At 36.0% G+C, this 60,948-nt stretch overlaps 2 protein-coding genes across 2 annotated transcripts; both read right to left on the bottom strand.

Annotated features, from left to right (window-relative positions):
- Positions 1-257: 257 nt before the first annotated feature.
- On the bottom strand, positions 258-28,066 carry LOC142322335 (uncharacterized). Its single transcript, XM_075361296.1, has 2 exons — positions 27,859-28,066; positions 258-5,173 (listed from the first exon to the last, which is right to left on the bottom strand). The coding sequence occupies exon 2, from the start codon at positions 5,152-5,154 to the stop codon at positions 3,913-3,915; it is 1,242 nt and encodes a 413-aa protein (XP_075217411.1). The 5' UTR covers positions 5,155-5,173; positions 27,859-28,066; the 3' UTR covers positions 258-3,912.
- Positions 28,067-35,167: 7,101 nt separating this feature from the next.
- On the bottom strand, positions 35,168-52,248 carry LOC142322330 (uncharacterized). Its single transcript, XM_075361282.1, has 2 exons — positions 52,058-52,248; positions 35,168-36,647 (listed from the first exon to the last, which is right to left on the bottom strand). The coding sequence occupies exon 2, from the start codon at positions 36,635-36,637 to the stop codon at positions 35,399-35,401; it is 1,239 nt and encodes a 412-aa protein (XP_075217397.1). The 5' UTR covers positions 36,638-36,647; positions 52,058-52,248; the 3' UTR covers positions 35,168-35,398.
- Between the last annotated feature and the right edge of the window lie 8,700 nt (positions 52,249-60,948).

The raw sequence follows: 60,948 nt of genomic DNA, 5'->3' as shown, positions 1-60,948 counted from the left end.
AATATTTAATAATTATTGTAATGTGTTTTAGATTTTTATTAGCTTTCCTGTGATTTTGTGCTTTTTGATTTTTAATTTTATTTTTTTATATTACTGTTATTTAATTTATATGTCTGTGATATTTTGTATTTGTTGTTGTTGAATTACTTTGTTTATTGTAAAGGTATTTTTCCGGGCGCTAATAACAAATCTGCGTTGTGAGCCCCAGAAAAACAACAAGATAATTTTTAGTAAATGAATAAAATAATAGAAAAACATAATATCTTAATATAATTTATTTAAAATTCAAGTGATTACAAAGAAAAAATGTAAATAAGGATAAAGAAATTATAAAAACAATCCAAAACATTTTATAAAATAGAAAAACACTGGGTAAAATAGAACTAAAATTATAAACAATTAGTTAATGACAGAATGTGATATTTGAATCTTAAATAAAAGACATAAATAATATTAAATTAATAATAACAAGAATAGTAATAATAAAAAAACAATAAATCAAGCAAACAGGAGTTGGAGAAAGTGTTCAGAGAAAGGATCTGCAAAATTCTGGAGGCAGAACTCAACTAAAAAAAAAAAAAAAAAAAAAAAAAAAAAAACAGAATCAGAGTCATTAATTCTTGGTGTGTACCAGTTCTTATATACTCATTTAGAATTGTTCATTGGTCCCACACAGAACTTGCAAACCTGATCAACTTGGTACGCACAACATAAACAAAATGCAGAATACTCTACGAGTAAATCTGCAGTAGAACGTTTGTATATTTCTCGAAGAAAAGGTGGTAGAGGTCTTCTCGACCTGAAGTCACTTTGTAAGAGACAGATTGCATCAATGAGGTGATATTTTCTCTCCAGATGTGAAATATTATAATTGCACAAAGCAATAGTTACATTTGACGAGGGGTATTCCACTTTAAGACTGAATGATGACAATTTCTACGCCAGTATCATTAAAACTAGTGATAAGATCCAAACTCTAAGGCACTCTACGGTAGATTTTCTCATTTTCTCAAAAAGGAGGACGCATCTACGAGTTGGTTAAGGGATGCGTCTCTATTTGGAGAAACTAAAGGGTTTATCCGTGCCATCCAGGACCAGATCATTGTAACAAACAATCATAAAACGTTCATAGAAAATCAGGACATGGTGATGAGTGCAGAATTTGCCACCACCAATCATCAGAAACAATAGATCATTTGAGAACTGGATGCTCCAATTTGGCTAACACGGAATATCTGCATCGCCACAGTAAACACTGTTCATCAGGCAATGGCATTAAAATTAGGACTTATAGATGACAGGAAGCATTGTACTTATTATGAATATAAGGCCAGACCTACATTGGAAAATGAGCATTATAGACTGTATTATGATTTCCCCGTACATACTGATAGATTTATTGCTGAAAATAAGCCAGACATCGTTCTACACTGCATTAGAGAAAAAACTTCTCTTCTGATTTATGTCACTCACCCATCTGATTACAATATTAATAAGCCTGAAACAGATAAAATAACCAAGTACTCTGGCAATAGAGTATAAAGAGATTTACAGACTAAACTCAATAGAAGTCAATCCAACTGTGATAAGAGCAAATGGATTAATTCACAAAAATTTAAAGAAATACATAGAAAAGGTCGGCCTGGATCCTAAAATCATAACTCCAAAAGCCCAAAAATCAGTAATTCTGGAGACATGCAAGATTGTACGAACAAATGCACCAGAGCTCTGAATGAGGTATACCTCAATGGCCCCTCATACTGAAATTTCTGATGAGAAGCACCTCCGAGACATTTTAAAATAATAATGATAAGCTTAAAGTACGTAAAACGATTGAAACAAGAGAATAAACAGAAATGGAAAGGTATATTTTGGAAAATATTCAAAGAATGAAATAGGTGGGATTTGGACTTAATAGAATGTAAGGAAAAATGAAAATTGCCTTGAAGATAGCATTAGCTTACTCCTCGGTGTCCACCAAGGCTCTCCTGGTGATTTCCGGGGCCCCCCATTACAACAGATGGCGAGAGCAAGAATAAAAGTTTCCGAGAGGATGAGTAGAGAAGACGCTAATCGAGAACTTATAGAAGAATGACAAAACAGGTGGAGAACCTCCAGGAAGGAGAATGGACTCGTCGGCTTATAGGCGAGATCAGACCGTGGCTTGGGAGGGAATTGACCGTGGCTTGGTGAGTTCAGTTTCTGGCTCATCCAGTTCCTGACCGGCCAAGGTTCATTTCGGGCATATTTTTTTCGAAGTAATAGGGCGGATAGCCCGATTTATCAATATTGCGACCAACGGGAAACAGCGGAACATGTTTTCTTGAATGTTATAGATGGGAGAATGAGAGAAGATAATATACTACGATGACAGGCCCGATTGATCCAGATAATGTGGTCCAGATGATTTTAACTGATACATATAAATTTTCAGCTGTGTCCAAATTCGTTATCGGGGTTTTAAAAAACGAAAAGAATAGAATAGGGAAGGGTGGATAATCTCAGTCGTGAGAGCCGGTATGCTTAGGTGTGCCGGTTTCAAAGATCGGGTGGGGACTCCAGGGGTCTGTTAGGTTGGATATATAATGCGTCAAAATAGAAGATTTAAGATTGTGAACCTAGATAGGTATTATTAGAAATAATAGAGAAAGGTGATAAAAAGTAGATCGGGTTGACTACAAATAAAAGAAGATAACAGTGATAAAGTAAAAGACTGAGACCCGAGACAGGACTACTAGAAGACACAAATTGATGTAATAAAAGACCTGAGACAATTGGTGAAGAATTGACCGGAGAGTGAAGGGGGAAAGACAGCTCTCTGTGGAGCCATCGTTCATCTGCGCTTGAACTGGCCGGTGAGCGAAGGGACAATAGACAGCCCTCTTCGGAGCTGTCGTTCGTCCGCGCTTGAGTGGATGGGCGATTGTGATGAAGCACGGGGACTCTTGACCCCTCCTGAGTTCAAAGGCACCCCCGGGGTTGAGTTATACTTAATTGCTGATCCGACCCCGGATGGGGAGGAATAGTGAAATAAGAATTTTAGTCGGTAGTGTGCGGGCACACATAGGCTCTTATAAAAACATCTAGACGAACCCGTGCGAGTCTGACACTCCCCCACTTGTGGGGGTACGTAAATGGTATTTCTCCGCAACACCGATAAAAAAAATATATATATATATAGAATGTAAGAAGGTCGCTTACCGGAAAGAATGAGGAATGGAAGCTCAAGAAAGAGGCCGATAAAAAAATTATTTTATTTTTAGAAAAAAAGAAATTATAATAAATATATAAAGCTATAAATAAGGGATTGGAAAAAATGAATACAAACAAAATAAAAAAAATTCCAACCTCTGGGTAGGCTGAGTAGGTAGCCTATTGCCATTTTGTGCGGTGGTCCCGGGTTCGAATCCCGGTCAGGTTTAGCTTTTTTCATTAGCTACTAATTTCCAGCGGGCTAATGAGTATAGTTGTTGATTCTTGCTCTTTCATATAAAAGCATGTATATATAAAATACTAAGAAAATATAAAATAAATAATCAATTATTGTGTACCAAGATGAAATAGCGTACTCTTAAGGGAAGAATTACGGTAAATTCTTTCGTCTGGAATATACTTTAGTATAGGTGTAAAAAATTGATACTTAGAAAAATAAGGGGAGGAAAGACTGTAGATACTTAAATTGTGGGCATGGTGAAGATTAAATTAGTAGGTCCTAGTTAAAAATGTAGAAGTAATGTATCATAAGGTATTAGTGAAGAAGGATTAAAGTATTAGGAAGATGTAAAAATAAGATCGCATTAAAAATTATAAACGATTTAAATAGGTTAGTTTAGCCGGGAATAGAGGAGAATGAGTATAAATACGATGATAGGCACCTGCCTAAGAGTAAATAAACAAGTGATGGATGAAATATTAATTATTATTATTTAAAAACCATCCTTTTTTTTCAAATTCTTCAAGACGTGTTTGAAGAATATTTAAATATCTCTCATTTTTAAAATAAATATCTGTACAAGAATTATTGCCAATATTTTGGAATTCTTCAACGGACATTTCTTTAATTTCCAACTTTTCTATAAGTTCTTGATCCGCTAAGAAAAATGGCAAAAAGCCGATCGAAATAAAAACACTATATATTCCACAGACATCGAGAGCTTTTTTTAATTCTGTTATATGAATTCTTTTTTTACTACCGAATATTTCAAGTTGTGAATTTAATTTATCTAAATATAAATTTAATAAATCATCTAGCTTTTCAATTCTAACATCTTCTCTTATACTTCCACTAATAAAATAAGCTAGATCCATACCAGGACTAGCATATCGACCCATTTGTAAATCGACAGGTATAACATCGATCGGTTTATTATCGATATATTTAAACATTAAATTATTTGTCCAATAATCCCCGTGGTTTAATACGTTAAATTCATTCTCTTTAGGTTTAGATATTTCAATAAGTTCGTCGAAAACATTTTCTGCTACTTTTCGAATTGAATTGACGTATTTCTTTAATTCAGATCGTTTTTCGCATTCATCCGCACCTTTATGAATGAATCCATTAATCATACCGCTGAAAAAATCTTTCATATCTTCACGAAAAAATGTTTCTGTACCGCATTTTCTTATTAATTCTGGTTCGGTTTCGTATAATTTTACTGAAGCGGCGTGATAAATAGCTAAACTTTTTAAAGCTAATGCCGATTCCTCAAAACTTAATTGCTTCACTTTATCGCCCATGACATAACCTTTTTCAACTAAATCTTCTAATATTACCACTTCATATTCGGTGGAATAAAACGATTTTGGTAATATATTTGGCCATTTATCACCAAAAACTGATTTATATTTTGGAATTAATTCATTATAAATTTGTGTTTCTTTTACGTAAACTCCTTTATTAGCTACAAATTCATGTACACCGCTTTTAGTCGGTACTTTAAGGTATAAAGATATTTTTTGTAGATCATTTTTACCTTTAACCTTATATTCAGCTTGAACTCTATGTATTAAACAACTTCCGTTATTACCTTTTGGAACAGGGTTATCTACTTTTATACTTTCAACTGATAAAATATTTTTTGTATCTTCATCATGCTGTAAAGCAGTTTTAACATAATCTTTAGTCAACCAGGTTGGTATTTCTTCAGTCATTTTGTTTCTTTTTATTTATCTGAAAACAAATTAAAATAAATATTAAATATAATATTTAAACATATTATTGGAAAAAGAATTTCAATATAAAATTATGAAATATCCAATGGATGCTGCATTGCAATATACACTGGACAAACGGGAAGAAAATTAAAATTAAGATACAGCGAATAACCTACCGGATTGGTCTAGTGGTAAACGCGTCTTCCCAAATCAGCTGGTTTGGAAGTTGAGAGTTCCAGCGTTAAGTCCTAGTAAAGTCAGTTATTTTTGTACGGATTTGAATATTAGATCGCGAATACAGGTGTTCATTGGTGGTTGGGTTTATATCGTTTAGGTAACGCCCCTCCCTATATCTGTTGTCATAACTTATCTGGCGTACTTGTTTATTTGTTATTAATCGTTATACTTATCTTTCAATTTTATCTATTTATTTCCTGTTTTCAATAAATTGAGGTTCCTGAAAAGGATATCCGTTTGATTGATTGTTGTTCTATTTCATTTATGATCGCTTTTTTTTTTAAGTTTTCTACCCACGGGTTGGTCTAGTGGTGAATGCGTCTTCGCAAATCAGCTGATTTCAAAGTCGAGAGTTCCAGCGTTCAAGTCCTAGTAAAAAGTTATAAAGAAAAAGTCCTAGTAAAGTCAATTATTTTTATACGGATTTGAATACTAGATCGTCGATACCGGTGTTCTTTGGTGGTTGGGTTTCAATTAACCACACATCTCAGGAATGGTCGAACTGAGACTGCAGAAGACTACACTTCATTTATACTCATATCATCTTCATTCATCCTCTGAAGTATTATCTGAACGGTAATTACAGGAGGCTAAACAGGAAAAAGAAAAAGGAAAAAGGAAAGCGAACACATGAGATCTTCAGAAATCAAAAACTAGATTCTAATTATGCAACACACTTAATAAAAGGACATATCCCAATGGAAATGGATGAATCAATAAAATTAATTCACAAATGTGTTAAAGGAAGAAGAATAAATATTTTAAAAATCTAGAAATTTAAAAAATGTTTTCCCTGTTTAGCGTCCGGGAATCACCGTTAGGAATTACTTCAGAGAATGATGAATGTAACTGAAGTGTAGTCTTGTACATTCTCAGGTTGACATTTCTGAGATGTGTGATTGTTTGAAACGCACCCACCAAAGAACGCCGGTATCAGTGATCTAATATTCAAATCCGTATAAAAGTAACTGCTTTAGTAGGATTTGAACGTTGAAACTCTCGACTTCGAAATCAGCTGATTTGCGAAGACGCATTCACCACTAGACCAACCCGTTGGTAGAAATCTTTAAAAAAATAAATAAATAAAAGTAACAATAACGCGATCATAAATGAATAGATCAACAATCAATCAAACGGATATCCTCTTCAGAAACCTCAATTTATTGAAAACAGGAAATAGATAGATAAAATTAAAAGATAAGTATAACCATTAATAACAAATAAACAAGAAGTAGATCAAATAAGGTGTGACGTGAAATATAGGGAGGGGCGTTAACTAAACGCTATATAAAGACTAACATAGTTATAAAAGTATCAGTATAATAAGTTTTGACAACGGAGTTATTCCGAAACGCGTCAACATATAATAAAAGAATGAAGAAGGAAAGCAGTACTCAGCATAGAAATTATAAAAGATAATAGTAATTATTGTCTTAATAGCAACAAATTGTAAAACAATAAGGTAATACTGGAAAATTAAGTTTTTCACATGTTGGTATACGAGTATAATATTACTAATATATAAATAAATGAAATACAACCTTACCAACGATTTATAATAACTGTGACCTTCTTACATAACAGACATGACTAACTTTATACTATGACGATCAGTTGTGATTTTAAATTTACTTTTTACATAATCTAATTTTAATGATATAAATTGAAGATTAACTTTTCCTGAGGATGATCGAATGACCGAAACTACTAGAAATTTTATAATATATAAAAATAATATAAATAATAATTATAAAATAATTTAATTTTAAAATAATTTATATTATTTATAATATATAAATTTTTTTATATACAAATAATAGTGGAAAATATCTATTCGTAGAACTGAATAATAAAATTATTAAGAATTGACAAAATAAATGTTATAAAATCAAGAAGGAGAGTTAGATAAATTTCTCACCTTTGTTCTTGAGATATTTTTATTTCAACGTGCCATAGGAGTTTTAAATATTAGTTACTTATACAATATTTAAAGTACATTTGCGGAAAATATCAAAATTTCCAGTAAAAAAAAATTGTCTCTGATCTGACATCTTTGATCAAATGGAGATTTTCACTTTAAAAATAACGTAATATTAAAGGTATAATTGAGTATAGTTTAATTAAATTTAAGTAAAATATTATTGGTCAAATTTCACCCTCTTTCACCAAATGATGTTTTTATTATCAAAATTATACAAGAATTAGAGCAACATACAGAGCGTTCGGAAAGACATGGTGGAGTATGTTTTAGAATTATGTAGTGCGTTCTGTTCTTTTGGCGTTAGGTTAGTTTCCCTGTGGGTTCGTTGGGCAACCGGTGTATTGTACGAGGTGTGTGAGAAAAGTAATGAGACTGACTTTTTACTTATCAGAGTTTTTATTTTTATCAAACAACAATATCATCCCCTTCAAAGTAGTTCCCTTGGGCAGCTATACACCGGCGGAGTCGTTGTTCCCACCTGTTAGCAGCGCTGGAAGGCTTCAACTGGTAGTGCTTTTAACTGGTCGGTCACGGTCTTTTGAATGTTCTCCAGAGTTCCAAAATGACGTCCTTTTAAGACAACTTTCAATTTCAGGAAAATGAAAAAGTCACAAGGACTCAAATCAGGTGAATAGGGGGGTTGAGGAACCGTAGGAATGCGTTTTGAGGTAAAAAATTCCCTGATGGAAATGGCTATGTGACACGGGGCATTGTCATGATGAAGCATCAACTTGTCTGCAATATCTGGTCTCACGCGAATCACTCTTTTCCTGAGCCTTTCAAGCACACCATTTGTAAAATACTTGGTTAACAATTTGTCCTTGAGGGAAAAATTCTTTATGCACGATACCCCTACTGTCAAAAAAGCAAATCAGCACGGTTTTGATCTTTTATTTGCTCATTCGACATTTTTTCGGTCGAGGAGATGACGGAGTGTGCCAATCTTTGCTTTACCGCTTTGTTTCAGGTTCGTACTCAAATATCCCGGACCTGTGATCACACGATTGAAGAATTCTTGATCGTTGTCGATCCTCTCAAGAAGATCAAAGCACACGTTTCTTCGATTGTCATTCTGTTCCGTTGTGAGATTTTTCGGCACCGATTTCGCACAAACCTTTTTACATGTCCACATTTGATGTAAGACGAAAGCGTTTAAATTTAACTGTTCAGTCATCATCCTTATTGTTAAACGATGGTCTGATCTCACAAGAACCCTCACTCGCTCAACGTTTTCGTCAGATTTTGAAGTCGAAGGTCTCCCTGAGCGAGGTAGATCTTCAACGTTTTCTCGGCCTTCCAAAAATTATTTCTGCCGGCGAAAAACTTGTGCTCTTGATAAGCATTGATCTCCATAGGCCTGTTTCAACTTTTCAAAGGTCCCACTCGCGGATTCCCAAAGTTTAACACAAAACTTGATTGCACAACGTTGCTCTAAATTCTGATGTTCCATTTTCGTAACACACAACAAAAACTCAACTTCACTGATGACGCTGTCAAAAATAATGTGTTGGCTGAACGGAGTGTAAACTTATATTGAGCATGTGGAAGGGTCTAGCACAGACCGGTAGACACAGAGTTGCCAGATCCCCTTGCAGTGTTACCAGTCTCATTACTTTTCTCACACACTTCGTAAATCGGCGTCTAGTCTGGAAGTTTCACGTAAGGGTGAAAATAAAACAACTGAAAGCAAAGTATAGGGAACTGCATTGGCTGCTTCGGATAACCTCATACATACATTATATTGTTCAATAAAGTTTTGATTTTCAAAGATGTCCTGTGACCAGTCTGGATCTATGGTGTGGAGTTGTGGGAGATAATATAATAATAACTTAGATATAACGATAAATTCACGAGTATCTGGAGTTTTCGATGGTTGGAATTGTGAGACAGATAATGTTAAATACTAACAGCCGTCGAGATAATCACATCAACCAGTTAATCATCAATCTGTTTTATGGTGGCGAGAACGTCCGCTATGTGCTTAGAGGCTAATGAGTGACAGTTTGCAACTGAAGTGAAAACACATTCTTTTGCTGTTGAATTTTAAGAACACTGCTTGCTGAAAAACTTTTTTATGGATTCACTTATGGGAATTCCTTAAGAACCCCGTATCATGTGATTATTATCAAAATATTCATTTATGTTCTAGTTAAGAGGCCGATTGTAAATATATTGTGAGGAAAAAAAATTGAAGTCTTATAAAAAACAAAAACCACCAGATTTCAATAATATCATATCAAAGTTTACATAATTTAATCCTGCAGTTGACGATCTTAAACGTTTTTTGTTTTACTCATCTTTTGGGGTATGATTTTGCAAACGAGAACAAACAGATATTTTTTTCGCATAGTTTCCTTTGATTACGCGGAAATAAACTATTACTGTACCAAAAACTGTTCAATCATTATAAATGGTACCCTATTCTATTAAATTACTACCCCTTAAATCTCATATTTATACCTTTAACGACTTACGATGTGTAATTCGAATTGTAGAACCATTTTTATCTTCGGAGTTAAAAGAGTCAAAGCACTACACCTTTATCAATATTTTAAATTGATGAAACTAACCTAAAAAAATTGTTAGAAATTTTTATTTACGAAAAATTGTTTATTTAAAAAAAAATATATGTAGACGTCTATTTATTCGATTATATTAATTAAAACGAAATAAATAATTTCGGTGTCTGTTTACAACATTTTTAATTCTAGGGGGCTCATTTACAGTTATACATCATTAGCTTTTAAAGTTCAAAAGGTTATTTACAAAATTATTTAAACAGAAGTCTTTGTAAAACATTACATTGTATGACAGATAAAAGTATTAGCAGGTGTTTATATTTTTTTAAATTACTAATCAAACAAGGTACTGTATAAAGTGAGAAACTTAAAAGATATCTCCATAACTCAGTAGTTAATACTAAACGAATATCTTTGTTAAAATGCAAATATTACTGTGAGATGGTTAAAATAATTTGGAAGAAGTTGGTACGACTAGAACTAGAGTGGGAAGAGCTGTTTATTACCTTCATATTTGAGCATTGCCCGTGATGAGTACTGGCCATTGAACAAGTTTACGTAATCGTGCTGTGTTTTTTGGTAAAATGGGGTTAACTACTGAACAATATGTATTCATTATGGAAAACTTAATTTAGCGACGAAATTTCATGTTGGGTATGGTGAAAAACGTTCAGGGAGAAATTTTAAAAGGAAGAATCAATAAAATTCAGAAATTAATTAAAAAATTTTATGAAACAGGTTCGGTGTTAGACCAGAAAATTGCTCGATACAAGTCAGTTTTAACGACGCAGATCTTACAAGACGTTAAAACGGTAGTTACAAGATCTCATAAATATTTTCAGAGATTAAGCCGGGAAAAATGTCTTACTAGGTTCAGCCCACACTGCATTGAGGAGAATGCTGAAAGGTTATCCGTATCAAATACAACTTTTCCATGAGCAAACTAATACTAACTATGCTAACTATGCTGGGTTCACTACTGTGAATAGTTCAAAAACTTCATTGGACTTTTATATCAAGTGTTTTCACAGATGAAGCGTGATTTTACTTTGGTAGGTATATTAATAATTCAAATACTGGACCTAGAATATTGAAAACCCACTGAATTTCCCCTGTATTATACAATACTTCCAAAATAAGGTAACAAGGACAATTGTGGAGGCACCATTATTCACATAAACGGTGATAACGAATATCTGGAACTTCCCACGGTTCGTGAGGTTGTGAGACAGTAGAGTGTTAAATCACCATCCTCACCATCCTGGACTGTAGGTGGAGGAGGAATCAGTACCAGTGGATGGTTCTCTCAGAAGATATAGCGAGCGATCACCGCGCCACTATCTTGGATCTGAAAGACGTAGATTTCAGGCGTGAAGTGCACTCCCCCCCACCGAGATTCTCATCAGTACAAATAGAGCAAATCGTCAACAGGACTGCAAGTAGACTGTCTGATAGACATCAACAATCACCTGAGGCTTTATCTAATATAATAAAGCAGGAAATGGACAGAATGGCAGCTAACAATACAAGGAGGCGCTCCGTATATTGGTGGACTGCTGAAATTGAAGCAATGAGACGAGCTCCAGTCCCTTAGGAGAAGGAAACAACGTATTCTTAGAAATAACAGAGAAGGGTACCAGGAAATAGCCAATAGATATCTCGAGGCAAGAAGAACGCTCAATAAGGCTATTAAGAGACGTAAAAAGGATTGCTGGATCAGGCTCTGCGAAGAGCTTGACAGCAATCCCTGGAGCCAGGCATATCTCGTATTGTGACCAAAAAGTTCGGGAGACGTATGCCTATCCTCAATAAGACCAGTGTTGCAAGGGAGGTAGCCAGGTTGTTCCCGCATACAGTGCCTGATATCGTGAGATCCACACCTTGCGACAATAGAAGATTCACCATGGAAGAGCTACAACTTGCGGCGAGGAGTTTGGCAACCAAAAAGAGCCCTGGCCCGGACAAGATTCCCGCGGCAGTGATCAAGGGGCTGGTTCAGAAGGCTCCCTGGGAGATGCTCGAGATTGCCAGCCATGGCATGGAGAACGGAGACTTCCCCGACTGCTGGAAGGAGGCCAGAGTGGTATTCCTACCTAAAGGCACCTCTTCGGAGGAAGATATAACCTATAGACCCCTGAGCCTCCTTAACATGATGGGGAAGCTAGTAGAAAAGATGCTGGCTCGCCGCATCATCAAAGAACTAGAAGAGGGAGCCGGAATCAGTCCTAACCAGTACGGGTTTATGCGGGGGCGATCCACCGTGCAGGCTATCTGCCGAATTTCGGGATGGGCCGACGAGGTGAAGAGAGGCACTTGGCGAACCAGGAGAATTCCACTGATGCTATCACTAGACATAAAAAACGCGTTCGGGGCTATTGGTTGGGGTCATATTAATGACGCAATTGCGGCTAGGGGCCTCAGCCCGTACCTGCGTAGGCAAATTGAATGTTACTTGTCCGACAGAGGATGTCTGGTGGAAGCACAGGAAGAAACAGTACATTTTCAAATGCACGGTGGAGTTCCGCAGGGCTCTGTTTTGGGGCCGTTGTTGTGGCTGGTGATTATAGATGAACTCCTTCAAAAGGAGTTTCCTGTCGGCGTTCAGGTGCTGGCTTATGCAGATGACCTTGCAGTCCTCGTAGAGGGAAGGACGGTCTTGGAGGTGCGGGAGAGGGTGTATGCGGCCATCGACACTATACAGGAGTGGTTGAGGTCCAGGGGTCTGCAACTGTCTACGGAAAAATGCCGGTGTATTGCCTTTACGGGTAGAAGAGTGCTAGAACCGTTCAATATTTCCATCAACGGTCATGCTATAGCAGAAGCGAATAACATCAAGTACTTAGGAGTTATCCTCCAGAAAAACGGTGGATACACTGAGCACATAGTCAATGTATGCAACAAGGCAGAAAGGATGATAAAAAGTCTAAACATCATTATGTCATCGCAGAATGCCCCTCGGGCCTCAAAGCGCCGTTTACTGGCGACCACCGTCGTGTCTTCGCTTATGTATGCCGTTCCGGCCTGGTGGCGCTCTATCGCCATCAGGCGCAACAAAGAGAGACTGGCGAGGACGCACAGGTGTGTGCTCCTAGGTGTTGTGTCCGCGTACAGGACAGTGTCCTATGCCGCCCTGTGCGTGTTATCGGGTACACCTCCTATTGACCTAATCGCAAAAAAGAGGGTAGAGAGGGCACAAGGCAAGCCAGAACAAGAGGTCAGGGATGCCGTTTATAATATCTGGCAGGAAAGATGGTCGCAGGAAGCTGTGGGTCGATGGACGAGAACCCTCATCCCCAACATCAAGCCATGGTTGTCGAGAAGATTTGGTGAGGTTGATCATCACCTATCGCAGTTTTTTACAGGACATGGTTCCTTCAATAACTACCTGCACAAAATAGGCAAGAGAGAAGAGCCAATTTGCAACTACTGCAACGAGATAGATGATGCTGAGCACACCTTTTTTGAGTGCAATAGGTGGGACACACTTAGACATAGTAAGGCACTCACAGGTATAACTCCAGAGACAACAATAGACTACATGCTAAGAAGCGAGTCAAACTGGAATAATTTTGCTAGTTTTGTTAGACAAGTTGTTCTACAGAAATACTTCGATGAAAGAAGACAAGGTGTTGGCTAGAATAGGACTGGGTGGACAGCCTTGCTGGTGAGGTCCAGCATGCTGCGGTGTGTTGGCACTGATGAGCCACCAAGGACTCCACGGGTAACAGTCAGGCAAGAGCACACTGAATACTGTAGGGACCCGGTACCGCGTCGCGGCGAACTGGGTCTGGCGTGGTGTATTAGTATTGCCCTTTTGGGTCCCCAAGGGGCCAATATTGATAAAGAACTCTCAAAAAGAGCTAACCGGTAGGCCGACCTGCCTTGCCGGTATATAGCCGGTAGGTGGGGAGGCCTATTTGAGTTTAAAGACACTCCCCTGGGCGGCGTAATACCAACAAGTCGGTCCGGCCCAGGGGAGCTGAGAGAAAAAAAAAAAAAAAGAAAAAAAAGAGTGTTAAATATCTAACCCACCGGGTTGGTCTTGTGGTGAACGCGTCTTCTCTAATCAGCTGATTTGGAATTCGAGAGTTTTATTGTTTAACTTTGTTAACATAATTTGTAAGATATAAATGAACAATACTACACAAAGAATTAAATCAAATCATAGTCGCATATTATGACATCATATCTAATACTGAAGGGTGAGCCTTCATGGACAAGATTAATCATGTCTGTGCAGGTCAAAACATGTAGCTGAAACCACAGCTGTGTTCTTTGTATTAAGCACTGGATTTAGGAATGAAATAATTTTGTTCAGTCTTATTGCTGTCTTAAGTTTGTTAACAGTGCAATGTCATAATGCATCAAAGTTGTGTAAATGATGTGGATGCCTTTTGTTATATATGTGGTGAGTTTACCATAAAATCAAATAGAAAAAAAACATTACACCTTTAATAAAAAAAGCACATCATTTGTACTTTCAGTGTAAAATTAGTGATCAGGATAAGACATGGGCTCCTCACATAGTATGCACTAATTGTTCTATATATTTAAGAGGATGGCTGAAAGGTACACGCAAGGCTTTGCCATTTGGGGTACCTATAGTTTGGCGTGAACCAAAGGATCATGTAACCGATTGTTACTTTTGTTTAAGAAGTGTGTCTGGAATTTCTAAAAAATCTAAACATACTGTAAAATATCCTTCGTTGTAATCTGCAATCAGGCCTGTACCTCACAGTGAAATTATTTCAGTTCCTGAGCCACCTGTGAATGTATGTTTCGAAAGCAGCGATGAAGAATCAGATGGTATTGAAGACTACAATGATTTTTATTTTGAATTATCTTTCAATAAGCCACATATTATATCACAAGCTGAATTAAATGACTTGGTTAGGGATTTAAATTTATCAAAAAATCAAGCTGAACTGTTAGGATCAAGATTACAAGGTTGGAATTTACTTCAAAAAAGTACAAACAATTCGAGCTTTCGAAGCCGACAAAAAGAACTTTCTCAGTTCTTTACTGATGAAAATTACTGCATAAATACTGATGAGCTTATGTTTCGACTTAGACCAAATCCATAAACGTGAGGACTGGCGCCTATTCATAGATTCGTCCAAGCGATAACAAATATCCTTCGATACGAATCGCTTATGATATTAATTTGAAAAAGACATGCGATATGATGAAAGACACTCTTGAAAAAATAAATTATAAAAAAACATAGCTGGAACGTACGTGGTGATTTGAAAGTTATAGCTACTTTGTTAGGCATGCTAGGCTATGCTAAGTACATGTTTTTTCTTTGCGGATGGGACAGCCGAGCTAGGGATAAATATTTTGTTACCTGAGAATGGAAGAAACGAGACAACTTAACTCCAAATGGGAAAAGTATTATTCATGAGTCCTTAGTTGAACCCAAAAAAATATAGAAGCCCATTGTTGAAAACTGCCAGATATGGCCAGTGTATACATGGCAGAACTTACTGCCATACAGCAAACTCTTCGCTACTCAGAACACTTTTGCGAAGAGAGAGTGCGAATATGTTCCGATTCTTTAAGTGCACTTGTTGCAATTCGGTACAAAAACATTAAGGATGTCCTAATTTCAAAAATCCTGTCTATTTTATACGTTTTAAATCAACGAGGACAGCGATGCGTATTTGTATGGACTCCAGGGCATGCTGGTATTACAGGTAATGAGAGCGCAGACGAAACTGCCAGAAAGGCAACAGTCTGCGATGATTTGGATGCATCTCCTGTAAGAGTGGCAGATGTTAAAAACTGTCTAACTAACGTAGTAAAAAACAAGTGGAATACTGAATGGAGGAGTTTAAATACAAAATTAAACTCAGTTAAAACTTCTCCATATAAATGGAAAAGCGACTTTAAGCTAACTCGCCGAGAACAAGTAGCTGTGACCAGACTTAGAATCGGTCACTCACGATTAACAAATTCATATTTGTTAACCGGCGAAGAGAGACCAACGTGCGGTGTTTGTAATAAAACACTGACAGTCAAGCATTTAATAGAAGAGTGTACCATATATGAGGACCTCAGAAAGAGGTTCCGTCTTAAAAAAAGATATTACTGCTGATCTGGATAATGGAAATGAAGAAAAGATACTTGCATTTTTACACGCCAGTCGACTCCTTGTGATAAAAGAAACTCCTAAGCGGTTGTTTTATATAGATTTATATATAAGAGAGTCTCGAAGCGTGGCACGTATAGTAACGGGAGGTAGCCCTCTTGCCTAGGCCATCCTGGCTCGTCTGCATTCAAGAGCAGTGAGTCGGGGTGTGTCCAATGATGGCATGAGGGACCCTCAAGGGTAAACTGAGGGCACGAGGATATGGGTAAGCGCAATGGATGCCTGTAGCCTGTTTTAAGGAGGAGTCAACTGCCACGGCACCCTGGCGCGACTGATATACTGCTCAATGGCGGTTCTGGTCCCCCCGAGGGTGCTTAAACAAACTATAAACGAGACACGTAGAAAAAACGGAAATGGTTTTTATATCTTGTATTTTTTTTAATTTCATGGTCTTTTGAGAACCTTTTTTTTTTTTTTTTTTTTTTATCTTATTAAACACCCCAAGGCAACCAGCCTCCGCCCGTTAGGACATAGCATGGTCACCTTGCAGTGTCGTGGCAGCAGTCTCTGCCCCCCCTATCTGCCTCCTGCCGGAGGATCTCCCGCCGGGGTCCCCAAAGCCTCTTCAGGGTGAGCCAACCACCTCATTGGGCAGCTAACTCCCCCCTCTTCGATGGGGCTACCCTCCCCGTCCCTAACCTACATGTAGTCGGCACGCCTTCCGCGTACCGCTACCCCCACGCGTTCCTCTCATACCTGAGGGTCCTTGATGCCATCATCGGGGAGCCCCGACCCCACTACACTTGCCAGTGGAGCCAGAACACCCTAGGCAAGAAGGCTACCTCCCTGGTCCCTAATCGTCGCCACGATTCATCCCCAGCCTTCAAATCTTTTAAGGCTTTTTTTTTTTTTTTTTTTTTTTTTTTTTTTTTTAATTTATTTTATTTTATAATTCAATTTTTTTTTTTTTTTTTTTTTTTTTTTTTTTTTTTTTTTTTTTTTATAATTCAATTTTTTTTTTTTTTTTTTCCCATCATTCACACATTATTAATTGAACAAAACACAATAAAATTAAAAGTACAATAAAAAATAAACTCCTACGACGCCGACCAGTCCTCGCCTTCCTCAGAGGCGTGCACGCAATCTCGGGGGTTCTTCCTTGGCCTTGGTCTCCAGTAGATGGTGAGCCAAGTTAGCAATCTCCAACCATTCCTCTCTAGATCTGATCATGCGCCTGACCACATCGTCGGGTGTGAACGCCGCAACCCTTCTCCTGTCGGCGTCCCACCGGACACAGTCGAACCAAGTGTGCGCGACCGTGTCCACTTCGTCGCAGTACCTGCACACCGCTGATCTTCTGCGTTTAAACCTGTGCAGGTAACTGCCGAAATCGCCGTGGCCCGTGAGCAGCTGGGTGAGGAAGTAATCCACCTCTCCATGTCGCCGCCCCACCCAAGCTCTCACGTCCGGGATCAGGCGCCTGGTCCACTGCCCCACCTGACTCACCTCCCATCTCGCCTGCCACCGATCCAGGATCTGTGCCCTCGCCTCTTCCTTGGAGACCCCGCCGAACCGCATACACCTCTCTTCCACTAGTAAATCGATTGGCGGGGACCCCGCGACGACACAGATTGCATCGTAGGAGACCGTCCTATACGCACAAGACGTGCGCAGGAGCAGCCTCCTGTGGATCGATGCCAACCTCCTTTGGTACTTTTCTACCTTCACCACCCTGCTCCACGCAGGGGCCGCGTAGAGCAGCACTGAAGTCACCGTCGTCGCGATGACCTTCCTCTTCTTCTCTGTAGGCCCTGCTGTATTGGCCATGAGGCGAGAGATCGCTGCCAAGAGGCGTTCCCCCTTCAACGCTGCCTCCTCTACATGGGGCCCGAATGAACGGTTCTTGTCCATCCAGACCCCAAGGTATTTGGCTCGCTGCACCTGGCGAATCTCTTGACCGTCGATAGCCAGTCGTATTTCTCTCAGAGACCGCCGTCCAGCGAAGACGACGGCCTCCGACTTCTCTGGGGCTATCGACAGCCCGTGCGCAACCATCCAGTTGTGAACGCCCCTCAGCGCCTGGTTTCCCTTCACTTCGACCTCTCGCTCGGTTGTACCTTTTATAAGCAGGGCCAGGTCATCCGCAAAGCCGATGACTTCCACCCCCTCGGGATACTGTTGCCGCAGCACTCCATCGTAGGTGATATTCCACAGCAGGGGGCCCAATACTGAACCCTGAGGAACCCCCGCTCGCATGTGGAATATCCGCTGTCCGGCATCCGTATCCGCGTGCACTCTCCGGTCGCTCAAATACTCCCGCAGAATATGCTGCAGCTGACCGGAGATCCCTCTCTCCTCCAACGCCTGCCCGATGGCCTCCCAAGGCAGACTGTTGAAGGCGTTGCGGACGTCTAGCAGCACCAGGGCCGGAATCTTCCGTGTCCTCCAAGTCCCGCCAGCGGCATTGTCGACGAATTCCATAACCTTCCGTATTGCGTGGACCGTAGACCTGCCTCTTCGAAATCCGTATTGGCGGGGGGATAGTCCACCACCCGCCTCCACTTCCGCCATCAGCCGGCCCTCGACGATCCTCTCGTAGACTTTACCCAGTGTGCTGAGCAAGCACACTGGCCGAAATGCTCCAGGATCGCCCAGAGCGCGGCCCGGCTTAGGCAGCAGGACCAACCGCGCGACCCTCCAGCACGCCGGGAAGACGCCCCGCACGAAGGCACTGTTCATGCAGTCCAGTACCAGCCACGGGAACGCCTCCACGACCATCCGAGCCACTGCCCCCGGCACCCCATCTGGGCCCGGGCTCTTCCTGGTGTTGATCCTTGCAGCGGCTCCCTGAAGTTCTGGAAGGGAGATCCGTCTAGTCTCGTCCATCGGCGCCACTCTCCACTCCACCTCAGGTAAACTGGGGAAGAGCGAGTCGATTATGCCACCGACCATGTCCCCGGCGATGATCGGCAGCCTCCTTCCCAACCTCTTGGTGACAAGCTTGTAGGCTTGCCCCCAAGGGTCCTCCTGCAGCTCCTCGAGAAGTCTCTTCCACGACTCGCTCTTCTCCTTCCGGATCTCCCTTTTCAAACGATTTCGTCCCGCTTTCAGGTCGCGCGCCAGTTCCTCGACGTCGTCCCTCTCTCTAGCTCTACTCCTGTTGAGACGACGCCGCAGACGCTGAACGTTGGCCCTCAGTTCCCCGATCGTCGCGGTCCACCAATACACTCGCCTTCGAGGGCTCCGTCTGGCCGTAAGCGCCTCTTCGCATGCCTGCTGGACCGCCTCCGCTAATTCCTCCGGATCTTCTGGATATTTGTCGGCGAAGCGATCCACCAGCCGCCTTCGAAGCCCCGGTAAGTGTCTTCCGTCGACAAACCACGCCGCCGGTCTCTCCGCTGGCCGCGGGCCACTCAGCTTGATCCATAGCCCCCTGTGGTCGCTGCCGAGTTCTGTTTCCATCACCCTACACTCGTCCACTCGCCGAACCGCCGCATCTGTAATGTACGCGTGGTCAAGGACCGCGTTTGAGAACCTTATCTCAAATTTTAATAACGGGGCCCTTTACACCCCATAAGTGTTGTTTTTGTCTTGTTGTTGTGATTAATGTTTCTGTGTAGATTGTGCTTTTAAATAAAATGTAAGGGCCCTTTACACCCTTACATATGACGATCCTGATGGTGATATTAATTTCTTTTAAAGAATGTGACGAGGGCTAATAATGACCCTAGCAGTCGATGCCCGTAAAAATCCATGAAAAAAAAATAAATAAAAAATATTAATAATAATAATAGGTGAGGTTAGAATGGAATTAGGCGTGGTGATTAGGGGTGTTTCTTTTAACTCCGTGCTAGTGTTCGTTTTTATTTTCTTTCGGTTTACTGTGCTTGTTTTTGTTTGTTATTGTTTTTTGTTGGATTGGTTTGAGTTCAGTTTTATGCTTTTGTTCCCGTTTTTATTGTTTTATTAATTTAATTAAACTTTATTTACATCTGAGTTGTTTACCATAGCAACGTAGGTTAACTAACAGTGACTATTTCTGTTTCTGTTCTTTGTATTTTGTTGGGTGTTATTTATTATTTATTTATATTTATATTTATTATAGATTATATTATACATACATATATACATTTTCTGGCATGTTACGTTAACTTTAGTTGGTAAAACTATATATTTACATAGTTTGTTTACAACTGTTTGTTATTTCTTTACTGTTGGCGTTGGAGGATTATCCTCTTCGTTTCTTTTGATTTTGAAGATTCGAAAAGTGAAGAGGACTGCCGTTCAGTTCCGAGGGGAGCGGGGAGGCCGTTGCGAGGTTGTAGACCTCGCAAATGTTCGTCTGGATGGAATCTGATCTCTCAGTGAGAGGCACTCGTTTACCTTCTAGGAAGGGTCACCGCACGAGCCCGGTGAAGGTGGTGTTGGAGGATACCAGTCGGAAGACGCATTTTAAGTGGAAGGAACATAGGGTTACTCAGTTGGAAACCCGCCGGATTCCTGTAGCTGGTTCAGACTCTTCTTCGGAGGAACACAGTCCCGATCTCACGGACCGTTGTGTGATTGAAATGGAAGAGTGTTTTGTGGTTGGAGGCAAATCTAGCCTTAAGCGACAGAAATCGCTGTCTCCGCCGGCAACGTCCTCGCCTGCCATCAAGCCGAGATCGTGTCCAGATGATGGTAGTTCTATGACTTTGACTGCTGAGTCCGGTGGTGATTCTGGTCCTGATCTCCAGAACTGTGGAGCTCAGGAGGCGTGCTTGGAGCTGCTAACCAGGGGATGCAACTATTCTGGAAGATCTATGTTCCCGAGCTGAGCTGTTGGATTCTCTCGTCAAACCGTGTTCTGAGGTTAAGCAGGATGTTAAGTCGATGTCTGCGGCCCTGGTTGGCTTGGTGCAGCGGGTTAGGCTGATTATTTCAACTGGTTGGCTGAATGAACTACCTTGAAAGACTGAAGCGACCGCACAGACAGAGGGGTCTGAGAATCAGATGTTATGTAGCAGTTGTAGAGCAGGAATAAGACCAGGGTCTGATAAGGCCACCCAAGAATAAGACACTCAAAAGAATCGGATCTGACGATATAATCAGGAAACTGGAGGAGGGCATTGATGACGACGAGGTTCCTATACTTGTTGCCAAACACTGGGGTGAGGAAGTTTTCAAGATTGTAAAAATGGCTGATACAACATTCACGGACAAGGAAGGACAAGACGTTGTATTAATGCATGATTTGTAATCAATTTCAGCTAAGCGGACGAGTAGGGCTTATCGGATGGCGCCAAGTGTCAGGAGATTGGAGGACAAATCTGAGATTAAGAGTGGACTATTATTGGTTGACAGTCGAGGGACCAAGGATGTATTCGGTGGTGAGGAAATATATGTGGGAGGTACTATCTATACAATAGTAGTGAACTCAGAGGATGTAAATGGGATGATACCTGACTGCTTCAGGAGCATCAAGAAACTAAGAGATATGGGAGTGCAAGCTCCTTTTGTGTCCCCGGCTGGTAGAACTGGAGCCGTCTTGAAAAGATTGCTAGAGTGCGATGGTAGACGGGCTGGTAAGGAGTGGATGTTATACATTGATGAGTCTACTGGAGAGCGGAAGGCTACTCGACAGGGTGAGCCGTCACGTACAATGTCGATCAGAGCTGAGGGGCGGAGCTTCGCTGAACTGTTCAAATGTGTAAAGGAAGGAGTGGACAATAGCGTGGCTGAAGTGCTATGAGTTAGGAAAGGGAACGCCGATGAAGTACAAATACGTGTCAAGGCAAAGCAAGCGGGTCTGTTAGAGCAGTCCATCAGGCAACATGTTGATGGGGTTGCGGTCAGAGAGGTCGGTCGACGAGCACGCCCTGCATACTATTATATAAAAGATTTAGAGCATGACCCGACAGCTGCTGAGGTGGTCAAGTCGGTGGCGGCATATGCTGGCTGCATGGAGGTGGATTTGAGAGTTACAGCCTTGCAGCCGGCTTACGGAGGATCGCAGAATGCCACGTTAATGGGGCCTGGGTTTGTGGCCCGTAGGTTATCCGAAGTTCAGAGGATACAGATATGCTGGATTAATTGCAGAGTATGCCGGAGGGAGGAAACATTGAGGTGTTTCAGGTGTGGGGAGAATGGCCATATGGCTGCGAAGTGCGGAGGGCCAGACCGGTCTAGACTATGTTTTAGATGTAATGGAGAGGGCCATAAGAGCCGTGGATGTCAGCAGCGGCCAGTTAATACAGTGGACAAAGGAAAACCAGGTGTTGGAGGAGCAGGTGAGGGCTGCAGTGGTGGGAAATCCGCATGTTAATGCGAGTTTTTCAATTTAAAGCGAACAGGAGTAGCAGGGCTATGGATGCCTGCTGGGAAATAGCTGTCCGACGGGGTTGTGAGATTATATTACTGAGTGAGCCGGATCGAAGAACGATCGTCGATGACAGATGGGTGGTGTCGGCTGATTCCGGTGCGGCTGTACTAGTCTCCTGTAGTACATCTATTTGATGGTACCACATTTGATGGATATTGTGGTACATCTGGGGGCTTCCCAGAAGCTTAAAAAAAAAATAAAAAAATAATAAACAAATATTAGAAGTTATTAATGAAATAGAATTTTAAATACTTCTAATTTTAAAAAAAAATAATGTTTATATGTAATTTAATAGGCATACAAGGAAATCATGTGGTGTTTACATCATCATATTTTTCTTAATATGTCATTAATATATTAATTATGTTTTATTTATAAATATTCCTGAATCTATTTTCACTAGTTTCGGTGTGACGTCTACACGTACTTATGTGCGTATATATCTCGCATTACTCAAAAAACGATTAATTTTAAGATGTTAAAATTTTTGATTTAGGACTGTTGTAACATCTAGTTGTTCACCTCCCCTTTTAACTGAAATCGACTGAACCAAAAGTATCCAAATAAGCCAAAAATAAAAAAAAAAATTGGATTTTTTTATAATAAATAATAATTCAATAATAATAAAAATAAAGAAACAATGAAAAAATATCAGGAGTTATTAATGAAATAGAATTCTATGTACTTCTCATTCAAAAAAAATGTGTATGGGTAATTTAGTAGGTGTAAGAAGAAGTCATGTGATGTCCACATCAGGTTTTTTTTAATACGCCATTATAATATTAATTACATTTTATTTATAAATAGCCGCGTGACGGGAAAGTCCGATAACTTTGTCAACTTTTTTTAACAATTTTGAAAAAAAATGAATGGTAATTGTGAGTCTGGACATTCTCAACCTTATTCTTTTTCAAATCGAAGTATGTTATATAATTAATAAAAATACGAGTTTCAAAAGTCGGAAGAGTGAAATTGCTTTAGTATTCTTCCTCAGAATCTGTAACTGCAGTAGCGTTATCAGCTGTTTTGGGTAACTCCATCATATACAATATGCAGGATACAATGAAGCTGTTTGCTGGCATATATATTTAATTAGTATATTTAAAGTTAATTAGACAAAGTTAGCGAGCGTAGGTTACGTTTGGTTAGGTTATATTGATATAATCCACCGGGTTGGTTTAGTGGTGAACGCGTCTTCCAAAATCAGCTGATTTCGAAGTCGAGAGTTCTAGCGTTCAAGTCCATGTAAAGTCAGTTATTTTTACACGGATTTGAATAAAAGATCGTGGATACCGGCGTTCTTTGGTGTTTTTTTTTTTTCCGTAGGAGGAGGAAAAAGCTGTGCCAGCCGCCTCCAGGCCCGCTCTGACGGCAAAGGCAGGGCTCCCACCCGCTTCCTCTCTTGTTACGCAGGGGACAGACCTAATCCAACTGGTATGTACACAGCCCTTACCCAACCACCCGGGCGCTCTTGTCACCGAATTAGAATAGCCAGAGCGACGTCTCCAGGGGATCATCGGCGAACGACGACTCCAAGGAGCCCCCATCGCCCACCCCCTCAGGCTAGCCGCCCTTAGCCGTCCGGCCTCAGTCTCTCGGCCCAGGGTAACTGTAGTCTTCCAGTCTGCCTGACCCTCTCCTGTTCTTTGGTGGTTGGGTTTCAATTATCCATATATCTTAGAAATAGTCGAACTGAGACTGTGCAAGACTACACTTCATTTACATTCATCCTCATACATATCATCCTCATTCATCCTCTGAAGTATTATCGGAAAGGTAATTACTGGAGGCTAAACAGGAAGAAAAAAAAGGTTATATTGATATAGTGCGCGATCATCATTATACGAGATCAGTATAACCCATCAAACATAACCTAAGTTCGCTAACCTCTTCTGATTAACGTTAAAAATAAAAATTATATATAATATACGTATAGGTGATTCTATTTTTATATACGCAAACAATTGGATCTCAGTAGGGGCTCCGTATAACCGAAAAGTACCGATATTTTTTTTGTCCACCCCGTAAATCCAAATCACTGTTTCAGATCTTTTTTCGTTAATCAATTTTAACAATATCTTGTAGAGTTAGCTACACCAGGTATCACACACACCACCTTATTGCCTATCATACAAAAGTATATTCTTTCCGGTACAATAATTGGAAGACATATAATTTTTTGCGACACGAAGGGTACCAACACTTAGCGATGAACCACAAATATAATTTCATACATACAGACACGGGAGTTCATACACACAATCGAGCGTGCGTGGCCAGACGAGCGTTCAAACGTTCCTCGGTAGAAAATTGGAAGCATCACTTGCACGGGCATCTCGCAGAGTTTTTTTTTCAAAAGAAAATATAGGGACTACAAGACCCGAGTACATCATTTATGGTCCAGTATTGTTTCACTGTATCCTGACTATATGATGGAGTTGCAAAAAACAGCTGATAACAACTTAATTACAGATTCTGTGGAAGAACAATGAGGTAATTTCATTCTTCCGACTTTTGAAACTTATAATTTTATTAATTAACCCCTTGTCTCCCGCTGGTCACTATATTAACCACCGGTAATCAATTTTAGAAATTCAAATTTCTCACGAACCATTTAACATAGAAAAAAATACTTTTATATGGATTTAATCACAACGCTTTGAGTTATGAGAAAATGCAATAACCATAACACCCGTCTATAGTGTAGATATTTCACAAGGGATCAAACACACAGTACTTTTTTTTCACTGACGTTATTGTTTAAGTCGTAGTATTTTGGTATTTTTTTTTTGTTTATTTGATTCTTATATACATTAGGAATTAGAAAATGGTTTTATAGAGGAAGAAGAAGAGGAAGTTGAGGAGGATGAAATGGGAGAAACAATACTGAGATCTGAATTTAAGAGAGCATTAAAAGATTTAAATGGCAGAAAGGCTCCTGGAATAGACGGAATACCTGTAGAATTACTGCGCAGTGCAGGTGAGGAAGCGATTGATAGATTATACAAACTGGTGTGTAATATTTATGAAAAAGGGGAATTTCCGTCAGACTTCAAAAAAAGTGTTGTAGTAATGATACCAAAGAAAGCAGGGGCAGATAAATGTGAAGAATACAGAACAATTAGTTTAACTAGTCATGCATCAAAAATCTTAACTAGAATTCTATACAGAAGAATTGAGAGGAGAGTGGAGGAAGTGTTAGGAGAAGATCAATTTGGTTTCAGGAAAAGTATAGGGACAAGGGAAGCAATTTTAGGCCTCAGATTAATAGTAGAAGGAAGATTAAAGAAAAACAAACCAACATACTTGGCGTTTATAGACCTAGAAAAGGCATTCGATAACGTAGACTGGAATAAAATGTTCAGCATTTTAAAAAAAATTAGGGTTCAAATACAGAGATAGAAGAACAATTGCTAACATGTACAGGAACCAAACAGCAACAGTAGCAATTGAAGAACATAAGAAAGAAGCCGTAATAAGGAAGGGAGTCCGACAAGGATGTTCCCTATCTCCGTTACTTTTTAATCTTTACATGGAACTAGCAGTTAATGATGTTAAAGAACAATTTAGATTCGGAGTAACAGTACAAGGTGAAAAGATAAAGATGCTACGATTTGCTGATGATATAGTAATTCTAGCCGAGAGTAAAAAGGATTTAGAAGAAACAATGAACGGCATAGATGAAGTCCTACGCAAGAACTATCGCATGAAAATAAACAAGAACAAAACAAAAGTAATGAAATGTAGTAGAAATAACAAAGATGGACCACTGAATGTGAAAATAGGAGGAGAAAAGATTATGGAGGTAGAAGAATTTTGTTGTTTGGGAGGTAGAATTACTAAAGATGGACGAAGCAGGAGCGATATAAAATGCCGAATAGCACAAGCTAAACGAGCCTTCAGTAAGAAATATAAGTTGTTTACATCAAAAATTAATTTAAATGTCAGGAAAAGATTTTTGAAAGTGTATGTTTGGAGTGTCGCTTTATATGGAGGTGAAACTTGGACAATCGGAGTATCTGAGAAGAAAAGGTTAGAAGCTTTTGAAATGTGGTGCTATAGGAGAATGTTAAAAATCAGATGGGTGGATAAAGTGACAAATGAAGAGGTATTGCGGCAAATAGATGAAGAAAGAAGCATTTGGAAAAATATAGTTAAAAGAAGAGACAGACTTATAGGCCACATACTAAGGCATCCTGGAATAGTCGCTTTAATTTTGGAAGGACAGGTAGAAGGGAAAAATTGTGTAGGCAGGCCACGTTTGGAATATGTAAAACAAATTGTTAGGGATGTAGGATGCAGAGGGTATACTGAAATGAAACGACTAGCACTAGATAGGGAATCTTTGAGAGCTGCATCAAACCAGTCAAATGACTGAAGACAATAAAAAAAAAAAATATACATTAGCGGTTTGTTATCTTTTATATAATTGCTATGCAAACGCAAATTCAACTGAATAACGAGTGAACGTGACTTTTATGAAAGGAAGCAATAATTTAAAATGTTTTTTTTTATACCATACTTTTTCTTTATTCAAAATATTTTTATACATGTATCAAAAGCAAAACATTATATATATATATATATATATATATATATATATATCAAAGTTAGATATTATATTGGTTCAATGACACAAACATACGCACGTATACTCCTTTATCTTTACCGAAATCTCAATTTTTTTTTGAGTTACAATTTTCTGAAATGTAGAGTGTTTTTTTTAATCTATATAATCAGTTTTATCGGATATAAATACATTTTACGTCAAATTAACCAGAAAAGTCTATAGTTTATGTAAATATAAAAAAAACAAAGGTCACTGATCATTAAAAAAATAAAATCAAAAACTAAAAAAAATTGTAATTTTATATTCCATATTTATGCGCGCGCAACATAATAAAATATTAACAAAAATTAATTTTTGTTGAACAATATAAATTAATAACACATTGTTAACATACTCCAATTTTTTCAGATTTTTTGGATGAATAACAATTCAGTAATAGCGAGATAAACAAACGTTTACCGAAATCTAGATTCGTGCGCGAAATAAAGCGAAAGGTTAAGGGTTAAATAACATATTATTCAATATACTTCAGTTTGAAAAAGATTAAGGTTGAGGATGTTCAGGTTCACAAATACCAGTTAAATTTCAAACCATTTAATATCACTACTTCACATGTTCACTTATTTAAAGCTATGTTCGTGAGATTAATTCAATCAGGAAGTTACAGAAAAATGATTTAAAATTTAATTAAAATAACAAATATTGACGAAAAAGGAAAGTGTGGGTGGGATTTCATTATAAAATACTATGGTAGACCATATCTAGTTGTACCGATTGTCATTAGAAAGCATTATTAAAAGAGAATTGCCAAGTCGCATGGACCATTTGTTATTCCCAGTTGATTCATAATTGCGTTTGTTACTCGATCTATTATAAACTAAATATATTTTATTTGAGATTTAATAGAAATAAAAAAAACATTAATAAAGTTAATCGTCTTACCTTCTATCTATTTCACGGCTGAAGGAAAAATATATTGCCACTTAAAATATAAAACTGGCTGATAAAAACATACGATTTAAACTAACCAATTACATTAAGTGGCTTCGCAGCATTTTAAAGTGATTATATAACAATAATTCTTTTATAATCATAATAGATATTTTTTTTTTAATTTACATTTATTTTGTTTGTTATTTTGTAGATTAATTTTTTTTAAACATAGAATTCTTCCTTTATTTTTAAATAAGTCTGTAATTTCAATATAATACCTCTCTTTTTCCCTGTTTACCCTCCCGAACTACCATCAGGATTACTTCAGAGAATGATACGTATGAATGTAAATGAAATGTAATCTTATACAATCTCAGGTCGATCATTTGTGTGATATGTGGTTAATTGAAACCCAACCACCAAAGAAGAAGATGAATGGATGAATAAAGAAGACGCGCAACGTAAGTTGTTAATAGAATGGCAGACAAGGTGGGTCACCTATGGACCCGGCGTTTAATATGTGAGATATGTGGATCGGAAAGGCATTTGGTGAGTTGAATTATTAGCTCGCCCTATTCGTAACCAGTCACGGCTCATTCCAAAGCTACCTGTTCGGATGACACAAGGTAGATAATCCGGAGTACCAATAATGTGGTCAGAGAGACACAGCTGAATATGTATTTTTTCCATTGCGTTAGATGGGACTTACAAATGCCGGGCGAGACTCCATGAAGGGACCGGGTAGTAGTGGGAGTTTGTCCCCGGCTCCAGAATGTAGTTACGTTTCCCTTCTTAGGTGACCTAATTTGGTTGACTTATTTCAATGTAGGTATGAATTAAATAACCCGTTGGGTTGGTCTAGTAGTGAACGCATCTTCCCAAATCAGCTGATTTGGAAGTCGAGAGTTCCAGCGTCCAAGTCCTAGTAAAGTCAGTTATTTTTACACGGATTTGAATACTAGACGTGGATGCCGGTGTTCTTTGGTGGTTGGGTTTCAATTAACCACACACCTCAGGAATGGTCGAACTGAGAGTGTCGAACTGACACTTCATTAACACTCATACATATCATCCTCTGAAGTATTATCTGAACGGTAATTACCGGAGGCTAAACAGGAAAAAGAAAGAAATGTCTGAATTATATGTTGGGTAAAACATAATTTTGATTGGTATGAGTGTAGCACTGATTTAGCTTACAACTTGTTCGTTTTCTGAGGTATTTACAGTCACGAATGGTGTTGTCAAATTTAGACTAGGTCCGGGGTCCGCGGTCTCGGTTAGTTAGTTTGAGGGAATCATGTTAGGTTGGATGTAAAGATATCCGTTTGAGGCCTACGTGAAGGCAAAATTTGATTTGTACTTCACTGATACAAATGTCTTCCGACGCATTTACACCGCTGGGATCCCGGCCGAGGCCTAGTTGATGACTGTGAGATGTAATCAGTTAGAGAATCTAAAGACGACCTCCGGTAAATGTGGACAACAGCCGAACATCACGCCGCTGGAACTGTGAAGCGCACAGTTCTATACAAAGAGTTTTGTCTTTTTCATAAACTGGGGGATGTCTTCGGACATTAAGCTTAAGGATTATATATTATACAAGTATAAAGAAAGAATTAAAGAAAAAAGGTAACATTATATTAAATGTTACCGATAATATTAAGTGGCAATAGGGAGTGCTGCAGTTCCGCAGTGCCTATACGCCAGCAGCCACTAACAAAAACAGTTGAGAAACAAGATTCTATCTGATTATTATCAGAAGTCCGTACTATCCTGTCCCTTTGACCTTAATTAAATATTCATATTTAGAAATTATCGTGCCAAATTTTATCCATATTTATCTACCCAACTTACATGCATCCTTCCAGAATTTTTCAATTCTAAAACTGTGTTTTTGATTATAAGTTGATCAAAAAACATTCAGATATGCGTATGCAAAAACCCCAACAAGAACATTTTGACCTGATTAGTATACTTTGCCTTACTGTTAGTTAGTGTAGCTTATACTACACTATAGTAAGTTAGTATAGATGCACTACAATACACAAGGAAAAGTAAACAGTACAAAAAAATATACTTGGATCTCTTTGGCAGTTACGTACAGAATACCTTAAGAAGTGTTTGTTCACAATTATACAACTGTTTTATACCTGGCTACTCGACAGACCAGATTACCAATCGATTATTGGTCCAATACAAACGAACCCTTTTCCTAGAGTATTTAATATTCTTTCCCCGGCCTACAGTCTCTGGTTTCTTTTCACGAGCAGAGATTTGCGTTGTATAAAGTCTTTTTCAGTGGTATTTTTGAGCTGGTGGTCGAGTGTGTACTTTCCCCAATTTCACAATCTTGCTGTCTCAGAATTGTTACAACGGTTTTTTGCCCTTATTGTTAAGACAATTCATACACCTTTTCGTGGGGATTCGGAGATTTTGGCGCAGGATTTGTTCGAGCACCCGCCTCATCGCGGCGAAAAGAGTGGCCACGAATCCTGGTCGCAAGTCCCTGTTACGAGCAAAGGGGCCTTTACCCTTAGTCCTGCTCGCGCTCTTTTAGAGCGGGGGCCGTAATCTGTAACTGTGTGTTGATCTTTGATTTCACATATTTGATCCAGTAGTGGCGGTACAAAGAGTGACAGGAAAATACAGAAGGTTTCCAGCTGCCCGTGGCTCGCTGCGGGTAGTCGTGACGCTTGTGGGCTTGTGCCCAGTATCTGTAATAAAAGCAATACAGTGAGCATTTTGTTCGTATACTGTTACGTCAGGGCATCTCCGACCATGACAGATGTTAGTGAGGTAGGTAAGAAGCCTAGTCGGAGGAGGGGGCCGAAGCTTACTCCTTCGACTTCCTCGAACATTGGTTCTGACAACGATAGTTCAGAAGTAGATATAGGGATGACCACCCGGGAGGTATAAACCCACTTATTGAATAGTTTTTGCAAACTGGGGACAGATCTAGCAGTTCTGCTCCATTGGCCCTACAGTGCACTATTCCTTAAATAATCTGATGTGGACACCACATGACTTCCTTGTACGCCTATTAAATTACATTTACACATTTTTTTTTAAATGAAAAGTACATAAAATTTTATTTCATTAATAACTTCCGATATTTTTTCTTATTTTTATTATTGAATTATAATTTATTGTAAAGATCTTTTTACAATCAGAGGTTAATAATTATTAATAAATCAATATATTTAAATTAAAAAAAAAAATGTAAAAAAATGGAGATGAAGTCTGATTCAAACCGATGTGCCTTCCCCTAGTAAGATCCAAATATTTCATTAATTAAACTTTTATGTGTCTATAACTCTGGAAAAAATGAAAATAAGTACAACTTATGATATATCATTGAAAAGCTCTCAATGTGGGTTTATTACTGCAGTTAAGAAAAAGTCCAAAATCAACATTTTTTTTGGATTTTGAGCTTTTTAGTTCAGTCGACTGCAATAAAAAGAGGAAGTGCACAACTAGATGTTACAACAGTCCTAAATCTAATATTTCAACATCCTAGGGGTAATCGTTTTTGAGTTATGCGAGATACGTACATACGTATACATGTCACGCCAAAACTAGTCAAAATGGATTCAAGGATGGTCAAAACGGATATTTCCGTTGAAATCTGAAAACCGAAATATTTCGTGATCACGATACTTCCTTTACTTCGTGCAAGGAAGTAAAAAGGATTAAACGATTACGAATTTCACACAAGCTCCTTTTCATTGTGTAAATGTAATAAAATTAACATTAAGAAATAAATAAATGAATAGGGAATAAATTAAAATTATCACAAATATAATTTACCATTACGTTTATTATATTTAAACACGTTTGATTATTTATCGTCGATTCATGATGGAAGTGGAAAAATTAAGAAATAATTAAACAAAAAATATTTAAAAAAATAGATTATTTATTATAAAATTATACAGCGTTAAAATTTTTTTTCCATAATGTATTTATCCATACAAGTTTTCCAGAAATATAAATCACACCTTTATAAGTATAATTTTTAACAAAAGCATTTTTTTCCTTTTTAAGAATTAAAATATTTAAGCCAAGTTTACTATGGTGCAGAAGCATAAGGTTTATAAGGTGTATTATAATGTTGACGTTTTCTTTTTTCTTTTTTTTTATTTCTAAAAAAGAAAACCTGTTTTCAACTAGCAAATTATATACAGAAAATTTAAATTAACTTTCTTATTAAATTTCATAGGTTTTTTATTTTTATCATCTGTTGGTTTGTATTTACAGAAATATATATATAATTCTAACATTTAACGATATATATATATCTTTAAATGTTATATTTTAATAGGCAAGATGTAATTTAGAAAAAATGTTATGTTTGTTTGAAAGCTGGATACACTTTTATGAACAAAATTTTTATAAAAAATAAAAACCTACTTCAGAAAATAATAGTACCAAAAAGTTACAAATAATGATAATTTTATTTATAAACTAAAGTAAAAGTATTTACAACAAATAATAATTTTTGATGTCGATGCTAGCCAACACAAGTTAAACAAAAAAAAACCTATGATTTTTATCAGTGGTCTCCAGAGTGGGGTACGCAAAGTGATACTTGGGGATGTGCCAAAGAAGTAGTATATATAATTTGATTTTTGACTACACACACACACACAGAAATAAGAATGTTTCTAAACTGGTGGGCTGGCTATACTTTTTCGAATTCTAATTAATTGTAAAATTAAATAAAAAGTTTCCTTAGGAAAAATGGCGATTTCTTCTTTCTTCTCCCCCTGTCAGCCATTTTGTTATTTTTATATAAAAATTTATATATCTTAAGTTTAAGTGGCTAGGAGGAGGCAATATCTCCAAATTCCTCTCTGGTCACTGAAAGTTCGGCGAATATCTATTTAGATTTAAAAGAAGATTTTAAGAAAGCATTTATTGTGCTGAAATGGATTTGTCGTTCCACACGTTTTTTGAATATCAGATGTGGGAGAAATCAAAACAGAGGTACAACTGGAATGGATTTTCCCAGAAAATGTGACCTTACACATACTTAGAGGCGTTGACGAGTAGACAGCTATCGAGAACTTACTTGGTGACGCTGATTCCCAAGACAAAAGAACAAGATTTCCTCGTGTGGAGTAGATTGTAAAGTTAAGAAAAAAAACTGTAAAGACCGAGTCCCGGCTGCTTGGGGAAGGACTTCAGGAACGGCATAGCCGGGCACGGGTTTACCCTTGTCCTTCCAGTTAGAGGCCGGCAAGAGATAATTAAATAAAAGATTCAGAACCGGTGGGTCGAGCTGCCATACGGAACTTACAGGTGGGTGAGAAGGCCCGTTAAAGTCACACGGACATTCCCGTGGGTTGAGTTATACTTGAATGTTGAACAGATCCGGGAAAGCAGAAGAAAAGAAAAGAAGATCTTGAACTTACCTAATTTTCTCGATGTTGTGGTTGATGAACTAATAATTAATGTTAGAGATGATTGGTCGTCAATGCCGAATTCTGGGAGTTATGAAGAGTCGGATATGATGGAGGGAATCCAGTGGTTGTCGGACACTGACATAGAATAAGGTAAGCGATTTTCTTAACGTTTCGAAGTGGTAAGATTTTTCAAGTTATGTATTTTACCTATTAAATTAATTTTAATAATATGGTAGTTACTGTTTAAGATATTATTGTTTTTGTAAGTTATATTATATTACAAATTTTGTGAGGAATTAAAAAGTAATAAGTTTAATATAAAATTAAATAAATTGTAATAGTAATTAGTATTATAATAAAATAAATTAAGTGTAAAGTGAGTATAACATTTTGTGATAATTACAAAAAATTGTAAATTTAGTATATAAATGTTTTAGGCATACTGTTCCACAGCGCTCTGTCGTCTGTAGTGTATTTATGCGATATCTCCTTCAGAGAGTGAAAAGAGAGTACTATGACCTTTTTTGGCTATCATTACACTATAGGATATCACTGCAGAATTCATATTTATGTAGGACGATGTACCTGCACACTTTGCTTTTGTTGTTCGCTACAGGTTGGACATTCAGTTTTCAGTAGATGGATAGGCCATCGTGGATTAACAGAGTGGCCAGTTAGAAGCCATGTTTCTAGCACTTTCTGACTGATTTTTTGTGGGGTTGAGTCAAAGAAGACGTTTACAGGATTGGTCCAAGAACTCTTGATGAATTGAATCCGTGATGTTTTCATTACAACATCCAACGATTTCTTAAGAAAAGCTGTGATAATGTGCCAAAACGTTTAATTGACTGGGAGTCATAATCTGCTTGTTGTTTGTTGAAAGAAAGAAGTATATATATTTATGGTTACTTCTTTAAATAAATATTCATTATTATAATAATTTGTATGACAGGGAGCGTTGTTGAGGGTCAGGAATGTGAGGCGTTTGGTTATGCAACAAGTAAGCTAAATATACGTGTCATCGCAGCGTATCGTACGATCAGCGCCGAGGCGGCATCGGTTGTAGCTGAGATGCCGTCTATAGACTTACAAGCAAAAATAAAAAAACTTTAATTATGGCCAGACGGAACAGAAAGGAAGCAACTGACGGTCTCTACATGGCTTGGCGTACCAGATGGCAGGATTCGGACAAAGGAAGGTGGAACTATAGCCTCATCATCGACGTCAGGAACTGGGTGGAACGAAAATATGATAACACAGGCTACGAATTCACCCAGTTCCTGTCTGGACATGGATGTTTCCGGGACTATCTGTACAGGATGGACAGATACCATACAAGTCGCTGTCATGATTGCGGATAGATACAGCAAAGCATGTAATGTTCTTTTGTCCTAGATGGCGCGACTTAAGTAATGTTCGAGGATCAGAGTATGTAGGGGGCCAACAATATAATCGAGGTGATGCTCAACAATAGCGACAAATGGGAATGAGTCTCGACTACGATCACATCAATGATAGGAAAGGCAACAACAGGCTGAAGAGATGCGGATCGATAGATATATGGAGTACGATGACGAGTGATCAAAGGGGGGCTAGCTTCTGAGAGCGGGCGGCGGGGGCTCCTCGGAGTTGTCGATCGCCCCCTGGGGACGCCTTCTGGTCATACAGATTCGGATAGTAGAGTGTCTGGGTGATCATGCAGTGGCTGTATATACCATATGGCTTAGATCCGCCCCTGTATGATACGAGGGGAGGTTTTTTAACGGGTGCGAGCCCCGCACTGATGTTATTGCGGGCCTGACGACCACTGGCAGAGCTTTTTCCTCCCCTACGGAAATAAAAATAAAAAAAAATTATAAAAACGAGGAAATTTATAAATAAGAAAGAAGGAAAAGGATATATAAAAATAAAGAATCGTTTTATTAATTTATTTTTGTTTTTCCAGTAATTTAATTTCTTTCAATGTATATAAATACTTAATTTATAGTGGGATATTAGCGTAGAAATCCAATTTTAAATATATACAAAAATCAGTTTATGTACTCTGTATATTAAACTAAATATTTGTGATTTTTACAAACATTTTTTTTAAATTTTTTACGTTACAGAAATGGAATGAAAATATAAGTACGTAACAGTATAATTCATTGATATCTTGAAAAATAACCTAACTTCTCAAATTCTTCCATTCGTTTTTTAGCTATTTCAAAATATTTTTCATTTTCAAAATAACCACTCACTGTCCCATCATGGCCCATATTATTGAATTCTTCTAAAGACATTTCTTGCATTTTTACTATTTCTAATTTATTTGGATCGGCTAAGAAAAACGGTAAATAACTAACTGAAATATTGATAGCGTAAATAGCACGATCATCTAAAACTTTTAATAATTCCTTTTTACTCAATCTTTTTTCACTACCATATATTTCAAGATATTTATTTAATTGATCTATATACAAATTCAATAATTCATCAAATCTTTCACTTCTAACTTCTTCTTTTACACTTCCATAAAAAAAGTATATTAAATCACATGTAGGAGATGCATATCGAGATACTTGTAAATCGATAAGTTTAATATGAACCGGTTTATTATCGCTATATTTAAACATCATATTTGTAGTCCAAAAATCACCATGATTTAATACATTAAATTCATCTTTTTTTTGTTTAAATAATTCAGTTATAGTATCAAATGAAATATCAGCAATTTTCCTTAAAGGTTTAACATATTTTTGCAAATCAGGACGTTTTTCATATTCATCAGCAGCTTTATCGACAAGACTTTTAGTCAAACCGCCGAAACAATCTTTCATATCATTACAAAACATCATTTCATCTCCTACTTTCTTTATAAATTCCGGTTCGGTTTCGTATAATTTAATCGATGCGGCGTGAAAAATAGCTAAATTAGATAAAGCTAATACACATTCATCGTAACCTAACTGTTCCACTCTGCTTACCATCTCGTAATTCTTAACTTTCAAATCTTCTAATATTACAACATCTTCTTCGGTCGAATGATACGATTTTGGTACCATATCCGGCCATTTATCACCGAACATCGATTTATATTTTGGTATTAATATATTATAAAGAAGATTTTCTTTTTTATAAAGTCCTTTATCCAGTAAAAATTTATGCCAGCCGCTTTTAGTAGGAACTTTTATAATTAAAGAAATCTTTTTTATTTCTTTTTCGTCTTTTAATTTATAATCTCCTTTTACTCCATATATCAAACAAGTTTCGTTGTTACCTCTAGGAATCGGTGTATTAACGACCATGTTTTCAAATGATAATATATTTTTTGTATCTTCATCGCGTTCCAATGCTGTTTTTATGAAACCTTCAGTTAACCAGCTAGGTGCTTGTACAGTCATTTCTTATTTTCTGCAACAAATTAAAATTACAAAACTGAACTACAATTTTTAATAATTTTACACATATTTTAATAATGAAAGAGGTTGGAAAAATTTAATTTAAAAATAAATATGAGAAATAAAAAATAAAGGAGGCTAAGAGGAATTATAAATTATTAAGAAATTCAGATAAATATTCTCTTAAAAGTAGTTCAATAAACATTTAGATAAATTTCGTAAGAAAGCTTCCTTTTTCCTGTTTACCCTCCGGTAATTACATTTCAGATAATACTTCAGAAGATGAATGTGGATGATATGTATGAGTGTAAATGAAGTGTAGTCTTGTACATTTTCAGTTCGACCATTCCTGAATGTGTGATTAATTGAAACCCACCACCAAAGAACACCGGTATCCACGATCTAGTATTCAAATCCGTGTAAAAATAAATGGCTTTACTAGGACTTGAACGCTGGAACTCTCGACTTCCAAATCAGCAGATTTGGGAAGACGCGTTCACCACTACACCAACCCGGTGAGTTTCGTAAGGAAGGTACGTATTGTAATGGGTACCATGATTCGACTCCCGGAAAATTTCGATATATATTCGCGTTTCACATTCCGCAGACCATAATACCACCGTCAGTTCAAAAGTTTATATATACATTTATAATTTGTGGACACGATAACTGCCGTAATTTTGCGCCAATCGCTTTCAAATTATTATATAAAATATAACGACATAAAATCTCGGTAGAGTTTAAAAATGGGTAAAATCGGACCATTGAGGTGGAAATGTTGGGGTTTCGAAAAAACAAAATATCGTTATAACTTTCTTATTAAGTAAAATATCGAATTTTTTTAAAGTTCCTACTGTTTTTTGGATAAGGGTCTAAACGTACCTAAGTAAAGATTTTTGATATCACCAACCCGAGGGGATGAAAAAAAATGGTTTCGAAGACAAAAAAAAATTATACGTTCCTTAATAGGCATAGCATCGAATCGGTTTAAAGTGGTCGTTAGTCCTGTAAACATTACCTAAAACTTTGTCTTGAAACAATTTTTGATATGATCAACCCTTACGGCAAGGGATGACCAAAATGTTGCTGGAATTACAAGAAAATCTACCTCGCCTTCCGGCATGCCGAAAAGTATTTTTTCTTTTTCTTATAAGAAATTATTTGTAGCCTTGAACATGAATGTTCACTTACAGAGCACATTTCCAGATGAAGAATTAAAAGACTGGTAAGCATTTGATAATGAAATTATTGTAAAAGCAGGACAAAATTTCTGAATGCAAATTATAATACAACTTTTCAAAAAAAAAATATTAAAAATTTATGGAAAATAAAAATGTTGATATAGATAAAATATAGAACGAATATTCAGAATTAAAATTTATAATGCTAGAGAAAACTAAACTAGGATTGTTAAAGACTTTAAGCGATACATTAACCTTTGTTCAAACTATCTTTGAATTATCTAAATTTTCCTATCTATATAATATTATGGGAACTTTTCAAGCATCCAGCGCAGTCTGCGAACATGGATTTTCTGTAATAAATTCCATAAAAACGATATACTGAAACAGACTCGAAAATGAACACTTGATTGATCTCATCAGAATTAAATGAAGTTGAGAAAAAATAGATTTCTATGAAAGACAGAACACAAAAAATTTAAAAACTTAAGAAAAATGTTAATCTAAAATAAAAAAAAGTTACCTAATTGTTTTCGTTTAAATATGAATACATATATGAATATATTTCATAATTGATACATATGTATATAATAACAATAAAAAATTTTGCATCAATTGATTTTTGAATAATTTTTTTGGCCACAATTGATTTTTGTGCGCACAGATCTGAAAAAAATTAAACGGAACTTTTTTTCTAAGCGCTGTATTATTACAGAGGTATCAACCACCTCTTTTTAGCAGCTAATTCTAGTCATAAAGTATTGATTATACAAGAAATAATTTACAGATCATAGAACCCCGACCTGAGTACCACAATAAAAAAAATCCCTTGCGGCACGTCGAAAGGCGGAGGTAGATTTCACCGTTAAGTATCGGATAAAAAAGATTTCCACCTTAAAGCTACGAAAAACTTCAAATTTACTCAATATGACAATGATTGCATGTGAAAAAAAGTTTTCCCATGTTTAACATACGACAAGCACCATCTTCTTGCAATTCTAGTAATATTATGTTCATTCCTTATTACGACAAGGGATAACCAAAAATCAAAAAAGGGGGTTGGTCATATCAAAAATTATTTTAGACAAAATTTTTAGGTAACGTTTAGAGGACTAACGATCACTTTAAACCGATTCGATACTGTGCCAATTAAGGAAGGTATGATTTTTTTTTGTCTTCGAACCCCATTTTTTCTACCTCCTGGGGTATTGTTGGTGATATCAGAAAACTTTACTTAGATACGTTTTAGGACCTTACCCAAAGAATAGTATGAACTTTAAACCAATTCGACATTTTACTTAATAAGAAAGTTGTAGCGATATTTTATTTTTTCGAAAAAGCCCCCCCATTTCCACTCGGACTGGGTCCGATTTTGCCCATTAACGAATTTGACCGAGATTTTGGGTCGTTATATTTTATGTATCAATTTGAATGTGATTGGCGCAAATTACGGCAGTTACCGTGTTTTATATATATATATATATATATATATATATATATATATATGTGTGTGTGTGTGTGTATACATAAATTTATGAGGTGACAGTGGTTTTGGAGTCTGGAGGATGTGAAACGCGAAGATATATTGACATTTTCTGGAAGTCGAATCGTGATACCCAGTACAGTAATAAGTAGCTTTCTTATGAAATCTACGTAAAAAGTGCGGCACAAGTAAATCGCTCGTAGACTTGTATTCACTTTTCAATGAGACACTGAAAACAAAATACAGGTAGCGTATAGCTGTGATTTATTTACCCCCCTAAAAATAAGTTAACTAGGTGTTAATTTTTTTCTTATTAATATCATATGAAATAAATTAAAGAAATCACAAACGATAATGAAAAATGATCGTTTCTTGTCATATAACCGAAAAGATCCGTCTTTTTTAAAATTTTGCGCAAGACTGAAAATTGTAAATTATTAAACTTTTCCTATAATTTTTACTTTCCCGTCTAGATATTGTTATAGTAGAACTATAGCTCTAGATAGGGAAAGTATTGTAATCGGTCTAATTTGGGAATATGCGGTTTTCAACGGACCTTGACTTTTTGACACCTGAGGAATCCAAAAAACCGGATTGAAATTTTCCAGATGTTAACGTTCGTATGTAAGTGTGTGTGTGAGCGCGCGTGTATGTGTGTATGTTCGGTGTTGGCTTCTAAATCACCTTATATTTTCGTAACTACTGGATCAATTTTGACCAAACTTAATCGATTACTTCTATATATGGGGTATTGACGCCATTAAATTTTCAACTTTAAAGATCAAGGAGGTGAGGCTGTACAGCAAAGTTACCTGTACAGCAAGGTCATCATCTCAAGATTTCGCCTAATTAAGAACTTGTTTTTCTTAGGCACATTTATTTAACAATTAAAAAATATTTGCAAAATAACATTTTTTCAAAATCGCACATCCATCCCAAAAAAATGCTATAAATAAACTAGCGGCTAAGTGGGTATATAGTATCCCCTGTCACCACAAGAAGCGCTAGTGTAGAACTGACGTACAGATCTACAAAAAATATTATCTATATAAATACAAATCTAGCAATAGCGAACCATTGCCGGGTCTGATAGTATTAAAATAAAATTATAAATATTTTAAATAAAGTTGTGTGTGTAAGCCGTACAACAGAAAAATCCGTGATGGAAAATTCCTACAACTGGGTTGTCAGTTTTTTTTTTAATATTCACCAAGTAAGACAAAATATATATTTAAAAGTTAATATTTTCTAATTTTTTTAAATATTTGTCTAAAAAATTCATACTTATGATCTATTAACTTATGATCTGTTAAATAACGATTTAAAAGTCCATTTTTTATATCTTCAAAATTCCTTTTCTTGGGAGTCCCAAAAGATAATATTTTACTTCAAACAGGAGTATACATAATGATAATAAATATTTAATAATGATGACAAGATAACTGTCTTATGAAGGTGGTGCAAAATAAAGGCAACATATTACCGTTTCAACAAAAGTCAAGTCTGATCGAGATTTAAAACAAAATCTTCTGGTTGAAAAGCACTCGTAGAGAGGTAGATCAATAAAAGCGAAAACTATTAAAAATATTACCCGAGATTTTTTTTTTATAATTATGAAGGGAAGGAAATAATTAATCATTTAACACATCGAAAAAGATATACAACTAAAAATTTCAAAACCGTAACATTTCAGGTAAAAACTGAATTTTTAATTAAGCAGTCAAATGGTTAACTACTTTTTAAATAGTTTAATGAACTTAATTTTATAATTATTTTACGAATCTAATCAGAAGGTAAAAAATTAGGTCAACTTTTACGTGTTAAAAATATGGGTAAAGTATTAGTGTCAAGAACCGCTTTGGAATGTGAGGGGAAGTCTGCCACCAATATTGGTGGGGTGAGGCAATGATGGTGGTATTAAAACCTTGCTCTTGAACAGGTTTACTTACATTCCCCTCCAGCAAGTTTTTTTTTCGTACGACCTTACAACATAGTACTAGTAGTAGTAGTAGTAGTAATGGCAGAATTGTCATGAATCAAAAGTACAGTCAAATCAAAAGCAATATTCTATTACGAATATTATTATACCAAAAGAGCAAGTTAAAGCTTATAAGTAAGTTCGAAAACTCTATATTTCAAATAACCCCCAAGTAAAAAAAAAAAAACTGCAACTAGACAAATTTTAAGAACCTGGAGACAAATCTGGAGAACGCGTTCTCAAACTTTCTGGAGTACGCAAAGTGGTACTTAGAGTTACACCAAAGAAGTAGTATAAATAATTTGATTTTTGATTACACACACACACACACACACACACAAACATATATATATATAGTACTATATTAAATGGGGTACAAGTTATAATTATTTTCTTCTTAGAGGTTCTCGATTAAAAAGCTTTGGAAATCACTGTGATAGCGAATCGTTTGATAGGCGACACGTTGTTCCGTCTTGTTGGAAGAAGCCGTAACTTTTTTCACAATCTGTTTTCAGTTTTTCACAAACTGAGCGTTGAATTCTTCGAAAATTATACGGAATACTTTTGTAATGACAGTCCGGTCACAAAATATTAGCTAGCTATAAGATTAACAGAAACAGTACAACGTTCATTCATTTTCTTTTTCATGAAGTGTGAATACTCAAACCTCCGGTATGGATTTTCAGTCATCCAATATCTTTTCTTTTTCCTTTTTAGCCTCCGGTAATTACCGTTCGGATAATACTTCAGAGGATGAATGAGGATGATGTGTATGAGCGCAAATATAGTCTTGTACAGTCTGAAGTTCGACCATTCCTGAGATGTGTGGTTAATTGAAACCGAACCACCAAAGAACACCGGTATCCACGTCTAGTATTCAAATCCGTACAAAAATAATAGACTTTACTAGGACTAGAACGCTGGAACTCTCGACTTACTAATCAGCTGATTTGGGAAGACGCGTTCACCACTAGACCAACTCAGTGGGTTAGTCATCCAGTATCTCGTTTTATGTGAATTAACACGGCCAGATAGATAAAAAAGTCTGTCGTATGAAGTAATATATAGTATAAAATCTGTTCGTATATTGATAATGTTTTTGAGACGGCAATAACAATAATTGAGACTTTTCGGTTTTCTATTCTCTTAAGGGCACTGTGGATTCCTTTTTTCTTCCTCTGCTCTCTTGGGCTGGATCTGCAATCAAGTTTAGCTCAACCCAGGAGAGTATCCTTTAACTCAAACAAGCCTTCCCGTTTACCGGCAATATGTCCGGCAAGGCAGGTCGGCTCGCCGGTCGGGATCTTTTGATTCTTCGAATCGCCTGCCCAAACCACCGTAGAGGGGTGAACCGGGCCCAATTATGTTGTTCCCGGGTCCCTCCTTAGCGGCCGGGATTTCGTCTATACACTTTATGCTATTTATCCCTATGCCTGCCTCAAACCGCCAGGCGGGAGGAACCGGGTCCGACTATGTTGTTCCCGGGCCCCACCCAGTGGCCGAGTCACGGTCTTTTTATCTCATTTTTTTTATTGTATCTCGATATTAAAGTCTCTCATCCATTTCTTACATCTGTCTCTTTAGTTTTTAGGATCTCCGTGACTAGGTTTTCAACTATCCTCCATTGTTGTTGACCTTTAAGCACTGTGGTTCCCTATGCATTAAATACAATGTTAACGTTGGTACACTTTTCTCTTGAACCAAATAACGTATATATCTCATTTTTAGCCCTATCTTCCTACAATTCCAGTAACATTTTAGTTATCCCTTGCTGTAAGGGTTGATCATATCAAAAATTGTTTCAAGACAATGTTTTAGGTAATGTGATATATATATATATATATATATATATATATATATATATATATATATATATATGAATGTATATATAAACTTTTGAGCTGACGTTGGTTTTGGGGTCTGGGGGATGTGAAACGCAAAGATATGTCAAAATTTTCCGGAAGTCTCATCATGGTTCCCATTATAATAGGTAGCTTTCTTATGAAATCTACCTAAAAAATATTACCCCAAATGGATTTTTGCATATACCGAGGGAACAGGTGGGCGGATTTTAATTTTCTTTTCAGGAAAATTCATTATTTTTTCGGGTTGTAAATTAATGCAATTAAAAAATGTTACCATTACCATTTAAGATTTTTAAGTTGGGGTTGATGTAGCGGAGGACCCACCCTGGGTTCTACTGCTTTTAAAATAATTTTAAAAAGGGTCCCTCTGAGAATGGTGTACATGCTTGCAAAGAGAAATAGGATGGGACTGATAGCTACCTGCTTGTATAATAAATATGGTAACTTTTCAAATGATCACTCGGTATATATATATATATATATATATATATATATATTTCCTGTACATCACTTTTGAAACTAGCTGTAAAAATATTCAATTACCATCATTTTCATAAATATCATATGTCAAATTATTCTGCATCAAAATTTCTGAGGGTTGTTCCCCACCAATGGAGCCACACCCTGGATGCTTGGAATGTAGTGGTCTCGTATAAAAAATAGATCCATTCTATATACGAACATTGAGTGAACGTTGTAGGAGCGTATGCTAAATTTTATTTTTCTATATTTAACTGTTAACAATTTATCTAAGAAGTCCCATACTTTATTAAAATCATGCGCGCGCGCGTGTGTAACAAAGAGAAGAATGAGAGAGAGAGAGAGAGAGAGAGTGAGAGAGAGAAGAAATAAATATAAAAATATATAAATCTTGTTTGATTTTATAGCCGCAATGATATTGGTGAATGTACTAAAAAAGTAATTTATAAATGGATATCATCTACCTTCCAAAAAAAAATAAATAGAATAGTATATACAACTATGGAAGAGAAGAGAACAAATTATTTAATACTAAGTAGTTATTAATTAAATTAAAAATAAAATTAATTTCATTAAAAATGTTAATTTTATGAATAAATAAAGAAGTATATAAAATGGAATTAAACAGTACTGTATAGTATATACAACAGTGCACACTTAAAGCTATGATGTTAAGTAATCAAGGTCATTGCATTATGGTAGTCAAGTTTTTACCGCATAATAGCTATGTAGTAAAGGTTACATCAAGAGAATAGAATGAGGGGAATGTTCCACATGACATGTATAATGAAGAACATGTCATTTCTTCATTATACAGCAAGCGAAACAATCGATATCTTTTATTCCCGCCAAAAACTTCAAGTACATCTTTTTCTCCCATAACTTTATTAAAAAAACGCCTTGAATATAAAAATAACAGTTTATAATAAAATAATGAAGAAATTTTTTTTCAAATTTTGCAAAAAATTATAATAATTAATTTATTGATCAAAAATATTATATAAATAGCACTGATAAACACAATTTTTGTTTCCTATCATGCAATACATGATTTTAATTTGTTTTTTGATGTCGTAAATGAATATGAACTTAGAATCTTTCTATCACCCAACATTTTTGAAAAGTTTCAAATTTTTATTAAAGGATTGTTCCTTATGTTTAACAAGTGTGATTGTAATTTCTAAAAAATCTACACATACTGTAAAATATCCTTCATTGCAATCTGCAATCAGGCCTGTACCTCACAGTGAAATTATTCAAGTTTCTGAGCCACCTGTGAATGTATGTTTCGAAAGCAGCGATGAACAATCAGGCACTAGTGAAGAGACAATGATTTTGATTTTGAATTATCTTCCAATAAGCCACATCTTATATCACACGGTGAATTAAATGACTTAGTTAGGAATTTAAATTTATCAAAAAATCAAGCAAAACTGTTAGGATCAAGGCCGCAAGGTTGGAATTTACTTTAAAAAAGAATACAAAAAATTCGGGCTTTCGAAGCCGACAAAAAGAACTGTCTCAGTTCTTTACTGATGAAAATAATTTTTTTTATACCAATCGTTTATGGTATTAATTTGAAAAAGACATACGATTTGATGAAAGACGTTATTGAAACAAACATTATAAAAAACATAGCTGGAACATATGTGATGATTCAAACGTTATAGCTATTTTATTAGGCATGAAGTTAGGCTATACTAAGTACGTGTGTTTTCTTTGCGAATGGGGCAGCCGAGCTAGAGATAAACATTATGTTACCAAAGAATGGAAGAAACGAGACAACTTAACTCCAAATGGAAAAAAATATTATTCATGAGCTCTCAGTTGAACCCAAAAAAATATTTTTACCCCCTCAACATATCAAACTAGGACTAATGAAAAATTTTGTAAAAGCAATGATGAAGGGTAGTCCCGGAATTTTGTACATCAGGCAGAAATTTTCGAATGTAAGTGAAAGAAAAATTAAAGAAAGAATATTTGCTGGTTCCAAATAAGAGAGTTGGTCAAAGATGATGCATTTAACTCGATGTTAAATAATGTAGAAACAGCAGCTTGGACTTCACTTCAAGACGTTTGAAAAAAATTTGACAATTACCACGATATTGTTAATCAACTTCTTACTTCATGCAGAGGTATGTCATGCAATATATCTTTGAAAATATATTTTCTCCACTCATATCTGGATTTTTTCCCGGACAGCCTGGGAGACGTAAGTGACGAACACAGTGAACGTTTTTACCAAGACATTTCGGTCATGGAAAGCCGCTATAAAAGGAAATGGAAAAACTAACATGCTTGCCGATTACTGTTGAATATTAATTCGGGATGTGCCTGAGGCTATTTATAAAAGAAAAGCATCACTGAAATTATTCTAATACAGGTATGGTCATGCAAAATTATAAATTTTAAAGACTTTAACTATATTTTCCCTGAATTTTTTTGCAGCATGATTTATTTAAAACGAAGGATGGTAGAAAAATTGTATTTACAGATCTGTAATGTGTACGCACAATATCAATTTTTGAAATGGTATCACACTTAGAGAAACATTAAAAAAATCTTTTTTGTCTATCAGTGTAATTTTAAGATTATTAATTAATTTTAGATTGGATGGAAAGAGATACACACCTAAAATTTTCTAATGAATTACGGTTATACTGAGTGTATAAAATATAATTTTAAAAATTGAAATAAATAAAATCTATTTATGAAGGGAATAAAAAAATAGTATTTCCTCTTATTCAACCTTTCTTTCTTTTTCCTGTTTAGCCTCCGGTAATTACCGTTTAGATAATACATCATAGGATGAATGAGGATGATATATATGAGTGTAAATGAAGTGTAATCTTGTACAGTGTCAGTTCGACCACTCCTGAGATGTGTGGTTAGTTGAAACCCAACAACCAAAGAATACCGGTATGCACGATCTAGTATTCAAATCCGTGTAAAAATAACTGACTTTACTAGGACTTGAACGCTAGAACTCTCGACTTCCAATCAGCTGATTTGGGAAGACGCGTTCACCACTAGTTAAAAATATATATGTGAAATGCAGGGGTTTTTACCGCACACCCAAGCAAAAAAAAAAAATTACGTAATCATACATAAAGATTTATTTATTTTCACAACACATGCTCAAAATGGTCGCCCCGTTCAGTAATGCGTGTATGAACTCTTTTTAGCAAGTTTGAGGCCACTCTGTGGAACACATGTTTAATGATGTTGTTAATCGCCATTGTTATGATCATCTTTAATTTCCCCAGTGTGTGTGTGGTTTGTTTTTATAAACCTTTTCTTTAAGATAACCCCAAAGGAAGAAATCTGGATACATCAAATCGGATGAACGTGGGGAGCCATAATCCTTTAGAGATGATACCCTCGCCAAAAAACTCGAACAAGAAATGCACGGTTTCATTAGACGTGTGACATGTGGCCAGTGTCGGCACGCGTATAGGCACTGTGGAACTGCAGCACCCCTATTTCCACTTGATATTGTTGATAACATTTAATATGAGTCCTTATTTATTTAATTCTTTCTTTATACTTGTACAATATATAATTCTTAAGCTTAATGCCAGTAGCCATACCCAGTTTATGAAAAGATACAAAAATCGTTGTATAGAACTATTCGCTTCACAGTTCCAGTGGCGTGGTGTTTGACTTTTGTGCGCATAGGAAGTTGCATGCGAGGTTGCAAGGGAGTGAGAGCACTGTCGCTCCCATAGTGGCGACCCTAACGTGCTGGTGGAAGGAATTTTTTTTTACTCTACGAGTGTATGGAACGTTCCTTGTTCGTTCCCTTTTCTAGTTTAGACAGTGGAAAGAATATGAAAGCGATTTAGTAATTTTTTTTTTTCAGTAGCGATCAGAAGATGGAGTAAAGCAAGGACTCTTTGATCGCCAAATCTATCCAAAAATACGCTTGAAGGGCGAAAGAGAAGGCAATTAGTAAAAACTAATTATGTATTTGTTTCTTTGTACATAGAAATTTTAATTAAGCACCGATGGACTATATTGTTTTTAAGTGGACATTTTATTAAACTCTTATTATTTAATAATACTAGAAAATATTATCTTTATTAACATTTTATTATTTATTCCGTTAAACCGAATAATATTTAAAAACCGTGTACCATATTCTTGAATGTGATAAAGTGTACAATTAGATTATTATCCTGCTTCCAGCAATTCTATTTGATTCATTTTTTTTTCGGTTGTTTTATTACAGAATACTTTAACCGTGGCCTTGAAAAGGAACAGAAAAAATTTCCTGAAACAGCACGCCCACTAATTTTTGCTATAAGCCGCCACGATAAAGAGTAGGGTCGGATGTACGTAGCGTGACGAATAAAATAACCAGTTAGTCTGGTACAAAAAAAAAAGTTAGTCTGGTGAAAGATCTTTTTGAGATAAATTTAGAATTGGCTATTACAAGGTTAACCGATACTTTTCGATAAAGGAATGGAAACGTTAAGGAAAAAACATTATTTTTATTGAGCTTCACGCAACCTTACACACTTACTCCCTCACACACACTCTGTCTCTCTCAAACGCAAACTGAAGAACAAACAATGTTCTAAAGCGAGGAAGGTACAAAGAAACAGTCAAAATTTTGAAGGTTATCAGCATAGTAACAGAAGAGGAAGAATTGGGCTACCTAGAGGAATAAAGGGAAGCTGCAAGAGTTCGAATGAAGTATTCGAAAATTGTAAGATAAGGTTGTAAAACCTATATAAGGATTATTATGCGAGGCTCATGATTGCTTGAACGATAAAGTTGGTTTCAAAAAAAAATATTACAAGAACTTGTATAATGTAAGGAACTTTTTTCGAATGAATCATCGAAAATAAAATATAATAATTTTTTTTAAAAAATGGAACCGACATCAAACCATGTAATATGATGCACGATACAGAATTATAATATTCCCGATGCTGTATAATATACCGGGTGACCATTTGAAAAGTTACCACATTTATTATTCGATAATTATCAGTCCCATCGTATTTCTATTTGCAAGCATGTATGCAACTCTCGGGGAGAACGTTTTTAAAACTATTTTCAAAGAGGTGGAACCCACCCTCTCCGTTACACCTACCTCAAATCAAAAATCTTAAATGGCAATGGTAATATTTGATTACATTACTTGACAATCCGAAAAAAATAATGAATTTTGGTAAATAAATTAAAATCCGCCCACCCCTTCGCTCGGTAGGTGCGAAAAAACAAACGGAGAACTTCTTTTTTAAATTTTTAAATTCTCTTTTAAATTTAGTTTTTGAAAATAACTATAACGTGATATAACTTCTTAAACCATTTGAAATAATCATAATCTGTGAATTAAACCTGCAAAAATTATTTTTTATATTACCAACACAAAATTTCTCCTTAATGTTTTCTAAACTTTCAAGAGTTGAAATTTTTTTTTTTAAATGAGACGATATAGCTTATGACAGCTCATTGGAAGGTTCTTTGAATGATAAGTAATTTGGCGCAAATAAAATAAAAATTGGTTCACTGGTATTGAAGTTATGATTATAATATGTTTTTATTAGATTATATTAATTTTTTTTTTTTTTTTGGTTATGTTGGGATTCTTTCCAAATCAGCTGATTTGGAAGTCGAGAGTTCCAGCGTTCAAGTCCTAATAAAGTCAGTTATTTTATACGAATTTGAATGCTAGATCGTGGATACCGGTATTGTTTGGTGGTTGGGTTTTAATTAGCCACCCACATCTCAGGAATGTCGAACTGAGATTGTAAAAGACTTCATTTACACTCATTTACATTCATACATACGTAACTTTTAAAAATTAATAATTTTACGTGTAACTTTTTTTTATAACTTTTAATAAAACTATTTTAAAGTTTATTAGTAAAAATCGTTATTTCTGATATTATTTACAAAAAAACCCCTAATTTTTTCCTTTATCTTTAATTAAATTAAACTTTCGGCACCTTTCAACAGGGTTTGTAAACGATAAGTTATCTCTAAATAAACGCGACAATAATTAATATATGATATTAAGTAAAAAAATATTTTTCATTAATTAACTAGAAGTTGTTGTAGATAAATTTTTAATTTATCAGTGAAAATGAATAAATAATATTGAATTAGACTATTTAATATTAACTATAATCAACTTTGAGGCTAAATATCTAGGAAATAAACGAATAATATCCACAAATTTTACAAAAAGTGGTTCTGTGGTTGATTACTACTAAAGATAGTACTCCTTCGGAATTTCCCCCAATTTTTTTTCAATTTCTTATTTAACGATAAATATTATGCAATAACAAAAAGTACCTTTATTCTTTTCCTGTTTAGCCTCCGGCAATCACCGTCAGGTATTACTTCAGAGGATGATATGTATGAGTGTAAATGAGATGTGTATTCTTGTAGTCTCAGTTCGATCATTCCTGAGATGTGTGGTTAATTGAAACCCAACCATCTAAGAACATTGGTGTCCATGATCTAGTATTCGAATCCGTATAAAAGTAACTGCCTTTACTAGGATTTGAACGCTGGAACTCACAACTTCCAAACATCAGTTGATTTGGGGAGACGCGTTCACCACTAAGCCAACCTGGTGGGTATCAATGTGCTGCCTGTACATGGCACAGTAGACGGTATCTGCATGTTATTAAAATATTGATTTTTTCCGACCTGCTTTTACTGTTTTTATCAGAATCGTTAACTTTTATTACGTTGGTTAATTTATTAGATTTTCTGTTAATCATTATTACTTGATTTTTTTGCCTATATTCTAAACAGAGTGCAGCTTTTAATTGCTTTATGACTTTTGTTAAACTTATATGCTATATGTTTTTCATACATGATATGGATATGGATGTTTGATAAAAACATTAAAAAAATTGTATTAAATTTTCTACTTTGAAACAATGGATTATATACACTGCTTCAACTCAGTAGGAAATATTCATGCGCTCACATATTGTATAATATTAGCGTTTTAACTTTCCCGTCTCGATAGCGCTATAGCTCTAGGAGGAGCTATTGTAATCTGTCGATTCTGGGCATATGAGGTTTTCACCTGATCTTCAGGACATATAAGGATGTAAAATCCGTATAAAGGATGGGTATTAAATCACCCATTGTGATTTAAAATTTACTTCTCAAAATAACGCGGGTGTCACGTAACTCCCCCCCATAACAGTGTTGTAGCGGGGTTACACTGTGTGTATGTATATATAGCTTAGACACACTCGGGAACGTAAAGATTCCAGCGCGGAATCATACATCTAAATCGGTTCAGCCGTTGAGCTGTTACGATACAACAAACATACATATACCCTAAATACATTACACTACTTTTTGGGCAGTCGTAAAAATAATATTCAAATAAACTTTGCTTCAACGAAAAATATATTTTTTATCGATATTTACTTTTATTGGGTTTTAAATTTACTTTTTACAATTTTTTATAGGAAAAAAATATACTGTACGTAAATTTAGGGCTGTATTAAATTAATTAACTTCTGAAAATATTGTAACACATTAATTGATCAAGTATAAACTATGATATAATGATTTGCATCCGAGCCGTTACACGAAAAAGATCATGAATGTTTATCTATCATTTATGATCTTTTCTTTCCTTTTCCTGTTTAGCCTCTGGGAATTACCGTTCAAGTACTACATCAGAGGATGATATGTATGAGTGTAGTCTTGTACAGTCTCAGTTCGACCATTCCTGACATGTGTGGTTAATTTAAACCCAACCATCAAAGAACATCGGTATCCACAATTTAGGATTCAAATCCGTATAAACGTAACTGTCTTTACTAGGACTTGAACGCTGGAATTCTCGGCTATCAGGTGATTTGGTAAGACGAGTTCACCACTAGACCAAACCAGTTCGGTCTATCGCTATGGTCTGGTTGGAGCAAAAAAAAACCATGATTCTACTTAGATTCTTTCAACGACTACTTAATCTTGGACTACATAAACGAAAATCAACATAAAAGCAAGTACAAATTATAAATTTCTTTTTCTTTTTTTAAGAAAAATTATTTTCAAGGTACGGTATTGACTCGCTTATTATATTTTATTTCCCAGCTCGTCTAGTGTTTAACTTGTCATCGCAAAATCAGCTTTGTAAAGCTGATTAAAAGGTGAGGTTATGATACAATCTGTTTTTTTTTTATTCATATTTATTCTATGACGAATGAGGGGCATTGACATATATATAGAACCACATGACTAGACTCTTAGTCAACGCACTTTTAACCTCAATACAATCTGGCAACATCGAGCACGTTTCTTACCACGCCTACCGTATAAAAAAAATATCGTATTCATTATTACATCAAAAATAATTATTTTATAACAATATGTGCCCCATTTATCCAAAATACATTAATTTATTAATTAATAAAATTTAATGGTATTTCATAACAAAGAATTACTCACCAATATTAACAAGAAATAAAGATTCAATGGCTTTTGTATAAAAAAAAAAAAAATCTGGAGATAGTACGCGACAGAATAAAGCCCACTCGTTACAAAAGTCGAATATCAAAACTTATAATAAGATAACTTTTATGAAATATAATTCTGATAAACCAGTAGACGTCTCGATTTCGTATGACCGAGAAATATTTACTGCATACTATTTCATCGAGAGTAGTAATCCCCTCCACAGTCAAATGACGTCATATAGACGTGCGCAGCAGTATCGAGAAAGATGTTCATTTATACGGGAATGTTGAATAAAAACGGAAGTAGTAAAACCCCAGCTACTCGCAACTGTTGTGACGTCAGAGGCTTCAAGCCGGCCGGCCGGTTAGCGTTAGTCTCTTTGATATTTTACTGGGAAATCTACGACATATTTTTAATAATTAACCAGTAATCATTTTAACGTATAAAAATTTTCTTAATACATTGTTATAGTATTAAATATTATAAAGATATAATTCGTAAAAATATTAAAGATTATTTAAAGTGTGTCCTCGTGTTAAATTCTAATTATTACATAATACCTCGTAAATAAACATTGTCTAAAAGAAGTATAGAGTGCGCCAGCTTGATAGGTTAGCCTGTTCGTCGGTGTTTTATTAATATACTCTCGGAAACGTGCTTTAAAACGTGCGTGTTTATCTTATTGTTTAAATTAATTACCTATAAATAGTCCTTCAATTTTACATTAGTATAATGATACTAAATAGTTTAGAATTATTAATGTTTCTGGTTTTTGTTTCCTTATAATGTGTCTGTGTATAAAATTACACAATATTATATCAAAATTATTAAAATCACTTCGTTGAAAACTAATACTTTTTCTGTAATTTTGCAGCAATTCGTTAAAAAAAATAGCACATCCAACCCCACAGGGAAAGACACCCGCCTTTTTATACTTCCCGTCGAGACAAACCCCCCCCCCCCCGTTCAAAGCCATGATGGGCTTTAACGGAAAAAATATCCGCACAGGGACAGTCATAGTAAAACTGCTTATCATTAACAAAATGTTCGTTTTTGGGTACAAGAAAATCCTACACAGATACATCAGCGCCCACTACACAAAAACAAGTTTACCGCGCGGTGTACTGTGCCATTGTATGACATAGTAGGCCCTTATTTTTTGAAAATGGCCTCACGACTATAGTCACATAAAAATTATAGACATTTTCACATATTACCGTAAACGCTTGGTTTCAACAAAACGGTTCAACGCCAAATATTTAATATAAATATTTTAAACTTATAAATATAAATAGGCCAATCGTTTGGTAATCTTACAATTTCGAAAAATTGTGTCTTCGCATGGTGTCCCAGCTTTCCTGATTTGTCGGTAGGAGAGTTTTTCTTATGAAATCATCTTAAACCAAAGGTTAATATTGTTATGACAGAAGCAATAAAAGTCTCAAGATCTGAAGAGAAACTGCTGAAATTCCTATTGAAATGTTTCGACGAATCTTTTTTTTTTTTGTCTTTGACTGGTTTGATGCAGCTCTCCAAGATTCCCTATCTAGTGCTAGTCGTTTTTCGACGAATCATCTACAGAAATTTCTACGAAGAGACGGCTCTGTTCTCATCCGTAAGATCTACAAAAAAATTAAATGCTGTGTTTATATTTCGGCCATTGAAATCGCATATTTTTACTTCCTTGTTTGGAGCAAAAGCTCCAAACATGATTGAGATTTGATCCAAACATAATTTCCATTATGATCGCGAAAAATTTCGGTTTAAGATTTCAACAGAAATATCCATTTTGACTATCCCTATATCCAAATTGACTAGTTTCGGCGTGACGTATGTACGTATCCCGTATATAACTAAAAAATGATTAGCCGTAGGATATTAAAATTTTGGATTTAGCACTGTTGTAACATCTAGTTGTGCAACTTCCATTTTGATTGCAATCGACTGGACCAAAAGTATCCAAAAAAAGGCCAAAATACAAAAAAATTGGATTTTGGACTTTTTCTTAACTGCAGTAATAAGCCTTCATTCAGAACTTTCAACGATATATCATAAGTGGTACTTACTTTTATTGGTTCCAGAGTTATAGTCAAATGAAATTTTAATTAATGAAATATTTGGATCTTATAAGAAAGGACATCGGTTTGAATCAGACTTCACCTCCTTTTTTTTTAATTTAAATGTATTGATTTATTAATAATTATTAACCTCTGATTGTAAAAAAAATACGATAATTAATAATTCAATAATAACAATGAAAACAAAAAAAAATAAAAGAATATCAGAAGTTATTAATGAAATAGCATTTCATGTACTTTTCATTTTAAAAAGAAAAAGTGAATATGTAATTTAATAGGCGTACAAGAAAGTCATGTGTTGTCTACATCAGATTATTTCTATTTAAATCTTAAAAATAGATTTATTTAATATAATTTTTCATAAGAAAATTTAATTTTCAAAATTTTCCGTTTCCCTGAATCACTTTGTACACACACACACACACACACACACACATATATATATATATATATATATATATATGTATTAATAATAAGCTACCTGAAGAACCGTAAATACATTTCCAAAAGCTAAAAATTAAAAAAACCTGACAACACAGTTATTTCTGATGTACGGCCTACACACACAAGTTATTTTAAATATTTTTTCATTTTTTTTAAATATGATATTTTTTCTTTGATTTAATTCAATGATTCTAACTAAAGCGCGCGCGCACACCATATTTAATTCGCGCAGGTGTGGCGGGACTACCGGCGGCGGTCGGAACTAACTAAACTAATGTAGTTTCACAACTTACATAAAACAAATTTCGCTAATAAGGTCGGCAGATTGATGTAGCTTTGGGGCTTAACCCACCAGGTACCGAGTCAATTGGGCGATCGAGTTCGAAACCCGGCCAGACCGAGATACTTTTTTACACTTTAAATATTATTCATTAATAAAATTACAACTGAATTTTTTGGGGTAGGTGTGTGATTTTGCAAATTTTTTTTTGCTAATATGTTATTTTTTAATTGTTAATAAATGTGCCTAAGAAAACTACGACCTTAATTACACGAAATCTGAAGATACTAAGACCTTGATAAGATACTAAGGGTGACCTTGCTCTATAGTGTCACCCTCTTGACCTTTTAAGTTGAAAATTTAATGTCATCAATGCCTTATATATACAAGTAATCTGACCAAGTTTGGTCAAAATCGGTCCAGTAGTTCTAAAGATATAAGGTGTGAAACCCGAACATACACACGAACATCCGGAGAATTTCCATATGGTCTTTTGGGTTCTTTAGGTATTATTATGACAAGTTCCGGTAAAACCCGCATTTACCCACTTGGACCGATTACAATACTTTCCCTTTTAGAGCTATAGCTATATGTGTATTTGTTCCAGAGAGTTGAAAATTCAACGTATTTAATTTCTGGAACATTTTGACCAAGTAGCCAAATTCCATCACAAATAAACCATCTCGAAACTTCTCGGCTTCCGGTCGGTTTTTCTCTTCTAGAAAAATGGCGATAAATAAGTTGCAAAAATTTTCCACATGATATTCATCTTACTTCGCAATAAAATAGTAACTCTGAATATACTGCACCCATATCTTCAGCTATATACATCACCAATTCGACATGTAACAGTATCATTTGATAAAGGTATAGATTCGCCATAGAGCGTAGAGAGATGCTCGGCAGCCTGAGAAGTGAGTACATGTTTCGCGCTGAAGATATCCTACGAGTCCTATTACGAGGCACAGTGGAAGTCTGTGGAAATATTGGTGAGGATGGTCATGAAGAAGCTCCAATTATATGAGGAGACCCGCAGAGGAGAATGTCACCGGAGGCGCGGGGACGGACAGGTTCTTGGCTGAGTACCTCGGGGGTCCCCCATACGTGTGGTGGTCGCCTGGGTCCGATGATGCCGGGGACATTCTGTTCGTGCATCTGATGCTGGCCACTGGTAAGTAACCCACCGGGTTGGTCTAGTGGTGAACGCGTCTTCCCAAATCAGCTGATTTGGAAGTCGAGAGTTCAAGTCCTAGTAAAATCGGTTATTTTTACACGGATTTGAATACTAGATCGTGATTACCGGTGTTCTTTGGTGGTTGGGTTTGAATTAACCACACATATCAGAAATAGTCGAACTGAGACTGTACAAGACTATACTTCATTTACACTCATAAATATTATCCTCATTCATCCTCTGATGTAACACCTAAACGGTGATTCCCGGAGGCTAAACAGGAGAAAGTAAAGTAAAGGCCACTGGTACGTGGTGTGAGTGAGATTTCTGTCTTGACTGTTGTGTGAGTGTGTATCGCGTGAATGTTAGAAGCTTTGTTTTATTTTATGCATGATTCTTGTGCATGATATTGTCGGTGTTTGTGTTTGATGTGCTGTATGTGTTGTTTCCAGTGGTGCTGTTTGTGTTGTGTGTGATATCTGTTGGTTTGTTAAGACTGTGTGTACGGGCAATTCCCACTTCTTCTGACAAAATGCTTTTATAAGCAGTACCAGTATGGGGGAAGCTAGGAGTGGAGATTAGCTGGTAGTGCGCAGTTATACATACGCCCTTGGTTATAACTGGCGGAACGTGTTAGCAAGCCCGACACTGCTTAGGCGCCCGTAAATGGGGTACCTTCACCATTTTTTTTTTAACAAAAAAGAAAAGAGGTATGGACTGCAGTTGTTTGGAAAAATTATCTCCAAACATATTTTCTGTAATCTCAATCGCAGCTGGCAAAATAAACTCTTAACCAATGGTGTAAAATTTGTAAGAGGCACGTAAAGCTTTTTCATTCACAGACAATTTTGTTTTTAAAAATGATGTTTGCTTTTCATATGATTTTAATTTTAATTCGAAGAATTCTCGGGGGGTTGTTAACGTACGCGCTATGAAGCGTTTCTAAATGTGATATAAATTTATTAGGTTTCATGCTGTCTGCTGCCAAAAGTTTTCAGCAAATGACACACGGGGGCCTTTCTTCTTCATTTACTTCAGTACTGGTAAACCCAAAATTTACATATACTTGAAAATATTTTCTTGATTTTATTTTAAGAACCACGCTCCTCTGTGCACTTGATGATTCACTATCGTCTAATGGTAACTTATATCTACTTAAAAATTTATCCCATAATTCTGTATAAATGTAATACTGGGAATATTTAATACCTTCCATTGCAATTAACGCAAAAATTACAACATATACATTCACGATAGATTCGATAGCAATAGAAGGATCTACTCGACTAAAACTGGCTGGAATGAAACGAGGTATAGCATTTATACACATTTGCTCAGACATTCCAGAATGTTCGAGACAAATCGGAACTTCTCGCGAAACCGCGAAGAATGTCCGATATAGTGAACGTAAGACAGAGAGCAATAGAGAGGCATCAATTCTGTTTTTGTCAATGCAGCGATCGGTGTTGCCAAATATCAATAAATTTACTTATTCTTGATAATTTGTAAGGTGTGTAATTAAGATCGCAAAGTCGCTCTACCGTCAAAATACTCAAAATTCATTATTAATGTATACATTGTTGTATGAGAGGGGAGGGGTAATTAAAATTATGACTGAAAATTGTTTCGCAAATACTGAAAGATTGAGAAACGCTGGTATATACAATTCATAGTAACTAAACACAAACAGTAGCTAAACATAAGCAGGTCATTGCCACTTTGACATTATTTTGGTGCGCACGTGTAAGATTGTGTTTGCCCTACATACAACGTTAAACTGAACTGATTTCGTAATATTACTGTTCCGCTGTGTTGCAATATATTACGATACAATTCTTATATATATACATATATATATATATATATATATATATATATATATATACACAGAGTGAACCATGAAGTCCTCTCGCAACTTTCATAACCTATTCTACACGTGAAAATAATGGAAAAAGTTCATATAAACATATATCCTAAAATGCTTCGTTTGCGGGTACAGCTAGTGAAAGATTTCGCCCGGATTTCAGCTACTCCGGTGAATTGAAGTCATACTGACATTTTTAGGATCTTAATTAAGGGGCAGAATTAGTGATTTCTTATGGGTTTTGATCTGAAAAATTAAATAAAATAAGTCTCAGAACCGTTTGTAGAGTAGTTTTTGAGAAATCTGGGGTGAAACCCAATAAATTGGGGTAAAAATCTTATTTTTTTATGTTTGACGTATGATAACTTTGTTAAATGGGTATTAAAACAACTTGCAGAGAATTTAATTCTGAAGAAAATGATGCAAGATATGTTGAATAAAAATAAACTGATGTAGAAACCACATGAATTCCTTGTTTACTTATTAAATTACATAAACACATTTTTTTTTTAAATGAAAAGTATATAAAATTTTATTTCATTAATAACTTCTGATATTTTTTCATACATTTTTTTATTGTTATTATTGATTTATTATTTATCGTAATTGCTTTTTCAATCAGAGGTTAATAATTATTAATAAATCAATGCATTTAAATTAAAAAAATGGAGGTGAAGTCTGATTGGAACCGATGTATCTTCCCCTTGTAAGATAAATATTTCATTTGGCTATGATGCCAAATGACATAACTTACGTATTAAACATGCCCCGTAAGCATCAGTTTTCCTGCGGACGGTTAGGTATTTAACCTTTTTTTGCAGGGCGAATTTAGATGTTTCCATTCCGTAATCTGTCGTTTACTCTCTGGCTCATAATGAAGGATCAATGTTTCATCACCAGTGATGATTCTGTGTAAGAAGATGTCCTGTTGGTTACCATAGCGATCCAGACGTTTTTGGCAGATGTCCAAGCGCGTTTGTTTATGCAACCGTGTGAGTTGTTTTGGGACCCATCTTGCACAGACTTTATGAAACCCAAGTCTGTTGTGGATGATTTCGTAGGCAGACCCGTGATTAATTTGCAGACGATGTGCCATTTCACCAATAGTTACTCGTCTGTCTAAGAAAACCATGTCACTTGCACGCTCAATGTTTTCCTCATTTGTGGCGGTAAACGGTCGTCCGGCTCCTTCGTCGTGCGTAACACTTTTGCAACCGATTTTGAATTTTTCAATCCGTTCGTAGACACTTCGTTGCGGCAACACAACGAAGTTCCCGTAACACAGTTCCCGTACTGTACCGAAAGTCTTCGATGAATTTCGGCCCCTGATACACCTTCCGACCACAAAAAACGTATCACTGAACGTTGCTTTTCTTTGGTGAAAACAGAAAGCGGAGCAGTCATGGTTAACGGCAGGGTAGCGATAATGGAACTAACCTAGCAGCATCAAACCTGTACAGACATTAACAACAATTAAACCACGCATGCGTCATCTACGCAACACGACAACAAAACAAACAAATATAAACAAAAATATAACTAAATTGCGAATAATAATTGATTTACCCTCGTATTATTTAGTAAGAAACCCATTAAAGTACTCCACTTCCTGTTAAGTTTTTTAGCATCCACGTCTTTCCAGTTAACCCAGTTGAGGTTTGGTTCACTGCATCTGCTTGCGGGGAAAATTGTGGTCAAGATTACCACTTTATGTCGAGGGGGGTTCACCTAGTTGAGTCCACAAAGTTCTGGGTTCTGGGGGGGGGTGTTTAATTCTCACACTTCCGAAAAAAATCTAAAAAACGTTTTGGACACACATTCTTCATGGGGGTGGTCAATTCCGTACCCCCCACATGACCACTTTAAAAAGAGCGGTCGGGGAGGTAAGGGAGTTTGTGAAATATATTCCTCCGAAAATGCAATAAAAAATTTCACGGGGGAAAGGAAAGGAATAAAAAGTATATGAGAAATTCCCCTTATAAAAGTCATCAGCACTTAGAAAAAATTCATAATTGAAACTCGTAAGCAGTGATGCTATATGAGACTATCCAGCTTCCAGTTGTCATTATTCAAAAACTACCACAGGGGATCCCCATTCCCTCATCAAGAACGGCCCACCTCGGCAAACCGTCCTCTCCTGATCGAAGCTGCCCTCCCTAACTAAACACACGCACCGTTCCACACGATCGAGGTTCCAACCATCACGAAATTTTGTCTCCAATATTCTAGAAGTTAGCTTCTCCACATTTCCCCAGGCCTGGCTACTAGAAACCATAGAAACTCATAGTCCTCTCTGAAGTAAGCCGAGTCATACCCAGCTCCTGTTAAACATCATCCCACCTACAACAGTGGTATATGGTGTGCTCCGGTGTGGTTACACATTACTATTACACTTAATTAGCCAATGGCATCACGATAATTCTGGCCATTGGACACATCTTCTCGCATTAGGTGCGTCACGAACGACATATTTTAAAGAAATCCTAGTCTGTATGATTTTAGGTACAAAATTATGCAAAAATGTTTATATATTTACGTATTTAATAACAAGGTTAATATGATCATGAGCATTATGATTATTATTACTATATATTATCATTATTAATTTGTGATCACTATTATATAATGCATATTGATATTAAATGTAAAATAAATTTACTATGTATTAAACTGTATTATAACAGTATATTTCGTTTATCTATGTCTGTTACATTGTAAAAATATATTGAATCATATTATTAGTATAATTTATATTTGTATTACCATAATATTTATGTAACTTATCAGATAATTCAGTTATATTGATATTCTTCTATTATTACAAAAAACAAGAACTTTTTTTCAGTCAGTACGTGGTCTGTAAATAAAGTAATGAGACTAGTTTTTTTGGTAATCAAAGTGGCAACACTGAAAAGTTACTAATAAACATATGTTTATATGAACAGTTGATTTATATTATATATTAATATTTTTAGTATATCATTGCTGCTTGAGACGTAAACAAACTTTTCGTGAAACGACTTTTTGTTGTGCGTTACAAAA

Source organism: Lycorma delicatula, chromosome 1 (genome assembly GCF_047948215.1).
Source record: "Lycorma delicatula isolate Av1 chromosome 1, ASM4794821v1, whole genome shotgun sequence".
Classification (NCBI taxonomy): domain Eukaryota; kingdom Metazoa; phylum Arthropoda; class Insecta; order Hemiptera; family Fulgoridae; genus Lycorma; species Lycorma delicatula.
This window is presented reverse-complemented; position numbering and strand designations above follow the sequence as displayed.

Excerpts from the sequence above, each read along its gene's own strand:
- LOC142322335 (XM_075361296.1), bottom strand. The coding sequence starts at position 5,154 with ATGACTGAAGAAATACCAACCTGGTTGACTAAAGATTATGTTAAAACT.
- LOC142322330 (XM_075361282.1), bottom strand. The coding sequence starts at position 36,637 with ATGACTGTACAAGCACCTAGCTGGTTAACTGAAGGTTTCATAAAAACA.